Source organism: Oncorhynchus kisutch, linkage group LG17 (genome assembly GCF_002021735.2).
Source record: "Oncorhynchus kisutch isolate 150728-3 linkage group LG17, Okis_V2, whole genome shotgun sequence".
In the NCBI taxonomy this organism is placed as follows: Eukaryota; Metazoa; Chordata; class Actinopteri; order Salmoniformes; family Salmonidae; genus Oncorhynchus; species Oncorhynchus kisutch.
Window position 1 is genome coordinate 76882761 of NC_034190.2, and position 71254 is coordinate 76954014.

Sequence of the window (71254 nt, forward strand, 5' to 3'; positions counted from 1 at the left end):
AGATTCTCTGGTCTGATGATTCCAAGATTGAACTCTTTGGACTGAATGCCAAGTGTCACGTCTGGCGGAAACCTGGCTCCATAGCTATGGTGAAGCATGGTGCTGGCAGCATCATGCTGTGGGGATGTTTTGCAGCGCCAGGGACTGGGAGACTCCTCAGGATCGAGGGAAAGATGAAGAGCAAAGTACAGAGATCCTTGATGAAAATCTGCTCCAGAGCGCTTCGGACCTCAAACTGGGGCGAAGGTTCACCTTCCAACAGGACAACGACCCTAAGCACATAGCCAAGACAACACAGGAGTGGATGTCTCAATGTCATTGAGTGTCCCAGCCAAAGCCCAGACTTGAACCCAATAGAACATCTCTGGAGAGACCTGAAAATAGATGTGCAGCGACGCTCCCCAGCCTGACAGAGCTTGAGAGGATCTGCAGAGAAGAATGGGAGAAACTCCCCAAATACAGGTGTGCCAAGCTTGTAGCGTCATACCCAAGAGTCAAGACTGTAATCGCTGCCTCAACAAAGTACTGAGCAAAGGGTCTTGCTATAACTTCAGCTGTACAACAGGGTGAAAAACATTCATAAATGCAGTATATTTACAATGTGATGCTATTTATATAGTAATAAATAATACACAATGAATACCAAACAGAACAAAACGTTTTTTATTCAAGTATTAAAATGTAAAACACATTATTTTTGAATATCAACACTCATAAAATACAAAACACAATTAGAAAAACAAAACTTGAACTTTCATTTTAACAATCAATTTGCAATGTGCAACTCTTTTCAGTATTTATTAATTCCCCTGTACCCCAACACCCAGTTCACTGCATAGAAATACGCTAGCTTGATTTAAACTACTATGTCTCCCAAAGATATTTCAGTTGGTCCCTAAACGAAAAATAGTATACGTCCCAAATTGAACACTATTTCCTCCGTAGTGGACTTTTGAGCACCCTATTCTCTATATAGTCCACTATATTTGACCACCCCTCTAGTTGACCAGAGCCCTGTAGTACAATCTATAGGAAATAGGATGCCATTTGATACAGTTGAAGTCGGACGTTTACATACACCATTAGCCAAATACATTAACTCAGTTATTTCAAAATTCCTGACATTTAATCCTAGTAGAAATTACCTGTCTTAGGTCAGTTAGCATCACCACTTCATTTTAAGACTGTGAAATGTCAGAATAATAGTAGAGAGAATGATTTATTTCAGCTTTCATTTCTTTCATCACATTCTCAGTGGGTCAGAAGTTTACATACACTCAATTAGTATTTGGTAGCATTGCCTTTAAATTGTTTAGCTTGGGTCAAACGTTTTGGGTAGCCTTCCACAAGCTTCCCACAATAGGTTGGGTGAATTTTGGCCCATTCCTCCTGACAGGGCTGGTGTAACCGAGTCAGGTTTGTAGGCCTCCTTGTTCGCACATGCCTTTTCAGTTCTACCCACAAATGTTCTATGGGATCGAGGTCAGGGCGATGTGATGGCCACTCCAATACCTTGACATTGTTGTCCTTAAGCCATTTTGCCACAACTTTGGAAGTATGCTTGGGGTCATTGTCCATTTGGAAGACTCATTTGCGACCAAGCTTAAAGTTTCTGACTGATGCCTTGATCTTGCTTCAATATATCCACTTAATTCCCCTCCTCATGATACCATCTATTTGGTGAAGTGCACCAGTCTCTCCTGCAGCAAAACACCCCCACAACATGATGCTGCCACCCCCATGCTTCACAGCTGGGATGGTGTTCTTCGCCTTCCAAGCATCCCCCTCTTTCCTCCAAACATAACGATGGTCATTACGGCCAAACAGTTCTATTTTTGTTTCATCAGACCAGAATACATTTATCCAAAAAGTAGGATCTTTGTCCCCATGTGTAGTTGCAAATCGTAGTCTGGCTTTTTTTTATGGCGGTTTTGGAGCAGTGGCTTCTTCCTTGCTGAGCGGCGTTTCAGGTTGTGTCGATATAGGACTTGTTTTACTGTGGATATAAATACTTTTGTACCTGTTTCCTCCAGCATCTTCACAAGGTCCTTTGCTTTTGTTCTGGGATTGATTTGCACTTTTCTCACCAAAGTACGTTCATCTCTAGGAGACGGAACGCGTCTACTTCCTGAGCAGTATGACGGCTGCGTGGTCCCATGGTGTTTATACTTGTATACTATTGTTTGTATAGATGAACGTGGTACCTTCAGGCGTTTGGAAATTACTCCCAAGGATGAACCATTTTTGTCTTAGGTCTTGGCTGACTTCTTTTGATTTTCCCATGATGTCAAGCAAAGAGGCACTGAGTTTGAAGGTAGGCCTTGAAATACATCCACAGGTACACCGCCAATTGACTCAAATGATGTCAATTAGCCCATCAGAAGTTTCTAAAGCCATGACATTATTTTCTGGAATTTTCCAAGCTGTTTAAAGGCACAGTCAACTTAGTGTAAACTTCTGACCCACTGGAATTGTGATACAGTGAATTATAAGTGAAATAATCTATCTGTAAACTATTTTTGGAAAAATGACTTGTCATGCAAAGTAGATGTCCTAACCGACTTGACAAAACTATAGTTCGTTAACAAATTTGTGGAGTGGTTGAAAAAAAAGAGTTTTAATGGACTCCAACCTAGGTTTATGTAAACTTCCAACTTCAACTGTATATAGCAAAGGAAAGGGATATTTAATGAACGTATGGGCCTAGTAAACTCAGCAAAAAATAAATGCCCCTTTTTCAGGACCCTGCCTTTCAACGATAATTGGTAAAAATAGAAATAATGTCAGATCTTAATTGTAAAGGGTTTAAACACTGTTTACCATGCTTAACATGCACCTGTGGAACGGTAGTTAAGACACTAAGCTTACAGACAATTAAGGTCAGTTATGAAAACTTAGGACACTAAAAAGAGGCCTTTCTACAGACTATGAAAAACACCAAAAGAAAGATGCCCAGGGTCCCTGCTCATGTGCGTGAACGTGCCTTAGGCATGCTGCAAGGAGGCATGAGGACTGCAGATGTGGCCAGGGAAATAAACAGCTGATTGTCCTCGCATGTAACACCTGAACAGGATCGATACATCCGAACATCACACCTGCGGGACAGGTACAGGATGGCAACAACATCTGCCCGAGTTACACCATGAACGCACAATCCCTCCATCAGTGCTCAGACTGTCCGCAATAGGCTGGGAGAGGCTGGACTGAGGGCTTGTAGGCCTGTTGTAAGGCAGGTCCTCACCAGACATCGCAGGGAACAACGTCGCCTATGGGCACAAACCCACCGTCGCTAGACCAGACAGGACTGGCAAAAAGTGCTCTTCATTGACGAGTCGCGGTTTTGTCTCACCAGGGGTGATGGTTGGATTCGCGTTCATCGTCGAAGGAATGAGCATTACACCGAGGCCTGTACTCTGGAGCGGGATTGATTTGGAGGTGGAGGGTCGTCATGGTCTGGGGTGGTGTGTCACAGCATCATCGGACTGAGCTTGTTGTCATTGCAGGCAATCTCAATGCTGTGCGTTACAGGGAAGACATCCTCCTCCCTCATGTGGTACCCTTCCTGCAGGCTCATCCTGACATGACCCTCCAGCATGACAATGTCACCAGCCATACTGCTCGTCCTGTGCGGGATTTCTTGCAGGACAGGAATGTCAGTGTTCTGCCATGGCCAGGGAAGAGCCCGGATCTCAATCCCATTGAGCACGTCTGGGACCTGTTGGATGAGAGGGTGAGGGCTAGGGCCATTCCCCCCAGAAATGTCTGGGAACTTGCAGGTGCCTTGGTGGAGGAGTGGGGCAACATCTCACAGCAACAACCGGCAAATCTGGTGCAGGTCATGAGGAGATGCACTGCAGTACTTAATGCAGCTGGTAGCCACACCAGATACAAACGTGTCCCTGTGTTCAGGGACATGTTATTCAACTTCTGTTAGTCACATGTCTGTGGAACTTGTTCAGTTTATGTCTCAGTGGTTGAATCTTATGTTCATACAAATATTTACATGTTAAGTTTGCTGAAAATAAATGCAGTTGACAGTGAGGACGTTTCATTTTTTGCTGAGTTTATATTATTTTACATCATCTGACTGCAGACAAATGAATAGGAGAAGGTAACAGACTAGAGTCACTAGACCAGGACTCTCAAACCCTGTTTCTGGAGAGCTACTGTTCTTTAGGTTCACGCCAACCCTAATCTAGCTACCGTTCTGTACGTTCACTCCAACCCTAATCTAGCACGCCGGATTTTTAAAAAATTGCTCGTTGATGAGCTGAATCAGGTTAGTTTCAACTGGGGTTGGAGTGAAAACCTACTACAGGAGGGTATCTCTCCGGGAACATGGTTGGAGTGAAAACCTACAGGAGGGTAGCTCTCCGGGAACAGGGTTGGAGAGCACTGCACAATCTATAGGATCCTTTTCTCATGCAAAATGACTCACACACACAGAGCTTGATCATTTGTGAGTGAGGCTACGTCGTTGGACTGCTTTCATCTGACATATCACAGAAAAACTCATGCAGATACACATCAGTATATATATATATATATATATATATATATATATATATATATATATATATATATATATTTCTCAAAAATGGTAGAAAGCCAGATAACGCTGCTGAGTCTCACCCTCCAAATAACAATGAAGACAGTCTACTAAAAGAACATGCTTGTCATGAATTAATATCAACATGATCCACTGTCTTCAAACTTGACTAGAATATAGGCACGCTAACCGTTTGATAAATGTATCAAAACAAGGGAACTAAATACCTCACTGGCAATAGCGCTGTAAGGGACTGCAGGATTTTCCTCAACACTTTCATATTACAGGTACCCATTTTGTTTATCCTAGATTATTCCTGTAGAAGACAAATGTGAATTACAGCAGACAGATACCTCATTATTTATGAGACAATCGTCAAACAAACGTCTCCTGGACAGATAGGGCTTGCATCCAAAATGGCACACTATTCCCTACACTACTTTGGACCAGAGTCCTATCTGGTGCCCTACATTTGACCAGAAGCCTATGGGCACTTTTACTCTGTATAGGGAATAGGGTGCCATTTCAGCCAGGGTCAGAGGTATTAAATATACAGCCCTATTGTGCATTTGATTTGGTTTAAGTGGTTCGACATCACGCCCTCCTTATTTGACATCATCAAGTAAATCTGGTTATTACAAAATGAGGAGTGCTGACTGACTGGCTGGCTGGCTGACTGACTGGAAATCAAACTGAACTCCGTTCAAAACCTGGTCTCCTATTCATTAAGCTTGTCAGAGTAGGGGTGCTGATCTAGGATCAGGGTCCCTATTCATTCATTATGATTGAAAAGGCTACACTGATCCTACATCAGCCCTACTACTCTGAGACACTTTGTGAATACAGGGCCTGGTCCTGGGAGGGATAACATCTTAAGAGTAGAGAAACAACCGAGGGGAGAAAAGAAAAAGAGAGAGCAAGGGACGGTCAGGAATGACAATGAATCTCATACTTTTAGTAGTCAGTCTATCTGGACATTCCTGGTTCATCCGCTAGAACAGAACGGTGCAGCAGAGAGAGACATCAAATAGAAAACATTCTTCCTATTTAAGTAAAAAGGAGAAGAAATCAAAGGAGAGGAAGATCAAAAGGGAAATGAAGGGCTCCAAGAAAATTGACATCAACTTATAGCTATCAGGCTATTAGCTTCACGGCTGCTAACGACTAACGCCTGCCTGGCTTTGCTCAGAGCATTCTTCCATCTACCAGTTCCCTGGAAGCAGAGAACCACAGAATTAGAATGATCATTCTAATTCAAAAGGATAATTCTTATTCTATGCAGAGAACAACTCCCCCTCCAACAGTGACTGAACTACTGACGGACTCCCTCCCTCCTTGACAAAGTGCCTTCAAGTGCAACTCCTTTCAGAGAAATGTAATTATTTCTTTAGGAGCTTTCTATTGAAACAGACAGTACTATTCTGCCTGCCACCAACCATCTCTAGTACTGTCTTAATACAGTGTAAATAACAGGTTATTATTAACATAATTACAGAAAATATTATTCTAAGAGCGTACTGGACAGAGCACAAATAATGTGGTAAATAAAGAATGTGCGTGGAAATAAACATAAATATGACAAAATAGGACTCTTCTTTGAACTTAGGTTTCAAAATAATATTTAAGTAGTATGTACCTTCACATTATGAATCCCTATATGATAAATACTTGGATGAGTGGAGCCAAAAACAGCTCACACAGAGATTGCACTGCACTCATTTGTATGTTTTCTTCAACACAAAGTGCTGCTGGGTTGAGCCGAACTCAGGAAGATAGATAACGAGGCTAGGAACATAAGGGTGAATCCTAAATTCCACTTTAGATAAATGTTCACTTCCACTTAAGTCAAATGGTCTCCAATTGACATCAATGCATGATTAGTGAAAATTCGACTGAAGTGGAAGGTAGGAGTCACCCCATCAAGTGGTCTTGTAGGGATATGTGGGCCTCCACTGGGCCGTACTCCTGTGGCTGCTGTGGGGCCCAGTCACATCTCGTATTCATCCACTGCTCTGCTGGGTCTAGGTCCAGGAGACTGCAGCCTAGCAACCACCAGCAGCAGTAGCAGGGCAGCCAGAGGTTCCTAAAATGTTCCTAGAATAATCATTCTAGAATCTGTACGGTCAGTCTGCAGCGATGCCTTTCTCTCGGAGTTCCTCGGTCACTCTCACCAGGTAAGTGGGGTCTGGGTATCCAAAGCTGTCAGGAGAAATGAACAGAAAACCCTCAGCAGGTCAGAGAGTTGTTGTAATCACAGGAACAGCTAGAGTTCCTTCTAGGAGCAAATGCACGACAATAATCACAATTTAACCCCAAACCACATTCTCAAAACATGGATATCTTTTTCTATTGATATAAACTGAAAAAATATTTCTGTTACATCTCATAAGAACAAACTAAAGCCATGTGATTCTATTTGACTTCCATGTAAGCAGTCATCAATAGCTTTTTTCACAAAAATGTAAACATGACTTGTCACATCTCACAAACATACTTAAATCTCCAATAGCCTTCAGTAAAGACATCTGTTTCCATACCAGTGTGGTCCGCCCCATATGGAGGTCTTGTGGTGGATGTCGTTCCAGGTGATGACATTATGCATTCCTGTGGTCATGGAGGTCCCTATGGTGAAGATGAGGCGCTGTTCGAAGGCCCGGCGGAGCAGGCCCAGGACCCGGTTCCCCTCTGGGCTGTCTGGGAGGTAAGCCACGCGGTCCGTCCCAGGGTACCTCACCCCCGGGTTAGGGTGCTCCGGCTGCAGGATCCAGGCATAATTCAGAGGAATGTTAGAAAAGAACATGAACAATTATATCCACAGAAATGAAGTAAAGTGGTATAGACATTCAATAACATTACTTCATGGACTGTATTTTATTTAACTAGGCAAGTCAGTTGAGAACAAATCCTTATTTACAATGACGGCCTACACCGGACAACGCTGGGCCAATTGTGGTTGTGATACAGCCTGGATACGAACCATTAAAAGATCCAAGCTGGGATTTGTAAACATGGCTGTGAACATGGCCACAAATAAAAATACTAAAAAGAGATGGTTAGCAATGTAAATGATGTGTCAGATGTAGGAAAACCCCGAAAGGTAATGGGCTAGACCAAAAACCCCGAAAAGGTAATGGGCTAGACCAAAAACCCCGAAAAGGTAATGGGCTAGACCAAAAACCCAGAAAAGGTAATGGGCTAGACCAAAAACCCAGAAAAGGTATTGGGTTAGACCAAAAACCCAGAAAAGGTAATGGGCTAGACCAACACTTCTTACTAGTTCCCATTTCTATACCCTTCCATGCGTCTTTAGTATACACACACACACACACACTCACCGCCTGTAAACCAGGTGGGAAGCTGTAGATGATGCAGATACACCCATAACCCTCGTGTCCTGGCAACTCCAGATCTGGGTCCCTCTCCACCATCATACACCCGGTAGCCGGCTGGTTCCCTATGAGCTGGCCGTACACCTGACGACACACAGGACACGCTCTCTTCACCTTGAAGGCCTGGTCTAGACACAACCGGCAGAATGCGTGGCCGCACCTGGGGGAGGGGGGGGGGGGGTCAAAGAGAAAGAGAACACTTCTACTTATAATTTTGAAAACATTACATAGCATCAATAGCTGTGAAGGCTGACATTTCATGGTTTGGAAAAACCTTGAGAATTACTGAACACAAAAGTTTAAAATGTAGCTATACCTCTCCAGTGTGGTCCTCTCCACCATGTCGCCCATGCAGATGGAACATGAGGTGTAGTCGTCTGCCTCACTGTGGGATTGGTTATGAGAGGAGGCCATCATACTGCAGCTGACCTCCATGTTGTCCTTCTTCCTCTGTCCGGATTCGTTGTGGGACGTGGAGTTGGAGAGGACCACACAGGCCTCTTCCTCCGCAGGCTTCTTATATCTCTGTTGCTGCCTCTGAGAGCGTCTGGGCTGGGGAGGCTGAGGTGGTAGCAGGCTCCCCTCTCCATCCCCCTCCAGGACCCCCACCCCAACGCAGGGCAGCAGGGACCTCTTCCGTTTAGGACCCCCATCCTGTTTGCTCATCTCTTTGCGGGCGCAGCGGCATAAGTCTATGAAGGCCTTGCGGGTCTCGTTGGAGATGGGTCCTTCCTCCATCATCCCGGGTCCTCCCCCAGAACGGGATCCCTCTATGGGGCGTAGCCGCACTGCGCAGCAGCCTCCCCGCTCACCTCGGCGGATGATGCCGGCACTCAAGCCCTGCTTGTCCTGAAAGTCTATGAGCCAGGGCTGGCCGGCGGCAGCCAGGTAGTCCCACACCGCCTGGGACACCAGCACCTCGTCACTACCCTGCCCCCCGCGCACACTCATCTCATCCGATGAAACTGCATAGGGAAATACGAGAGAAACCATTAGACACATATTCAAGCCTAACATAAACGGAAAATGTCATGCTAAACTTACTGCACTGGAGGAAAATGTACAGGAAACACACAATAGAGAGACTAACATTTCAAATAATGCAGTGAACGTAATTGTTAACATTTGCATGATAAACAATGTTAGAGAATCCCCTGGCGAGTGTGTTGTGGGACTAAGTTCCAGCAAGCAGTGTTGCCATGTTCACTGCAAATTGTCCTACTTTGAAAACAATGTCGAGGGTGAAAATGTATTGTTCGCGGGTTTTTGGGCTAAATTGCACCTCGGCACCACGGCATTTCTCTTAAAAATAAATACATACATTTTATATTTGATTTTCTTCAAACTAACCATCCTTTGCCTTGACAGATTTTTGCACACTAGGCATTCTCTCAACCAGCTTCACCTGGAATACTTTTCCAACAGTGTTGAAGTACTTCCCACATATGCTGAGCACTTTTTTCGCTGCTTTTCCGTCACTCTGCGGTCCAACTCATCCCAAACCATCTCAATTGGGTTGAGGTCAGGTGACTGAAGGCCAGGTCATCGGACACAGCACTATCACTCTCCTGGAGGTATGTTGGGTAATTGTCCTGATGAAAAACAAATGACAGTCCCACTAAGCCCAAACCAGATGGGATGGCGTGTCGCTGCAGAATGCTGTGATAGTCATGCTGGTTAATTTTACCTTGAATTATCGGTGGGAACCACACATGCAGAGATCATCTGTTCACCTACTCTGCGTCTCACAAAGACAACAGTTGGAACCAAAAATCTACATTTGGACTTATCAGACCAAAGGACAGATTTCCACCTGTCTAATGTTCATTGCACATGTTTCTTGGCCCAAGCAAGTCTCTTCTTATTGCAGTCCCTCCAGGATTCTGCGATAGTGCAATCGCATAATTCAATGCAAAAATCAACCAATCAGTGCATATTATGCAAGAGCTCACAATTTTGACCAATCCCCGCACTTTTAGAGCATAAAAGGGTCCAATCAAAAGCGGGTTAGTAATTTTGACCAATTACTGCATGGTTACCGTGGAAAAAGGCCCAATTCAACCACAAGTTTTTTCCCCCTGGCCTGTCAGTGTGCGAAGAAGATGGGTGATTGTTGATGGCTGACAGGCAGTACAACGACCAGAAATCAATCTCATTTGCCAACAAAAATAACAGTTAAAGACCAATTTCCAAATGTTTTACATGGAAGTGGGGGGAAATTGTATTGCATTCCGTGCAACGTTGTGCTGAAACACAAGAGAAAGTCGACAATCAACAGTCACTTGGAATCAGCAAAGCGTATGGAAATGTCAGAACAGTTCCCACAGCAGCGGCAGATCACCATGACTGACGTGGTAGCAGGGAAGACTGCGGCAAGCACTGAAAGAATCAAGGTGAGTGGCGTTTTACTCAAACATTTACTCCGCTGACCTTGGCTTTAGTAGGGTGGTCGGCACTCTGCTCTCCCCAGTCTAACCTTGGCTTTAGTAGGGTGGTCGGCTCTCTGTTCTCCACAGTCTAACCTTGGCTTTAGTAGGGTGGTCGGCACTCTGCTCTCCCCAGTCTAACCTTGGCTTTAGTAGGGTGGTCGGCACTCTGCTCTCCCCAGTCTAACCTTGGCTTTAGTAGGGTGGTCGGCACTCTGCTCTCCCCAGTCTAACCTTGGCTATAGTAGGGTGGTCGGCACTCTGCTCTCCCCAGTCTAACCTTGGCTTTAGTAGGGTGGTCGGCACTCTGCTCTCCCCAGTCTAACCTTGGCTATAGTAGGGTGGTCGGCACTCTGAGAGCACGGCTCAAAGCACTGAGTGCAATTTGTCAGCTTTTCCATTTAAAACTCTGTAAAAATTAATACGGATCACGAAAACACAATCTTTCAGTTTTTATTTTATTTTTTAGAAATGGTAATATTGTTTAAAAAGTACCTGGTAGCCATCCCTGGATACCACCACCTACAGGAACAGTACTTGGGAGAGGTCTACCTGAAGGTGAAGGAAGAACTCAAGCAACATTTAGCAGGGAAGCCAGTGACAGTCATCATTGATGAAACTCCAGATGTTGAACATCGTCATCGCACCACTTGAAAAGGATACCTCGGGATAATTGTTGCCTACCTCGCAGAGACAGTGTTTCTGGAGCAGTGCAACCATTCAACAGTTTCCATGGCGGTGGGGAAATGTCTACAAGACTACAATATCTCCAATGAGGACGTCATGGTCTTTGACACAGACAATGCTGCGTGCATGAAGAAACCCTACAAAGCTGCACTGCAGTCATTGTTCCCCTACTCTCTGCACATAACACGCTTGGCTCACAACATTAATCTGATAGGGAGTGCTTTCTGCAAAGCTTTTGATCAGCTGAACGCATTCATGCTAAGTTCACATATGTTCTCAGCAGTGCAGTTTGGCCTCTACAGTGGGCTCATAGAGATGGAAATACAGGTATGATTTAAATCTACATACCTTCTACATTTGCTTAACTCATTGTCATTTATATCATTGTAATTATGCAGAAAAAGGTGACCTACATTTTTTGTAAGCCGCGATGTCATTTCACATGGAGTAATATTTCTTATGTTCCTCTTTTTTATTCCTTGTCATTCACAGGTGTGTGGCCGAGGTGCCCCAACAGTCTGTAGAGAAACGCCATGAGATGCTACAAAACCAAGAGCTGGTTCAGTCGCTGCAGATTCAACTGAACATCATGATCGACAAGTATAAAGTAATCCTGCAGCTTCAACATCTTTCAGAGCAGACATCCCTTGAAAACAAAGATCTTTCACTATTTAGAGGACTTGCAGATGTACATTGTGGCCAACAAATAACTACAGTTATGAGGCTTGTTCACACTACTTTGATGCAGTTGATGACTTGCCCTTTGCTGTTGAGGCATACAGCAATGCAGAGGACAAAACGACGAAGTACATGTCAGATGGTCAGCCTGCCATGGAGTTCCCCCAAGAAGTTAGGGTGTTTGATCCACGCCACATTGTGTTTATGGATGACAGTGCCCAGCTACAAGGCTATTCCAGGCTTCAGTAAGGTACTGAGAGATGAACTGGGTGCCTACTTGACCAATGAAGGACCAGCAGCACTGAGAGCCACAGTGAGTTGCGTGGTGGATTTGGATATCTTCTGGGATGCACTTCAAGAGAGACTTCCTGTGCTGAGCACCCTGGCCAAATGCTACAAGGATGCAGTCTCAAACTCAGCTGATGCTGAGCGAAGCAACAGTATCTACAAGCTTGAGTTGTCCAGCCGTAGGCAATCAACCTCTTAACAACAACCTACGAGCTTTGGGTCTTCATGTACCACAACTAATGACTCCGCAGTGGAGCAATTGATATGGAGGAGGATAGGGAGGATGAAATGAATGATTACATTGAGATATAGGCCTAGATGAGCTTGGCCCTTGGTCATCCCTCACCTCTCGTTATGTTCAGAAAAAGAAACAGCCCAAAATACCACTTTGTCTCTAATTATTTTCACGGAAGATGAACTTGAGATATGTCTTAATTTCAGATTGGACCCTAGGTGTTTCTTTTATCCTAGTTTATGATTTTTTTAGTACCTCCAGATTATCGGGGCAATCCCCCATAAGACATATTAAATCTCAAGTTCATGTCAAATTCAAGTTTTATGTTGGAACTCTAAGCTAGCTTCCACCCCTTTTTCCCTTCAGAAAAATAGCTGTTTCTCAGTATTTTGGGGCACAGAAATCACAAAACAATGTCATGAAATCCTGGAGGGACTGTTAGTGTCCTTTAGTAGTGGTTTCTTTGCAGTAATTCAATAATGTGGGAACTCCTTCAACACTGGAAAAGCACTCCAGGTGAAGCTGGTTGAGAGAATGCCAATAGGGTGCAAAGCTGACATCAAGGGTGGCTACTTTGAAGAATCTAAAATATATTTTGATTTGTTTCACACTTTTTTGGTTACTACATGATTCCATGTGTTATTTCATAGTTTTGATGTCTTTACTATTATTCTACAATTTTTGGGGTTGAAAATAGTAAAAATAAAGGAAAAACCTTGAATGAGTAGGTGTGTCCAAACTTTTGACTGGTACTGTATGTATGTGGATATATATTTATTTCACTGTGACCTGCTGCTGACTACAAGGCAGTGAGCAGACTGAGTGAGTGGTGGAGAGCCAAAAGGATGTGTTGAGAGCGTGCTGCAGCAGGGGCAGCTGAGTCAGAGACAGAGCAGCATGCACACACATAATGACAACTTTCAGTTATTATGGAGACACTCTTTTTCCATAAAACATATTAAACGCGACATAACTGATATAATGGTGACAAAGCATTGGAAAAGGACTTCAGGCGCACTAGAGCTCTATAGATAAATTCGCTCAGAGGTGGTTTAATGTAAACTGCATTCTAATGTTGACTTTTCTTATGGATAACCACATCAAGCGAAGGGTTTTACTCATGCTCACTTCTAGGGTCTGGAGTTTTACTCATGCTCAGTTCTAGGGTCTGGAGCACTGGGAGGGGGAAATGTGAAATGGAAGTTATGGAACTCCCTCATGTGCTTGTGTTATGGGGGATAAAGGTCCACAATGAAACATTACATTAAAATGTGGAGAATGATGGGCTACATCTGCATCTGTTGGCCATCAAGTAGGCTATTCATTTCTACATGTCATTGCAGGTTACTGTTGCCTACCATTTGATACAATAAATATGTTGAAATTACTATCACTGGAGTCATTGCAAATGAATTTGTGCCACTTGTGTAGCTGGCAAACAGATTTAATAAATAGCCTGTAACTCAGTTTGTTGTTGCAGCCTTGTGTTATTATGCATTTATTCATGGACATATTTTGTTATTTGGTCACAGCAAATGTATCATTCTTCACATTGTGGATTTTTCCCTTCTTCACATTGTGGATTTTTCCCTGAAATTAGATGTTGGCATGTTGGCCTATCAGGGGCTATAGGCCACCTGCATCTAGCTCAGTAAACCATGGCAAAGTTGAATTGGAATTATTAACCCAGATTTTAGTCAGAAGCCTGTGTATTGAAATAAGTCAATCTCACAAACATGCCATTTATAATGGTTTCTGGTCTCAAAATCTGGCACAATTGCCAGAAAATAAACTAACATTCGCTTTTTGAAGTGCTTCTTGCACAGAGATTGAGATCCTCTGTCCAAGTTGCATCACTCGAACATGCGCAAACATGCGCAAACAGGATTTATTTACAATTATAAACTGGGTGGTTTGAGCCCTGAATGCTGATTGGTTGAAAGCCATGGTATATCAGATGTGTACCACGGAAAAGACAAAACTGTACTTTTTACTGTTCTAATTATGTTGGATAACAGTTTATAATAGCAATAAGGCACCTCAGGGGTTTGTGATATATGGCCAATATACCACAGCTGAGGGCCATGTTCCTTAGACGTGGTATATTGGTCCTACTGTATACCACACCTCCTGTGGCGTTATGGCTTAATCATAGCAGTCAAAACAAGTAAAATCGACATCCATTGATGGAATGTTTTTATTTAAACTAGGCAAGTCAGTTAAGAACAAATTCTTATTTACAATGACGGCCTACCCTGGCCAAACACGGACGACTTTGGGCCAATGGGACTCCCAATCACGGCCGGTTGTGATACAGCCTGGAATCGAACCATGGTCTGTAGTGACACCTCTAGCACTGAGATGCAGTGCCTTAGATTGCTGCGCCACTCAGGAGAGTTTAATAAGGGTGATTTATCTTCACACTTGCAACATTTTTAAACTCGCAATAATTATTATTTATGGCAAACCTAATTTTGCTTCTTAGCCTACGTCATTAAAAATTACGTCGATACTCCTTCTTAATTCACTCGATAACATTATGGAAAAAAAGGTTTACTGGATAAATGTGGGTTTTTAGCAGTCATCGGGCTAAGAATTTTAGCTAGACCTGGCAACCCTGCCAGCATGTTGTTTACACTGAGTGTACAAAACATTAGGAACATGCTCTTTCCATGACAGACTGACCAGGTTAAAACGATTGTCACCTGTTAAATCCATTTCAATCATTGTAGATGAAGGGGAGGAGACATGTTCTAGAAAGATTGTTAAGCCTTTAGACAATTAAGACATGGATTGTGTATGTGTGTTATTCAGAGGGTGAATGGGCAGCTCGGCTTTTCACGGTCAACAGTTCGTATCAAAAATGGTCCAGCACCTGTGGAACGCTTTCGAGACCTTGTAGAGTCCTTGCTCGGACAAATAGAGGCTGTTCTGAGGGCAAAAGTTGTCCCTAATGGAAGATGCTCATAGTTAACCCTGTACTGCTCAGACAGGACCGCTGCACGCTCCTGCAAGGGCATACATACATGGCTCTGAGCCTGACAGTGCATGGAATGTGTGTACACGAAGTTGTAGTTGTTGTTTAACTTGGCTTTGTTTGGTCTGATGAAACAAAAATACAACTGTTTGGCCATAATGAACATCGTCATGTTTGGAGGAAAAACGGGGAGGCTTGCAAGCTGAAGAACACCATCCCAACCGTGAAGTACAGGGGTGGCAGCATCATGTTGTGGGGGTGCTTTGCTGCAGGAGGGACTGGTGCACTTCACAAAATAGATGGCTTCATGAGGGAGGAAAATTATGTGGATATGTTGAAGCAACATCTCAAGACATCAGTCAGGAAGTTGAAGCTTTGTGCCAAATGGGTCTTCCAAATGGACAATGGACCCAAACATACTTCCAAAGTTGCGGCAAAATGCCTTAAGGACAACAATGTCAAGGTATGGGGGTGGCCATCACAAAGCCCTGACCTCAATCCTATAGAAAATTTGTTGGCAGAACTGAAAAAGCTTGTGCGAGCAAGGAGGCCTACAATCCTGACTCGGGTACACCAGCTCTGTCAGGAGGAATGGGCCAAAATTCACCCAACTTATTGTGGGAAGCTTGTGGAAGGCTACCCAAAAGTTTGACCCAAGTTAAACAATTTAAAGGCAATGCTACCAAATACTAATTGAGTGTATGTAAACCTCTAACCCACTGGGAATGTGTTGAAAGAAATAAAAGCTGAAATAATTCACTCTACTATTATTCAGACATTTCACATTCTTAAAATAAAGTGGTGCTCCTAACTGACCTGACGGGGAATTTTTACTAGGATTAAATGTCAGGAATTGTGAAAAACTGAGTTTAACTGTATTTGGCTAAGATGTATGTAAACTTCCGACTCCAACTGTATGCATAGTGGATACAGTCCTTGTTATGAAGTATTTCTGTGTAACAGCTTACGGTTTATTGCTGCAGTGTATTATCACATACAGTCTTTCATATTGTGCTATTGGGAGTTCTAGGCCATGACATGATTCAAGCTCATTCATGTCTTTTCACTGTCCTGCTCCATCCATTGTAACCTGTATGTGAATATTCCTAATTCCTTCCAGAACCATCCCCATGTAAATCTTCTCCTATGTGTGAACACAAATTCCCTGGGTGTCAACTCTCGGACTGCTTTATTCTCCTCTAATTGGGGGCGGTGTCGGTGAGTCACAACCCAGTAAAATACGTAGAGCCGGGTTGCTCTCTTTCAAACAGTCTCATCTTCTCATTTCATCCAATCCCAATGTAATCTGTGACCTGTACTAGTGTGTTGGAAAAGTGCACAGGAGACACGCGGAGAACAGAGAGACAGTTTCATACATCCCCCTCATAATCAACAGTGGCTTGTGTTCAAGGCAAGCCACTCATCAATAGAAAACATGTCAAGTGAAATACTGAACTTAATAGCCAACATCAGAAACATAATTAAATGGGATCAGTGAGTTTGGCGACTCTCATATTCTAAATGACTCCAACTTCAGTTCATTAAACTTTAAAATGGAAATCATATAATTGACCCCCCCCCCCTACTCTTTACCCAAATCGGAGCCATAACAGTGCACCAATGCAATGCAGTGTGAGTTCACTACCCTACCACAACAATTGTGACATGATGACAAAGTAACGAGATATGAGAACCCCACTCATAGCCTATATGCAGCTTCCAATCAGTGCACATATATGGACTGTTAGAGCAAGAACTTAACATGCAGCCAAGTCAAAACGTTGAATTGTCCTCGGAACTGTTAAGTGATGTAATCACTTATTTCTGCTGGTACACTGCTGCTATTTCGGACTATGCTGCGTGGAGAAGGGTAGATTTGCAGCACGCAATTCAGGGAGTTCCTGCACGTGGGAATTCCTGCATCTGTAGGAAAACCCTCTTTAAACTTCTATTGGTCCATTTTTAAGCTAGGACAGAAAGGAGAAGGGGCGCTCCATTACAGTAGGTACCATAAAGTTGAATCACGACCGCCGAAAAACCCCACAGAAGAAGGGCCGAGGGCGACAACGGTAGACGGTATCCTTCACCCCCGCTTGGCGGTCACTAACTAGCAAGCATGTTAGCTCACTGTGTAGCCACACCTCTTGCCTCGTGTGTACCGGTCGGAGTGGCTAGCAAGAGGTGGGGGTCTGTCCGGCACTGTTTTCCCGCAGTTCTGTTAATGAAGGTGAGTGCAGGTGTTCAGCAGGCGGGTGCGAAGGTCACTGTCTACCAGTGTCGCCCCACCTCCCGTTGGCTAGTAAGAGGTCCGGTACATAGCAGCCTGAAGGTGGGTTGCGAAAAACTCAGATAATACCACAGACAGAAGGGGAAATCCAGACACATCACAGGGGGCAATAAAGCTGAAGCATCAGTTTAGAATGTGCTCACTACCAATACAGGGCACTAAGTTATAAAGACGTGTCGCTTAAGTTTTTAAAATTTTTAAATGGCATTGTTAGGAGTGCAAGGTCGAATTGAGTTTGGGAACATATGCACTTCAAAGGAGGCGTTCCCTAACGGAAATATGCAAAACATGCTACAATGCGCCAATAGGATCTCGCTAACTCCTGCTTAGCCTTGCCCACCTCCTTGCTTGATCAGCCCACTATGCTTCATTGCTCCCACTATAAAAACGACACACATTAACTATCTTGGATTAGTTATAAATATCTTTGATAATACTTTTATTTCCTTTTGACACTATTGGTTTTGCATGAGAAAATGAGAGCCAGCGCCAAATGATTCGCCAAAGCAAGGTTCATGCACTGCTAGACAACAGACCTGTTAAAATACCGCTAATCGCAAACCGTTACAAAGTAACAACTGTGTAGCTAACATGTTTGTTTCCATATGGAGCGCGTGTGTTTAGTGTCAGTGGTCGCAGCACACCTCAAAGCTACAACAGGCTGGCAAACAGTAGTTATCGCGACACTGCTGAAAGGAACGTATCCGCTCTTCTGAAATGCAGACTGAGTAAACAAAGGAAACTGCGCCTACCTCAATCCGATCCTCTGTCCATCAACACGTTTAGCTGTTAGCAATATTTTACCTCTGACAGTCGTATGAAACAAGTGTAAATACATATGATTTATTAGATGGTTACCTTGCGATCCCATATATTCCCTTCAATCGAGAAAATATCCCCCTGTTGAACACAGAGAAAAACTGAAGTAGTAAACATTGACACACGTCAGATTACATTCGCTTACTTTATAAATCAGCTGCGAGGAACCAAACGATTCTGTTCAAATTCCTAAGTGGCACGTCCATAATCATTTTACTAAAGAGAATGCGGCGTGGGGTAAATTGTCTCACCTTTTGCCGTAGCTGTCAGATGAGTTTTAGAGATTATGGAACTAGCTACACCATCTTCCATTGGACGAGGCCTGAAAATCGTGTACTGCGGTGGATATGTTGATAAGTATTTTGTAGTCAAGACATACTTGATATCCACTCTAAGCTATCCGTAACGTTAGCTAACAATTTATCCGAGTCCCCTTATCGCTCGCTACTGGAGTTTGTCTTCCTATTTCCACGTCCTTGAGACAGACTACTACAACATCAACCCCCACTTACACACTAGGCTACGATTCCACGTTAGCTGTTTCATTCGGCTTGTGACAGCTGCGTACTCAAGACAAATACTTACAGAAATTGTTTGCACTTTCAACCATGTCTTAGCCTTTAAAGTCCATGGCCGTGTTTGAGAGCATCACGTCCATGATGCATTGTGGGTAAATGGTGAACGATTGACTGATCTACAAACAATAATGAGTAGTTTTTTTATGAAGCAAGGTTATTTGTAGACCAGTCAGTCGGTAGTCTTCTGCAATGTCGGTCCAGCTCAATGTCTGACAGTTTAATGACGAGACAATCATAAGCAGGAAGTTCGTCATAAGAACCCTCTGTGACGGATAAAAAAACATTTAGGCAAGGATGTGATCGGACTGAATCATTTTCTTGAGCAATTCAGGGAAATCCACAGAGACACTTCCAAGCACACATAATGTATCTGTAGCACATGCATTACCTGAGTGAAACGCCCTATTTAACTATGTAGGATTGGGCAAGTCCATGGAGTGTAATTCTCTCTATCTCTCTCTCTCACACACACACACAGGTACACCATGCCATTAGGTCTTCCTCACAATTCAATATTGTAAGTCCCTCAAGCAACTCTGGGGCACAGGCACCTATCCCACTCTAGCCTCAACCAGGCTTTCACCTCAACTTCGGGATGAAACAACGTGCGCGAGGCCTGAAAGCCGAGGCTGATCCCACTAACAATTAATGTAGAATATGAAGATGGGCAGCTAGTCCCGAAGTGGCGATGCTTTATATTGTGTAAAGCATAGCCATTCATATATACACAGAAAAAAATAACACAATGTCCCTTGTCTGTCATGAATGTTGAATAAAATTATATTTGAACTTACTCTGCAGATTGTCCGTGGGGTTGGTCCTTCACCTGGTCAAAATTTGAGACAAAATATCTACAGGAAAGTATTATTAAACCAACTTCTTCAGTGGGGGCTTGGGGCAGCAGGGTAGCCTAGTGGTTAGAGCGTTGGACTAGTAACCGGGAGGTTGCAAGTTCAAACCCCTGAGCTGACAAGGTACAAATCTGTTGTTCTGCCCCTGAACAGGCAGTTAACCCACTGTTCCTAGGCTGTCATTGAAAATAAGAATTTGTTCTTAACTGACTTGCCTTAAATAAAGTTAAAATAAATAAAGTCATTTCAATATTTATATTTTCAACAACTTTTCCTTTTACTCCACAACATTCTTAAAGAAAATAATGTGCTTTTTACTCCATACATTTTCCTTGACACCCAAAAGTACTCTTTCCATTTTGAAAGCTTAGCAGGACAGGAAAATGGTCCAATTCACACATTTATCAAGAGAACATCCCTGGTCATCCCCACTGCCTCTGATCTGGCAATAAACACTCAATAAACACAAATACTTCATTTGTAAATTATGTCTGAGTGTTGGAGTGTGCCCTTGGCTATCTGTAAATTTAAAAAACAAGTAAATTGTGCCGTTTGGTTTGCCTAATATAAGTAATTTAAAATTATTTATACTTTTACTTTTGATACTTAAGTATATTTCAAACCAAATACTTTTAGACTTTTACTCAAGTAGTATTTTACTGGGGGACTTTCAATTTTACTTGAGTCATATTCTATTAAGGTATCTTTACTTTTTCTCATGTATAACAATTGGGTACTTTTTCCACCACTGTTCAAATCGCGGGTCTTTGTGTGTGTGGCAATCAAGATGTGTTTGCTCATTTTTTTTTTCACCTTTATTTAACCAGGTAGGCTAGTTGAGAACAAGTTCTCATTTGCAACTGCGACCTGGCCAAGATAATGAAAGCAGTTCGACACATACAACAACACAGAGTTACACATGGAGTAAACAAACATACAGTCAATAATACAGTAGAAAAAACATATATATACAGTATGTGCAAAAAAAAAATCTTTCACCTTTATTTAACCAGGTAGGCAAGTTGAGAACAAGTTCTCATTTACAATTGCGACCTGGCCAAGATAAAGCAAAGCAGTTCGACAGATACAACGACACAGAGTTACACATGGAGTAAAACAAACATACAGTCAATAATACAGTATAAACAAGGCTATATACAATGTGAGCAAATGAGGTGAGAAGGGAGGTAAAGGCAAAAAAGGCCATGGTGGCAAAGTAAATTCAATATAGCAAGTAAAACACTGGAATGGTAGTTTTGCAATGGAAGAATGTGCAAAGTAGAAATAAAAATAATGGGGTGCAAAGGAGCAAAATAAATAAATAATTTAAATACAGTTGGGAAAGAGGTAGTTGTTTGGGCTAAATTATAGGTGGGCTATGTACAGGTGCAGTAATCTGTGAGCTGCTCTGACAGTTGGTGCTTAAAGCTAGTGAGGGAGATAAGTGTTTCCAGTTTCAGAGATGTTTGTAGTTCGTTCCAGTCATTGGCAGCAGAGAACTGGAAGGAGAGGCGGCCAAAGAAAGAATTGGTTTTGGGGATGACTAGAGAGATATACCTGCTGGAGTGTGTGCTACAGGTGGGAGATGCTATGGTGACCAGCGAGCTGAGATAAGGGGGGACTTTACCTAGCAGGGTCTTGTAGATGACATGGAGCCAGTGGGTTTGGCGACGAGTATGAAGCGAGGGCCAGCCAGGTAGGATAAGGGAGGTAAGGCAATAAATAGGCCAATAGTGGCGAAGTAAATACAAAATAGCAATTAAATACTGGAATGGTAGATGTGCAGAAGATGAATTTGCAAGTACAAATACTGGGGTGCAAAGAGGCAAGATAAATAAATAAATACAGTATGGGGATGAGGTAGTTGGATGGGCTATTTACAGATGGGCTATGTACAGGTGCAGTGATCTGTGAGCTGCTCTGACAGCTAGTGCTTAAAGCTAGTGAGGGAGATATGAGTCTCCAGCTTCAGTCATTTTGACAGTTTGTTCCAGTCATTGGCAGCAAAGAACAGGAAAGAAAGGCGGCCAAAGGAAGAATTGGCTTTGGGGGTGACTAGTCCAATCAAATCAATTTATATAGCCCTTCTTACATCAGCTGATATCTCAAAGTGCTGTACAGAAACACGGCCTAAAACCCCAAACAGCAAGCAATGCAGGTGTAGAAGCACGGTGGCTAGAAAAACTCCCTAGAAAGGCCAAAACCTAGGAAGAAACCCAGAGAGGAACCAAGCTATGAGGAGTGGCCAGTCCTCTTCTGGCTGTGCAGGGTGGAGATCATAACAGAACATGGCCAAGATGTTCAAATGTTCATAAATGACCAGCATGGTCAAATAATAATAATCACAGTAGTTGTCGAGGGTGCAGCAAGTCAGCACCTCAGGAGTAAATGTCAGTTGGCTTTTCATAGCCGATCATTCAGTGTATCTCTACCGAACCTGCTGTCTCTAGAGAGTTGAAAACAGCAGGTCTGGGCAGGTAGCACATCCGGTGAACAGGTCAGGGTTCCATAACCGCAGGAAGAACAGTTGAAACTGGAGCAGCAGCACGGCCAGGTGGACTGGGGACAGCAAGGAGACATCATGCCAGGTAGTCCTGAGGCATTGTCCTAGGGCTCAGGTCTTCCGAGAGAAAGAAAGAAAGAGAGAATTAGATAGAGCTTACTTAAATTAACACAGGACACAGGATAAGACAGGAGATGTACTCCAGATATAACAAACTGACCCTAGCCCCCCGACACATAAACTACTGCAGCATAGTGAGATATACAGTGAGGGGGAAAGTATTTGATCCCCTGCTGATTTTGTACGTTTGCCCACTGACAAAGAAACAATCAGTCGATAATTTTAATGGTAGGTTTATTTGAACAGTGAAAGACAGAATAACAACAAAAAAATCCAGAAAAACGAATGTCAAAAATGTTATAAATTGATTTGCATTTTAATTAGAGAAATAAGTATTTGACCCCTCTGCAAAACATGACTTAGTACTTGGTGGCAAAACCCTTTTTGGCAAACACAGAGGTCAGATGTTTCTTGTAGTTGGCCACCAGATTGGCACACATCTCAGGAGCGATTTTGTCCCACTCCTCTTTGCAGATCCTCTCCAAGTCATTAAGGTTTCGAGGCTGATGTTTGGCAACTCGAACCTTCAGCTCCCTCCACAGATTTCCTATGGGATTAAGGTCTGGAGACTGGCTAGGCCACTCCAGGACCTTAATGTGCTTCTTCTTGAGCCACTCCTTTGATGCCTTGGCCGTGTGTTTTGGGTCATTGTCATGCTGGAATACCCATCCACGACCCATTTTCAATGCCCTGGCTGAAGGAAGGAGGTTCTCACCCAAGATTTGATGGTACATGGCCCCGTCCATCATCCCTTTGATGCGGTGAAGTTGTCCTGGCCCCTTAGCAGAAAAACATCCCCAAAGCATAATGTTTCCACCTCCATGTTTGACGGTGGGGATGGTGTTCTTGGGGTCATAGGCAGCATTCCTCCTCCTCCAAACACGGCGAGTTGAGTTGATGCCAAAGAGCTCCATTTTGGTCTCATCTGACCACAACACTTTCACCCAGTTGTCCTCTGAATTATTCAGATGTTCATCGGCAAACTTCAGACGGGCATGTATATGTGCTTTCTTGAGCAGGGGCACCTTGCGGGTGCTGCAGGATTTCAGTCCTTCACGGTGTAGTGTGTTGCCAATTGTTTTCTTGGTGACTATGGTCCCAGCTGACTTGAGATCATTGACAAGATCCTCCCGTGTAGTTCTGGGCTGATTCCTCACCGTTCTCATGATCATTGCAACTCCACGAGGTGAGATCTTGCATGGAGCCCCAGGCCGAGGGAGATCGACAGTTCTTTTGTGTTTCTTACATTTGCGAATAATCGCACCAACTGTTGTCACCTTCTCACCAAGCTGCTTGGCAATGGTCATGTAGCCCATTCCAGCCTTGTGTAGGTCTACAATCTTGTCCCTGACATCCTTGGAGAGCTCTTTGGTCTTGGCCATGGTGGAGAGTTTGGAATCGGATTGATTGATTGCTTCTGTGGACAGGTATTTCTGGCTCCTTTTATACAGGTAACAAACTGAGATTAGGAGCACTCCCTTTAAGAGTGTGCTCCTAATCTCAGCTCATTACTTGTATAAAAGACACCTGGGAGCCAGAAATATTTCTGATTGAGAGGGGGGTCAAATACTTATTTCCCTCATTAAAATGCAAATAATGTATAACATTTTTGACATGCGTTTTTCTGGATTTTTTTGTTGTTATTCTGTCTCTCACTGCTCAAATAAACCTACCAATAAAATTATCGACTGATCATTTCTTTGTCAGTGGGCAAACGTACAAAATCAGCAGGGGATCAAATACTTTTTTCCCTCACTGTACCTGCTGGAGCGCGTGCTACGGGTGGGTGCTGCTATGGTGACCAGTGAGCTGAGATAAGGTGGGGCTTTACCTAGCAGAGACTTGTAGATGACCTGGAGTCAGTGGGTTTGGCGACGAGTATGAAGCGAGGGCCAGCCAATGAGAGCGTACAGGTCACAGTGGTGGGTAGTATATGGAGCTTTGGTGACAAAACGGATGGCACTGTGATAGACTGCATCTAATTTGTTGAGTAGAGTGCTGGAGGCTATTTTGTAAATGACATCGCCGAAGTCGAGGATCGGTTGGATGGTCAGTTTTACAAGGGTATGTTTGGCAGCATGAGTGAAGGATGCTTCGTTGTGAAATAGGAAGCCGATTCTAGATTTAATTTTGGATTGGAGATACTTTATGTGAGTCTGGAAGGAAAGTTTACAGTCTAACCAGACACCTAGGTATTTGTAGTTGTCCACATGTTCTAAGTCAGAACTGTCCAGAGTAGTGATGCTGGACGGGTGGGCAGGTGCTGGCAGAGATCGGTTGAAGAGCATGCATTTAGTTTTACTTGCATTTAAGAGCAGTTGGAGGCCACGGAAGGAGAGTTGTATGGCATCGAAGTTCGTCTGGAGGTTAGTTCACACAGTGTCCAAAGAAGGGCCAGAGGAATGCAGAATGGTGTCGTCTGCGTAGAGGTGGATCAGAGAATCACCACCAGCAAGAGCAACATCATTGATGTATACAGAAAAGAGAGTCGGCCCGAGAATTAAACCCTGTGGCACACCCATAGAGACTGTCAGAGGTCCGGACAACAGTCCGAGGGTCCAGATTGCCTAGCCCGGCTGATTTGCAGGGGTCCAGATTTTGCAGCTCTTTCAGAACATCAGCTATCTGGATTTGGGTAAAGGAGAAATGGTGGGGGCTTTGGCGGGTTGCTGTGGAGGGTGCCGGGCAGATTATCTAGCCCGGCTGATTTGTAGGGGTTGAGATTTTTCAGCTCTTTCAGAACATCAGCTATCTGGATTTGGGTGAAGGAGAAATGGGGGAGGTTTTGGCGGATTGCTGTGGGGGGTGGAGGGCTGTTGATTGGGGAAGAGGTAGCCAGGTGGAAAGCATGGCCAACTGTAGAAAAATGCTTATTCAAATTCTCAATTAAAGTGGATTTATCAGTGGTGACAGTGTTTCCTAGCCTCAGAGCAGTGGGCAGCTGGGAGGAGGTGCTCTCAACTTTGAGTTTATGCTACAGGATGCAAATTTCTGCTTGAAAAAGCTAGCCTTAGCTTTCCTAACTGCCTGTGTATATTGGTTCCTAACTTCCCTGAAAAGTTGCATATCACGGGGGTTCTTCGATGCTAATGCAGAACGCCACTGGATGTTTTTGTGCTGGTCAAGGGCAGTCAGTTCTGGAGAGAACCAAGGGCTATATCTGTTCCTGGTTCTACATTTTTTGAATGGGGCATGCTTATTTAAGATGGTGAGGAAGGCACTTTTAAAGAATAACCAGGAATCCTCTACTGACGGGATGTGGTCAATATCCTTCCAGGATACCCGGGCAAGGTCGATTAGAAAGGCCTGCTCGCTGAAGTGTTTTAGGGAGCATATGACAGTGATGAGGGGTGGTCGTTTGACTGCAGACCCATTAAGGATGCAGGCAATGAGGCAGTGATCGCTGAGATCTTGGTTGAAAACAGCAGAGGTGTATTTGGAGGGAAAGTTGGTTAGGATGATATCTATGAGGGTGCCCGTGTTTATGGATTTGGGGTTGTACCTGGTGGGTTCATTGATAATTTGTGTGAGATTGAGGGCATCAAGCTTAGATTGTAGGATGGCTGGGGTGTTAAGCATGTTCCAGTTTAGTTCACCTAGCAGCACGAGCTCTGAAGATAGATGGGGGGCAATCAATTCACATATGGTGTCCAGGGCACAGCTTGGGGCAGAGGGTGGTCTATAGCAAGCAGCAACGGTGAGAGACTTGTTTCTGGAAAGGTGGATTTTTAAAAGTAGAAGCTCAGATTGTTTGGGTACAGACCTGGATAGTAAGACCGAACTCTGCAGGCTATCTTTGCAGTAGATTGCAACAACGACCCCTTTGGCAGTTCTATCTTGTCGGAAAATGTTATAGTTAGGGATGGAAATTTCAGGGGGTTTTGGTGTTCTTCCTAAGACAGGATTCAGATATGGCTAGGACATCCGGGTTGACAGAGTGTGCTAAAGCAGTGAATAAAACAAACTTAGGGAGGAGGCTTCTAATGTTAACATGCATGAAACCAAGGCTTTTACGGTTACAGAAGTCAACAAATGAGAGCACCTAGGGAGTAGGAGTGGAGCTAGGCACTGCAGGGCCTGGATTAACCTCTACATCACCAGTGGAACAGAGGAGGAGTAGGATAAGGGTACGGCTAAAGGCTATCAGAACTGGTCGTCTAGTACGTTCGGAACAGAGAGTAAAAGGAGCAGGTTTCTGGGCGCGATAGAATAGAATCAAGGCATAATGTTGTTGGAATTATTATGAATAAATGAATAAACAATATCCCCATTTTAAATAGAATTGTAACTAAGTAAACTTATACTCTGTGTTATTGTATCTGATTAACAATATGAGTTCATAAGAAGGGATTGTGTGACACGGACAAGGAGTAATTAACGTTAATGAACACCATCCCAACTAGGAAGAAACGAATGGGTTGGGGACTGTGTAAACACATAAGGTCGTTAACCTAGCGTTGAACCTACAGAAACTTAGCTCTGGGGTTTTTAGATAAGACAGTGAGTTCATTCCTAGGTTTTCTGTTAATTAGAACTGTCAGCTCAGTGGTGATCGATAATGTTGAGGAGTCAAAAGTTACCTGGGAGTGTGTTAGTAAGTTAAAATGAACTTTTCACCTCACTTTGTCCCGGTCGAGAGGAGGGGATTCTGTTAAAGCAATGAAATGACGTCATGATCTGTATATAAACTGTTGCTCGTGGTTAAGTGTTACCTATTATTGAAAGACTGGCGTGCGTCTATTTTATGCAAACAAGAATCTTACAAATTCTCATAAAATAGATCAAGGGTTTTCAATTAATGAAAGCACATTGGCATAATTAAATTACATTAATAAATGTACAGACAAAGGTATGGTAGGATGTGAGTACATTGGAGGTAAAACTAGGCATTGAGTAATGATGGGAGAGATAGTCTCTAGTGACGTTTAAACCAGGTGATGTCACCGCATATGTGGGAGGTGAAACTAAATGGTTGGTTAAGGCATATTGAGCAGGGCTAGAGGCTCTACAGTGAAATAAGACAATAATCACTAACCAGGACAGTAATGGACAAGGCATATTGATATTAGAGAGAGGCATGCATAGCAGAGGGATCATATGGGTCCAGTGAGCTGTTGGGCTGGCTGGACACTCGGCGATTCAGACAGCTAGCAGGCCGGGGCTAGCAAGCTAGCAGAAGGGCCTTAGAGGGACGTCTGTTTTAGCCCGTTTTCGTCTGTTTTAGCTCATGACCTAAGGCACATGCACAATATGGAAGTATATGCATGCAATACCTGCATACTAACCAGTCTTGCAAGGCGTTTACATGGTTTTGCCTAATGTCAGGTGATTGAAGTTTCAACGGCAGTCCCAGTGCTCTAAAAAAGTAGGGTCAATAATACTTAAATGTGTCTATTTATTCTCAAATTTCAACTAGCTAAAGGATCAAACGCTCAGACAACTGTTAAGGGTAAGTTAAAATGTAATTTTATTCAATATTTTGGCTTGTCGGGGACTTTCCAAGTTTTTGCAATGCTTTGTTTCAGACATGTATACCAAGAATTGGTATCACAGTCGGATTTAGGCAAGGTGGTAGCCAGCCATGGTGGTAGCCAACCACCTGGTGCAGCAAGGGCTCAAGCCCTTTTGGTTTTCTTTCAAGGGCCCACCTCGTAATGAATCTTACCAGACAAACGTTATTACAAAAACTTTAATCTAAAGTTAGTTTTAGGTTAATCTCTTATGGAAAAACTACCACAGGAGGTTGGTGGCACCTTAATTGGTGAGGATGGGCTCGTGGTAATCGCTGAAGAGGAATCTGTGGAATGATATAAACTACATCAAACATGGTTTCAGCCATTATTATAAGCCGCCTCTCCTGCTGAAACTATCTAAACATAAATGGTACTGACCAATTACCCAATACTTTAGTTCTGGGTTAAACCGATATTAGGGTAGTCGTTTGTGGGTGGGTATAATTTGTGGAACATTCGAACAGGAAACTGTTCCAAAAACTTAAAGTACAAGGTTGCCAACAAACAAAGCATACAAAGTAGCATGATCAATTGAACTAGCTGACGAATAGGCATCAACTCACCACGTAGCTTGTTCTTAATGTTTGTCCATAGGCTACCATAGTGAGGACAGACATTTTCCAGAATAGAGTGGTAAGTGAAAAACTTAATGAAATAGCCCACTCCCTACCTGGTATCTTATTCTGCCGCTATACAACTTTATATGCGTTATTTGTTGACAACCTTGTTATTTACAAAGTTTTTGGAACAGATTCTTATTGGAACGTTCCACAAACTATACCCACCCGTAGTTTGTCCCTGTATTCTAATTCCAAGAGGGTTATTTGCATAAATCCGGAAGTTGAGTCAGTTATTTGTTGCAGCCAGGCGTTCTGGTACTTGTAGTTCTTTTTTACACCCATCTTAGATCTACACTCCTATCACAGTAAGTATTTCTCGTGACAATCTGTCCACATCTAACTTAGAATTGTGTGCCATTATATGTGTTAGTTATCGTAAATAGCTATTCTGAAGTTTGGTATTACTGAGGAATTCACATTTTATGGTTATCATCTCGTATGATTTCGCTAGCAAGCTAACTAACAGCGCCAGTCTCTTGTCTCGAAACCAACGCGAGCTAGCTATGTTTCTTTTAGCTAGTTTCCAAATAACATTTGTACATAATACACTATTAAACATTCCATAGGGTGTGAGATGGCCATCTACTTAAATGTGCAACAAGAGTGTGTGAATAAAGTGAGATAGCTAACTAGCAAACAAACAAGTCAACTTGTTAACAAGCCAGCCAGTTGGATAGCTAGCTAGCTAAATCAGTAGTTTGCCCCATACCCTGTATTGCATCATGAAATTCTAGGTTATATTCCAGGCAGTTCTAACAATTTTCATTTGGAAGACCTCAAGTTACTGTACTGCAGTGTCATATCGTGTTCATGTACGACACAGTTACTTGTACTGTAGCTCAAGTTACACCGTTTAGTAGTTCCATATTTCACAGCTTGTCATGTCTTGGGCCATCCAAACACATCTTAGCCAAACCTGTTACCCATTTCAGTCACATTTAGATATTATTACACCCTTTACTCTGACCAGAGGTTTCGCTATTGACTGACTAACGTTACCTGCCTGGCTTTCCACATAGCTGTCTTTGCAAGACTAGCTAATAACCTCTAAATTGCTTATGTTTGTTTAAATTGACCAATCATTTTGTGTGGATGCTAGGTTTTTGTCTTGACTAGAAGGGTTGGTGGTGGTCGACCACACATTTTACAAGTAGGGGAATTCCTACTGTTGCTCATAAGACTACAGAATTGACTGATCATATTTCTGTTGATTCTTGTTTTTTGTGAAACTACACAACCAAATTGACTCCAAATGTTTTTGTTGACAGACATGCCAGGTGAAACCACCACAGAGACAGTCCCAGCAATGGAGCTGCAACAGTCCCAGGCAGAGACCGGTTAGTATCTTATTTATATTTCTCAATGTGTCTGTACAGTCCTCGAGGCTGTGTCTTGACCTGGCATGATATGTTTTTCCACATATGGGGTCCAGGAACTCAACAGCAAAATTACTAAACAATCGGTTTCTCTTTTCTCAATATGGCATTTCTTTACTCTGATCATACTGGACCAAACCTTGTGTGTGTAATCTCATGTAACCTCTAACACAGAATCCAACAGGGTTTGTTTTGGTTTCCTGGACTCATTACTATACTCACCTATACTTTATGAGGTTTCTTACCTGCACTGTATGAGTTTTGTCTTGGGACTGGGGTGTAATGGACAAACTAATATGCCATGATACTTTTTCTTGTGGTGTCTTGCATGAAACATATTCTGTCTCCAAAAAACAGACTGCAAAATGTCTGGCGAATACCTATTCAAAAAGGCAATGAGAAAGCATAGTGATGTCCTCACGAATGACAGTTTTCAGAATCTGAGCTATTAAATTTACCGGGAAGAAATATTTGCTAAATTACTGGATTATTTTTGTGCTATGTGCTATGTGCTATGTGCTTGGATTACCAGTTGTCATTATCCATTCACAATAGTGTAGGCATAATGTTAAATATAATCTGTAATATTTATTGTAAAATGGCTTGTGAATCACCAATCTCCTGGACCTGTTCATGCTAAATGAAAATGCTCAACTCAAAGGTTCCTCAACTGCTCTACATTCAGCTACATCTTTCATCAATCTTACTTTCTGTACATTTTCTGGCTGATCTAGCTGAAGTAGTACACAATGTAAAGCATGTTCGTTTAATTTCCTCCTTCACTTTCTTCCCTTATGATGAGTAGTTATCACATCTTTTGAACGATAAACCTAATTGACCCTGTATTTAGTGCTTGTTTCTTCAGTCTGTGTACTGAAAGGTGATGGGTCCCAAGGTGTTTCACTTGAATGCGGGGCACTGCATGATAAGACTGGTAGGGGAATACAAATATTCATTATCTCTGTCACAAACACTCTCACAAAGACTCATGGTTTATACTGTCACCGATTTAGACTCACATTGGGCTCATCATGCACAACTTGGTGGTCTACATTTGACCCTTCTTCTGTGTGTAGAAACAGTACATGTATTGTGGTTCCATTAGTACATGTTTTAGGAGTTGTTGTTTCTCAACAGGAGTATTGGTTTCTCCAATTTCTTGTTAAGATGAATTTGGACTAAATTCAGCCCCAGTTTTGATTCGCATATGGTTATTTTTAAGGAGAGAGACTCTCTCCATCGTTTGGAACAGTATCCCACTTTACATTTAAAAAAAAAAGTTTCCCAACAAGGGTTGCAGCTTTTAATGTCGCTGTGACTCCCCCTACTCTTTCTACTTCCCCTTTCTACTCCTACTCTTTTCCTGGATTCCCAGTGTTGAGATTCGATGGGAGTTGTATCGACAAACCAGTTTCACTACTTGAGGTTACCAAGGAAATGGCTGATCCAAACCCCACTGTAGCTGCTGAAGCAGTTCAAGATTACACTGAGAAGGTTCAGGACAAGCTGAATGAAGAAGAGATTGTAAGCCCTGTTAAAGAAGAACCAACAACCCAAGAACCAACAACCCAAGAACAACCTACTGCTGTGCCAGAGGAAGACCGAGGGACTGCTGAGGAAGAAGTGCCAAAGGTTGCTGTAGAAGAACAAGCTAGGCAAGTAGTGCCAGTTCCTGAAGCCACCACGGAAGAGCAAGAAACTGCTTCAGAATATCTGACACCACCTGAAGTGGTTGAAGCCCCTGAGGTTGTGAGCGTTGCAGTCCAACAAAACGAAAAGGCCAGTCAGAGCGAGGAACCCAAGGTGAAGGTCCAGACTAATGATGTTAATGGTCATTCCAGGTCATTTGCTATTCATTCAGGTGGGTTATATTTATTACAACTTAATGAAAACTGTCCCTCTAGGTGCTTTTCTTTTGCCAATTTGGTTGGTTAAAATGTTTAAGTGGTGTTTCCCCTTTAGCACTAAGGAATCAGCAATGTTCTTTCTGAAAGGGTCACCTTTTTTGGTCTAAACTTGGGACTTTCAATGATCACCAACTACACAATTTCTAAATGTATTGAATGACACCGTCCCCCTTTGTAAATCACCTGAACCATAGGTCAGGTTTTTACAGGTCTGGCACAGGGTAGTTTTGACTACTGTACTGTGGCTGCTGTGGGTCTGTCTTTTAGGAAATGTATAACACCTTTTAGAAGCTGGTTGTCCTTGCTAGTAGTTTGCTGAGTAGTTTCCGTTGCTGTGCACAACAATCTGTATGTACCTCCATGTTTTTTTGCCTGTGCTTTTTTTTTTACTGTTGTATGTGAGTTAAGTGCATCTAATATGCGTTGCCACAGAAACCACTCCCTTTGCCACTCCTACCCCAAAAGCCTTTTGTGAACTAACACTCACACTTAACCCCCCCCTTACTAGCTCTGACTCTAAATGTGAATATTGTAGTTCTTGAGATTGAACATTCTCTTATGATGTTGTCAATCGCTGTATAGTGTGACAATGTTTTTGCACCGACTAGTCATATTTTGTCCTTGACATTTGTATTGATTATGGATCCCTGTTAGTCTACTAGGGCGAACATTCAACATTCTCTTATGACATTGTCACTGTCGTCCAAATCCAACTGACATCCTGTCTTCCCTTTACTCTGCTTCCAAGGTGCTCTATTCCTTTACCCTGTGCTCTTCTTCCAGACCCCCTAGCCCCCTAAACTGACAAGACTTTAAGTGGGACCACGCCTCCTCTCCTCTTCTCCCAAAGCTGTGCCTTCTTTTGACACCAAGTGCCCATCTCCAACCAACCCTACCTCCGCTCCTAAGTCCCTCGCCACTCTTCACTGCTCCTCCACTACCCCCTCTTCACCCTTTGCTTCGCCCCCTGTCGGCTCTCATTTTGGTGGTAAGGACCAGGCCACCCCACAACCCACGGTAATAAAATCTGGAGAGCCAGGGAATACTGAGAGGTTTACTAGGTCTAATGTTCTTCTAAACCTGTCCCTCTGGCTGACGCTGCCAACTGAATCTAACAATATTGCGCTGTTACCTGAAGCTCTACTACCAGCCAACTCTAACCCCACTGCCCCAGTTAATGCCAGACCATTGCCTCCCACCATGTCTGAGAGGGCCCCAGACACCACTGGTGCAGCTTCACACATTCACAAACCCCCTGCTATTCCTATCCTCACCGGAACTATCCTCTGCCTCGTACGTTCAGCAAGTGGTTGTCACTGCCGCCACCCTCCTAACTGAAGACACTGTCCTCTTTTCCCCAGCACCTCCTGCCATAGCTGTAGTAGCCTCCAAGGCTGATGTTGTCCATCCAGAGAATTCCAAAACCACCACCTACTGCCTTTCCAGTTCAGGTCTCATTGTCAGAAGTGACGGCTGTTCCATTGGCTACGTCGCCTGTTAAAGCCTGCCCTTTCTCTTTTTAAAGTGTTTTGCGAACATGCTGCTATTGCACCTATGTCATTCTCCACTGCTTTGCCCCCTCTGAGAGCTACGGAAGGTCAAGCAAAGCACCAGCTGCATAAGGCTACAGCTGTATCTGCTGAGGCTTCTGTTGTGAAGAAGGAACTCCCCTGTGAGTCTGCAGCAGTTGATGACAGAGCTGAAGAGGTGTCCGTAGACGTGGCTGCTGAAGAACCAGCTGAGAAGCAGGTTGATATGCCAGCTGAGAAGCAGGTTGATATGCCAGCTGAGAAGCAGGTTGATATGCCAGCTGAGAAGCAGGTTGATATGCCAGCTGAGAAGCAGGTTGATATGCCAGCTGAGAAGCAGGTTGATATGCCAGCTGAGAAGCAGGTTGATATGCCAGCTGAGAAGCAGGTTGATATGCCTGCTGAGAAGCAGGTTGATATGCCTGCTGAGAAGCAGGTTGATATGCCTGCTGTTGCCTCTCTCCAAGCTTCTGCTACTGAGCCTCCTGCTGTTGAAAATATTCCTACCACTCCACCAGTTTTCTCCATTTGATAAGGAAACTCCTTACTGCCCCCGCTGGTGTGGAGGTATTTGTCTCTCCTAAAAAACCAGCACCTCGAGCGTCGTTTCCCAGGCTGTCCCCTGTCCATGTCACCCCTCTGATTCCACTAGACGAACCTGGCGGCTGCTCACCCGTATTCCCCCGTTGTCCCAGTGGAGTCTCCCCCTCCCGTCACCTCCATCTTTATCACTGAACCCTGGGGCTGGGCGTTATACTGTATTTTATGATATACCTTCTATACCGGTATTTGAATGTTTTTGTTTGTTTAATGTGATAGGCCATGTGTAATGTAAATTTTTATAGTTTAGAGTCATCTCTCTCTGCTCTTTCTCTCTGTGCCACTTTCCACATAGACCTAGCCACACCCCTGTCACTCAAGGGGCGCATTTGATGTTCCTCAACCACGGGACACTTTAGTCTGCATGGTCAATGCAGCACATGCAACAATGCTGTTTTCTATTTGCTTCTTAATATAAATCCACTAGAGTCCTATAATGACACTATTAGTTTGTGTTTCTTACATCAGCAAGTTTATTTTCTTAGCGACTTGCCCTGAATCTTGTGAGACGCTAATTGTTAGCCACTAATAGCTAGCTAGCTAATAAATGTACTGAGTAAGAGCAAACGTAGCTAGCTAATACAGCCTGATTAATACCAGTGATGGTGTAGACCTGATTCAGCATGTTTGTGCAACAGTATCTTCTAAATCAATAGGAAAATGCAAAGCAAGAATATGTTAGCTACAGGAAGTAGCTAAGAGAGAACATGCAATGTAGCCAGAGCTTATAGGGTCCCCTAGGAAACACTTATCAACTCTTTAGTTCCTACCATTTCACAATAATTCCTCCCTGGCATTTTAATTAATTGTCATCTCAAACACTGTATTCAAAGTGCCCACTATTATATTCTAACTATACAATTAGAATAGTCATTCTGATTCCAACAGTTTTGCTCTAATTCGCAAAGTAAAATCGCAATTGCAACATTTGGTTAAAAATAAGTCCTAGATTATTTGCCCATGTTGGGCAGCCCTACGTGGTAGTGTGGAAATTGTCAATTGAGCAGAGGTATGAAGTAAAAATACTTTAAAGTTGATTTTGGTATCTTTTTATTTTTTTGGACAACTTTTACTTCACTACATTCCTAAAGAAACTGTACTTTTTACTCCATACATTTTCCCTGACACCTAAAAGTACATTTTGAATGCATAGCAAGGACAGTAAAATAGTCCAATTACGCACTTATCAAGAGAGCATCCCTGGTCATCTATTGCCTCTGATCTGGAGGACTCACTAAACACATGCTTTGTAAATTGTGTTGGAGTGTGCCCCTGGCTATCCATAAATAAATGAACAAGAAAATGGTTTGCTTAATATAAGGAATTTGAAATTAATTACATTTTATCAATTTTACTTTTGATGCTTAAGTATATTTTAAACCATACTTTTTAGACTAACTCAAGTAGTATTTTACTGGGTGACTTTCACTTGAGTAATTATCTTTACTTTTACTCAAGTATGACAATTGGGTACTTTTTCCACCGCTGCAATTGAGTGCAGGAAATGCAAAACTTTTAAGTGCTGAAATTTGTTTTGGTTGAGGTTGAATTGAACAGTATAAATTAATCAGAATGGAGAAAGACTCATCGAAATCACTTAATGTATGTGTTGCCACTTTTTAGGATCACTCACTACTCAAAAAGCACCATGGGATCACTCACTACTCATAAAGCACCCTAGGGTCACTCACTACTCAAAGCACATGTACAACTTTTATTATTCAAAAACTAAAAATACTGTCAATTTAAATTTTTTAGAAATACCGTGATATATTATTTTGGCCATATCGCCCAGCCCTACTGATTTTCCCCCACCAGATCCAGAGCCCATTGTGGTAAAGCCAGTGGTCAACAACAAGAAGGGTATGATGAATCCACATTGGCCTGCTTCGCATGGCAATTTTAAAATGACACTAACAATATTAGTATGCATCGTTTAGGGTCCGGTCATTTCTAAAGGTGAAGTTTCTTCATTGGGGTAAAATGTAAGACTTTGTTCAGTCACTGACATTGTACTAACAATTATTTTTTTATTTTTTTTACATCAGGTAAAATATAGACAATTCTGACTTTGAGTCTCTTATGCTGAATTATTTTATATTTTTTTATATTAAAAAAAATATTTTTCCTCAGACCACACTTTCTGTCGCAGTGGGATGTATTAATGCTTATGTGAATGGTTGTCTTAACTACCTTTATACCTACAGTCTGTTTGGTTCATCCTCACTCTAGAAAATCCACCCTTTGCTTGGCTTCTGTAGTAGCAACCATTTAGTGCTGACCAAAACCTGACCAATGGCAAAATGTGTATTTGACTTGTTTCTCTACACCCAGGGGCCACCAGGGGGTGGTGTTCTCCACCCAGGGGCCAACCTCATTGTTTTTTTGGTCCAGCAACTCCATTTTTTTACATTTTTATTGTGGCTATGACTGTTTTTATTACAAATTAGTCTGATTAGAATTATTGACAGTATTTCAATTTGAAGAAAGTTTGGTTTGAAGTGGAATGCATCAAAGGAAGTAGGAAGTTTTGTCCACTCTGTTCTGTGTCCTGCCACTTTTGGGCATTGTAGAAGGGAACAGAAGACGTGTCCTGGTTCCTGAGAGTCTTCTTTCATTGATGGGGTCATAGTATTTTGTAGCTTAAACCGTTCAAAACAGAGCCATATTTTCTGAAGAAAGCAGAAAACGCTCTGTTTATTACAACCATGTCTAGTGGCTATCGGCGGTTACTAACGTAACCGTGGTTCTATGAACCAAGCGTAATGTATTTTATTTCAGTTTCTCTCACGACCTCCTTTTCAAATCAGTGAGACCTCTGTATTTCTGCAGCTTTTCCCGAACTAATCTCCTGCAACTGTCCCAGGGAAATGTATGAATGTATTTTGATGTGTTTGTAGCCAAGTTGACTCCATATATTACCACATAATTACGTTCCCTTATCCTTTTCTGCTTACGTAAATAGTTTTGTTTATGTTATACTAAAGAACTGACTCTGATATGTTGTGACGTGTTCCATGTTCTAATGGAATGTATCTGGTGGTGTCTAGGGTCTGGCACAGATTCTGACAGTGATGACTCCGTACCAGACTTGGAGGAGCAGGACTCAACACAGACACAGCAGGCACAGGTACAGTATGGCCATGGGCCACCAGAGGGTGCTGAGCCCCTACACCCAAGTCAAGTCAAGGGGGAATCCCTCTTGTAAATAAATAGATTGTTTATCCACTTTTTATTAACTTGATTTTGACCATAATATACTTAACGCAACCACCATCCTCCTGTTAACATCCTCCTGTTAAGTAAAAATTACCTGTTTTAGGTCAGTTAGGATCACTACATTATTTTACGACTGTGAAATGTCAGAATAATAGTAGAGAATCATTTATTTCAGCTTTTATTTCTTTCATCACATTCCCAGTGGGTCAGAAGTTTACATACACTCAATTAGTATTTGGTAGCATTGCCTTTAAATTGTTTAACTTGGGTCAAATGTTTTGGGTAGCCTTCCGCAAGCTTCCCACAATAAGTTGGGTGAACATAGGCCCATTCCTCCTGACAGAGCTGGTGTAACTGTGTCAGGATTGTTGGCCTCCTTGCTCACACATGCTTTTTCTATAGTTATAATGTCATGTTTCTGATTGAGGTCAGGGCTTTGTGATGGCCACTCCAATACCTTGACTTTGTCCTTAAGCCATTTTGCCACAACTTTAGAAGTATGCTTGGGGTCATTGTCCATTTGGAAGACCCATTTGCAACCAAGCTTTAACTTCCTGACTGATGTCTTGAGATGTTGCTTCAATATTCATAATTGTCCTGCCATCTATTTTGTGAAGTGCACAAGCTCCCTCCTGCAGCAAAGCACCCCCACAACATGATGCTGCCACCCCCGTGCTGCACCCCCCCCCCCCCCCCCCCTTTTTTTTCCTCCAAACAGAATGGTGGTCATTATGGCCAAACAGTTCTATTTTTGTTTCATCAGACCAGAGGACATTTCTCCAAGAAGTACGATCTTTGTCCCCATGTGCAGTTGCAAACCATAGTCTGGTGTTTTTATGGAGGTTTTGGGACAATGGCTTCCTTGCTGAGCGGCCTGTCAGGTTATGTCGATATAGGACTTGTTTTACTGTGGATATAGATACTTTTGTACCTGTTTCCTCCAGCATTTTCACAAGGTCCTTTGCTGTTGTTCTGGGATTGCACTTTTCGCACCAAAGTACGTTCATCTCTAGGAGACAGAACGCGTCTTCTTCCTGAGTGGAATTTTTTGTAAATATATTTTTTTAACCTTTATTTAACTAGGCAAGTCAGTTAAGAACAATTTCTTATTTTCAATGACAGCCTAGGAACAGTGGGTTAACTGCCTGTTCAGGAGCAGAACGACAGATTTGTACCTTGTCAGCTCGGGGATTCGATCGTGCAAATCAAATCAAATTTATTTATATAGCCCTTCGTACATCAGCTGATATCTCAAAGTGCTGTACAGAAACCCAGCCTAAAACCCCAAACAGCAAGCAATGCAGGTGGAGAAGCACGGTGGCTAGGAAAAACTCCCTAGAAAGGCCAATACCTAGGAAGAAACCTAGAGAGGAACCAGGCTATGTGGGGTGGCCAGTCCTCTTCTGGCTGTGCCGGGTGGAGATTATAACAGAACATGGCCAAGATGTTCAAATGTTCATAAATGACCAGCATGGTCGAATAATAATAAGGCAGAACAGTTGAAACTGGAGCAGCAGCACAGTCAGGTGGAAGTTGAAACTGGAGCAGCAGCATGGCCAGGTGGACTGGGGACAGCAAGGAGTCATCATGTCAGGTAGTCCTGGGGCATGGTCCTAGGGCTCAGGTCAGTTGAAACTGGAACAGCAGCATGGCCAGGTGGACTGGGGACAGCAAGGAGTCATCATGTCAGGTAGTCCTGGGGCATGGTCCTAGGGCTCAGGTCCTCCGAGAGAGAGAAAGAAAGAGAGAAGGAGAGAATTAGAGAACGCACACTTAGATCACACTCGTGCAACCTTTCATTTACTAGTCCAAAGCTCTAACCACTAGGCTACCCTGCCGCCCCAGGCTGTGTGGTCCCATGGTGTATATATTTGCATACTATTGTTTGTACAGATGAACGTGGTACTTTCAGGTGTTTGGAAATTGCTCCCAAGGATGAACCAGACTTGTGGAGGTCTACAATTTTCCAAGCTTTTTAAAGGCACAGTCAACTTGGTGTATGTGAACTTCTGACCCACTGGAATTGTGAAACAGTGATCTATAAGTCAAATAATCTGTCTGTAAACAATTGTTGGAAAAATTACTTGTCATGCACAAAGTAGATGTCCTAACCGACTTGACAAAACTATAGTTTTGTGAAGTGGTTGACAAACAAGTTTTAATGACTCCAACTTAAGTGTATGTTAACTTCCGACTTCAACTGTATGTGAACAACAGCTGGTGCGCGATATATAAGGAAGTCTTGAGGTTTTGCTCGCCTGAGGTAGAGTATCTCAGGATGAGCTGTAGACCACACTATCTACCTAGAGTTTATCTGTATTTTTCATAGCTGTCTACATACCACCACACACGACGCACTGAAAAGATGGGTACTCAGATCCTCAAAAGGTTTTCTAGCTGCACCATCGAACATCCTGATGGGTTGCATCACTGCCTGTTATGGCAACTGCTTGGCCTCCGACCCCAAGGCACTACAGAGGGCAGTGTGTACGGCCCAGTACATCACCTGGGCCAAGCTTCCTGCCATCCAGGACCTCTATATCATATATGTCAGAGGATGTTTTTGACTCCAGCCACCCCAGTCATGGACTGTTCTCTATGCTACCAAATGGCAATCGGTACTGGAGTGCCAAGTCTAGGTCCAAGAGGCTCCTTTATTGCTTTGTCGCGATACGAAACCTTCAGCCCCGCCCCTTGGCCGGCAGCGGGGTGCTAGAGGTGGTTAGCGTCCCGTTCCTTGGATTGGACAGGGTACTATAGATACTTCAGGTTATCTTGGTATAACCAGGACCGCTCGCGTAGTCCTGCATCTCTTTCTATATTGATACGTTGTCTGCGTAGAGAGGTCTTTTGCCTTGTCACTCACAACGGTCTAGCTCTAGCTGGGATGTGTGAACCCCACGTTTATCCTCTAGACTCATTGTTTCACCACTAATTGATCCTTGAGTTGTTATTAAGCACTAGTCCTACCAGTCTCTATATGATTTCCCTCAGGTTGAGTATTTCCCTTCTGTGATGTATCTAGTTTAAAGTGTGAAGACCTTTAGTCAACTTAGTCTCACTACTCTGCCCGTCGGCTATGTATCGCTTGGAAAATAAAACCTAGATCGATAAGACAATGAATCACTACTGGACACACCTTCCTCTGTCTTTTAATGGTAACTCGCTCAATCACAGAGTATTGGTCTCCGTTTCCAGTGTCCTGGTAGAGGGGAGTGTCAACGTTATCTCCCTTGCCGTTAACTGTCTTGGGAGGGCGTGTACTCGCGACAAAGCAAGACTACCGTTTTATTTTTGAAAACACTCATGTTTTTTGTCTTACAATCAAACACACTTCAAAATACACAATTTGTTACTTGGTCACACACAGCGTTAATCAAAAACATGCAAATGCCTTAATGCTCTATAAATGCCTGGTACAATGATAACACTTATCGCTAATAAACTGTAATAGTTTAACTTAATTACCTTTAATAGTTGACAGGAAGACCCAGGAGCAGAGTTTCAATCGGTCAGAGTTCTGAGAATTTAGTTTCGGTATCGATTCCTCCTATGAGAGATCGATGGTTCACTTAAATTTCGAGATTCAAGTTAGTCTGGAGAGACCCTTCTCGCCCCAGAGGATATATCCGAGGCTGGCTGCGGCACTCGACCGGGCTGTAGTATTGTGCTCGGTGGCAACAAGACAAAACAGGCTCCGGGTCAACTGGCGGCAGGATCAGTCTATGATAATCTCCTGGTTCCTAGGCGAGTGGTTCACCGTTGGTCTACCGCAGTGTCTGTGGCAATTAGCCTTGGCCGAAATGTTGAGCTCAATCAGTTAAGATGTTGTTGCATCAAAATAAGCCGGGCGCAAGTCAAATGACGACAAGAGCAACTGTTCAATTGGCAAGTGGCACGAACCTGAGTTCCAGCAAGTTAGAATCTATAGATAATTTGAGTGATTCAACTAAATTTCGAGATTCAAGTTAGTTTGGAGGGACGAGAGATTCTCCGCTGAGCTACCGCAGTGTCAGTGGCTATAAGTCCCGGCCGGAATGTTGAGCTCAATCGGTTAAGATATTATTGCATCAAGATAAACCAAGCAACGGGTCAGATGGCGACTAGAACAACTGTTCAATAGCTAAACGGAAAGAGCCCAAGTTCCAGCAAGTTAGAATCTTTAAGTAATTTGAGTCAGGTGGCAATTACCCGAAGTCAAATGGTTGTCTAAATGAATTCAGAATTCAAGAAGTCAGCGCCAAAGTAATGGCAAATGTCTCTTTATATACCTTTTGATTCTGCTCCAGATCGCGTCAGTGTTCCCTCTGTCAAACACAAGACATCAATGATACATCACTGCAGCGTTTACACTAGATAATACTTTGCAGGAAACATATCACAACAGTCCATACAAGCGCTTCTGCTTAAGGCAGAGCTTCACTCTAATAGCAGTGTTTCTAACAGTTTCTCCCATTCGTCAGGAGTGTCCTCAGTGGGCGGGGTTGGTGTTTATTGATACCAGTCTAGTGGGGTGGATGGTTGGATGGCGCCATCTTCTGGTGATTGAGTCCAATCCGGTAGTTCCATTTTTACAGATTGGGTTATTGGTAAAGGGGACAATGGGGCAAGGGGGAGATCCATTTGGCGTTTCACTACAGCTTCTATCCCCAAGCCATAAGACTCCTGAACAGCTAATCAAATGGCTTCCCAGGCTATTTGCATTGACCCACCCCAGAACACTGCTGCTTCTCTCTGTTGTTATGTATGCATCGTCACTTTAACTCTACCTACATGTACATATGACCTTGACACCGGTGCCCCCGCACATCGACTCTGTACCGGTACCCCCTGTAAACAGCCTCGCTATTGTTATTTTACTGCTGCTCTTTAATTATTTGTCATTCTTATCTCGTATTTTTGTAAAAAAAAAAAACAGTTTTTGCTTAACTGTTGTTGGTTAAGGGCTTGTAAGTAAGCATTTCACTGTAAGGTCTACACCACCTGTTGTGTATGTGACGACAAATAACAACATTTAATTTGAACTGAGCAATTTCCGCTAGATAAGCCAGCTTCAAAGTCAAAATTGGCCCTCCGTAAAAGTAATGTTTTTTGCTTTTTGGTCTTAATTTAGGGTTAGGCATTAGGGTTTAGTGTGGTTAAGGTTAGGTTTCAAATCAGATTTTATGACTTTGTGGTTGTGCCAGCTAGTGACCCCTCTGCAGAGGTGCCTCTAGTATATGAGTCATGACGATAAATGACAACCTACTGATCAATGTGTCCAACTTACAGAATAAGTGATTTTTACAAACCTGTTGTTCTCTCCTCAGCTTGCTGCAGCAGCTGAGATCGACGAGGAGCCAGTCAGCAAAGCCAAACAAAGTAGAAGTGAAAAGAAAGCCAGAAAGGTCAGTTATGTTCATTCACATGTTCCTAGAGTACATTGTTTTGAAGTAGCATCATTCCCCAAACAAAGTTATTAGGTCATTATTTCTTAAGTCTATGGGATATTGTTTTTTTACCCAGTGTAAAAACAGATTTTTTTTCAGTTCTAACGACTTTCAGTTCAGTTTCCTTTGGACAGTGTTTCCTACAGACCAATATGTTGATTAGCTACTATAGTTTTCTGTGGACAAAAATGTAGTAATCTTCTCTGTCAACACCAGGCCATGTCCAAGCTGGGCCTCCGTCAGGTGATGGGCGTAACCAGGGTTACCATCAGGAAGTCCAAGAACATCCTGTTTGTCATCCCCAAACCAGACGTCTACAAGAGCTCTGCCTCCGACACATACATCGTTTTCGGAGAGGCTAAGGTTGGAATCTACGCCTTTTTATATCAGACATGTGCATTGTCTTTGGGGAATCCAAGGCACTTGATGCTATTTTAAGTGGTAACCAGAAATGCTAGAAGAATCATTCATCAATTTCATCTTGGTTGGCTCTGACAGTGCAGCTTTTAATTTCAGATGGGACCTGCTATACTTTCTAATAGTTTATAAATGCATTTTTAAAGCTGTTGTAAGCCATTTATTTCACAAGTATGTTAAGTTCTCTATGAATTACACCAAGATATGCTTGAAATATTCTTGCAGCTCTGTTTTCTGAAAGTGAATTTCCGTTTGTTCCAGATTGAGGACCTGTCCCAACAAGCTCAACTGGCAGCAGCAGAGAAGTTCAAGGTCCAGGGAGAAGACAGAATGTCTAGCATCCAGGAGAACACACAGACACCCACAGTACAGGAGGAGAGTGAAGAGGAAGAGGTGAGGGTCAAGGAAATCATTTATTTACAATGACTGATGTGTGATTGTCTCACCTAGCTACTTATATACATACACACAAGTATGTGGATTTGGCTATTTCTCCCAATTCACTTCTGTGTTCCATCATGCTTTGCAGGTTGATGAGACTGGCGTGGAGGTGAAGGACATTGAGCTGGTGATGTCACAAGCCAACGTATCTCGAGTGAAGGCTATACGAGCGCTCAAGAACAACAACAATGACATTGTTAATGCCATCATGGTAAGCATATTTAATTGGTCGTCACTTGTGTTGTGAATGTAATATCAGGTGTAATTGACATTTCACCGTTGCTTGCTATGTTTTGAGGTGATGACCGGCACATTTCCATCAGTACAATAAAGTTGTAGATTCTATTCAATGTTGACACCTCCTAAAATACAAACCACTTGTTATTGTTTTGCAGGAGCTGACCATGTAGATGCCCAAGAACCATGAGGACCCGGGTCCAGTCCATCATTAAACACGAGTAGATGTGGTCTATTCAATTAATTCCAAGGATAAAAATAAAAGTTGTGTATTAAAAGGGGATGGAATATTTCTTCTTCTGGTTACTGTGTGTATTTATGTTTTCCCATTTGTTGGTAAATAAAATGTTTTCCTCACATTATTTCTGTTTGTAAGATTGTGCTTCACTAATAAGCAGCGATGTGTGTAGTACCATTATAGGCAAGGAAACACAAAATAAAAATGTAATTGACGTTATTTCCTCATTCAAAGTTTGTATCAACAGATGTAGCCTGTGGAATACATCATTCTAGACAATCTATGTCGTTATAAATATGCATAATGCATCCTCCAATTGAATGCCTCATCCTTGAATATAAAATGGATCCTCCGTCTGCCTCGTATTTTCTCAATGTTATTTATTTTTGAATACCTTCAATCACAAAGTTAGACCTACTTAATTACAAAATAGGCCATCATCACTGTCAACCTTGAATGATCATTATTTGTTATACCAGTGAAATGTCCAAACTGCCTCTGCATGCCAATCATCTGACTGATCTAAACATTTAAAAAATATATTTTTTAACCAGGCAAGTCAGTTAAGAACAAATTCTTATTTAAAATGACTGCCTACCCCGGCCAAACCCCTCCCCTAACACAGACAACGCTGGGACAATTGTGCGCTTCCCTATGGGACTCGCAATCATTGGCCAGTTGTGATACAGCCCGGAATCGAGCCAGGGTCTGTAGTGATGCCTCTAGCACTGAGATGCGGTGCCTTAGACGGCTGCGCCGCACGGGAGTTTCATGGGAATATGAATTTAATGTCCTTTAATTACTGTTCTGTGAGTGAATTACAGCAGCCTTGTATTTTGTTTCAATTAAAGTTTATATCCAGCCCTGGTGCATGAGAAGAAGGGAAAAAATAAGCTATAATTCTGCTCAACTAACCATCTTAAAATATCATAAATTAGGTGTTTTTGGTGTAATAGTAAAGTTCTAGGCCTACTGTGCTATGCGGTTGTGTTTTATATGAAAATGATTAGTTATGTGATCTTGCGTGACATTGATTCAGCTTGGTTGTAACTTTACTAAACGAGCACAATTGTGAGAATTTTCTATTTGTAGTAAGAAATGATGTGGGACTATCATACAGATATTCAAGTGTTTTAAGCGATTGGAGCCCCCTTCGTGGTGCTGAAAGGACAACGCTGCTGTCGTGCAATGATGTTAAAAGCTGAACCAGCTTGTAGTGCTGAAGGATAGCGCTGCCTTTCGGCCATTTCAGGAACAAACTATTTGCAGTATAGCCTAATAGTACTATGACTACGTGGTATGTATCTATTTCTAGGCTGCAGCCTAATGTAAATACAAATATAGTTTATCATTGCACGAGGAGAGCTTTAGATGCGAGTAGGCATTTCATTGTAGCTTACACTACGATGTATCATTCAACTTCCATTTGATGAGCTTGAACACATGGTTACAATAAACCCTATTACAGAATAAAAGAAAACCGAGCGGTGAACTATCAATTCATATTTATTTGCATACAAACTCAGCAAAAAAAGAAACGTCCTCTCACTGTCAACTACGTTTATTTTCAGCAAATTTAACATGTGTAAATATTTGTATGAGCATAAGATTCAACAACTGAGACATAAACTGAACAAGTTCCACAGATATGTGACTATCAGAAATGGAATAATGTGCCCCTGAACAAAGGGGTGGTCAAAATCACAAGTAACAGTCAGTACTTGGTCTACACTGGAGTGGCTTACCAAGAAGACAGTGAATATTCCTGAGTGGCTGACTTACAGTTTTGACTGAAATCTACTTAAACATCTATGGCAAGATCTGAAAATGGTTGTCTAGCAATGATCAACAACCAATTTGACAGAGATTGAAGAATTTTAAAAAGAATAATGAGCAAACATTCCAGGTGTGGAAAACTCTTAAAGACTTACCCAGAAAGACTCACAGTAATAGCTGCCAAAGGTGCCTCTACAAAGTTTTGACTCAGGGGTCATGAATACCTATGTAAATGAGACATTTCTGTATTTCATTTTCAATAGATTTGTCATTATGGGGTATTGTGTGTACAGTCGTGGCCAAACGTTTTGAGAATGACACAAATATACAATTTCACAAAGTCTGCTGCCTCAGTTTGTACGATGGCAATTTGCATATACTCCAGAATGTTATGAAGAGTGATCAGATGAATTGCAATTCATTGAATAGTCCCTCTTTGCCATGCAAATGAACTGAATCCCCCAAAAACATTTGCACTGCATTTCAGCCCTGCCACAAAAGGACCAGCTGACATGTCAGTGATTCTCTCGTTAACACAGGTGTGAGTGTTGACGAGGACAAGGCTGGAGATCACTCTGTCAGGCTGATTGAGTTAGAATAACAGACTAGAAGCTTCAAAAGGAGGGTGGTGCTTGGAACCATTGTTCTTCCTCTGTCAACCATGGTTACCTGCAAGGAAACATGTGCCATCATCATTGCTTTACACAAAAAGGGCTTCACAGGCAAGGATATTGCTGCCAGTACAATTGCACCTAAATCAACTATTTATCGGATCATCAAGAACTTTAAGGAGAGCGGTTCAATTGTTGTGAAGAAGGCTTCAGGGCGCCCAATAAATTCCAGCAAGCACCAGGACCGTCTCCTAAAGTTGATTCAGCTGCGGGATCGGGGCACCACCAGTACAGAGCTTGCTCAGGAATGGCAGCAGGCAGGTGTGAGTGCATCTGCACGCACAGTGAGGAGAAGACTTTTGGAGGATGGCCTGGTGTCAAGAAGGGCAGCAAAGAAGCCACTTCTCCAGGAAAAACATCAGGGACAGACTGATATTCTGCAAAAGGTACAGGGATTGGATTGCTGAGGACTGGGGTAAAGTCATTTTCTCTGATGAATCACCTTTCCGATTTTTTGGAGAATCCGGAAAAAAAGCTTGTCCGGAGAAGACAAGGTGAGCACTACCATCAGTCCTGTGTCATGCCAACAGTAAAGCATCCTGAGACCATTCATGTTTGGGGTTGCTTCTCAACCAAGGGAGTGGGCTCACTCACAATTTTGCCTAAGAACACAGCCATGAATAAAGAATGGTACCAACACATCCTCAGAGAGCAACTTCTCCCAACCATCCAGGAACAGTTTGGTGACGAACAATGCCTTTTCCAGCATGATGGAGCACCTTGCCAAAAGACAAAAGTGAAAACTAAGTGGCTCGGGGAACGAAACATAGATATTTTGGGTCCATGGCCAGGAAACTCCCCAGACCTTAATCCCATTGAGAACTTGTGGTCAATCCTCAAGAGTCGCATGGACAAACAAAAACCCACAAATTCTGACAAACTCCAAGCATTGATTATGCAAGAATGGGTTACCATCAGTCAGGATGTGGCCCAGAAGTTAATTGACAGCATGCCAGGGCCGATTGCAGAGGTCTTGAAAAAAGAAGAGTCAACACTGCAAATATTGACTCTTTGCATCAACCTCATGTAATTGTCAATAAAAGCCTTTGACACTTATGAAATGCTTGTAATTATACTTCAGTATTCCATAGTAACATCTGACAAAAAATATCTAAAAACACTGAAGCAGCAACCTTTGTGGAAATTTATATTTGTGTCATTCTCAAAACTTTTGGCCACGACTGTAGATGGGTGAGTTTTTTAAATTGTATTTCATCCATTTTGAATTCAGGATGTAACACAACAACGTGTGGAATAAGTCAAGGGGTATGAATACTTTCTGAAGGCACTGTACCTCTAGGCTGCTATACATACTTATTTGGTTTGTCATTCTATCGTTTTTCATGGGATTTTAGTGGTAATTACATTTATTTAGAATTATTTATCAGAATTAATTTTCCAGAAATAGTTTTACCAGCTCAGTGTATTCTTGAATTGAAAAAAGTAAGGGTGCGCCACTCCTTGCGCTTCAGCAGCACTACAACCCTGCCAGTAACGCCTGTTCATACTTGTGTTATACAGGGGAAATAGTTGACATTATGTGATACAGATCAACTATTTTTTTATTATTATTATACAGATCAACTCTGTGCGTGTGTGTGTGTGTGTGTGTGTGTGTGGGTGTGTTGCCACGGTAACAGCGTAGCTTACTTCAGGTAAAGCGCGTGCAAGAGACTTGTCCCTGCACGAGCGAAAGATCCAGAAACTTCTTTCGGACTGCGCGTGCGAGGCCACCGTGACTTGATTCTAGATGCGTCATTGCGCACAACGAGGAAAAGCAGTTACTGGTCTAGGATTGATATTTACATTTTGCCCTGTTGTTTTTCGCTACAGAAGAGAATATCCAGCAACACATCGTGGTTAATACTGCGGTCTGGAGTGGGAAGAAATAGATAGCAAGAGATGTACGTGTGGAACGGGGGTAGGAGGGAGCTAACGTTAGCGTGCAATGCATGGGATGCATATTCTTGGAAATGCGGGGTAGCTTGCTAGCTAGCTTCAAGCTTAATCAGCGTTTAACTAGGGCTGGCTGTGTCTGGCATGCCCAAACCTTTTATACGTGTATAGCAACGCTGCAATGATAGTTTCCATATTGTCCATGGGACACAGAAATGCAACGTTAATGTTATAGCTTGCTAGCGGGTGCCAAATGTAGCTATCTAACTAGCTAGGCCTGCTCTATGCTCCTTCATGCATGGGGACGATTAGTGGGAATGAATGGCGCGCATGTCAGTTTACAATAGTCGAAATGTCGGCTTTACACTCGCGCAATGATACTCGTCCATATCATCACGAGCCATAGTGATACTTTAATAATACAAGGCGGAGTCTTGGCTTCATAGCTAGCTAGTTATTCCTTTATTCACGTGGACTAGCTAGTTTTAGCTAGAGTCATATAAATAGCTATTAGCGAGCCATTTCCTTGCGAAGTGGCTCTTAGCTACTGGCTTGTTAGTTGGAGTTTCATGACATTCCATGTGGCCTGCTAGCTAGCTCATGAATTGATATATGGAAGGGTGTCGGAGCTAGTTAGCCAATAATACCTATAAGGCTTGGCCATCAAACCACTGAATTCAAGGAAGCCTTATCCCTTGAGACCAGTGACAGTGAGCCACCTGACAAGTATGACCTTGGATTAAATAAAGTTGATGGGTGGAGCTACACTCCAGCTGATAAGTTAATGTTCCTGATGTATAGTGTCTGAATGAACCAAACAATGTATTACCTTAGCTAGCTAATCAATGCTTAAAGCAAATGTGTATGCTTTCTGTTTCACCATGCATGTAGCAGATGAGTAGACAGCTTTCTAAGTGGCACATTATTCAGTTTTGCATCTATAATGAATGGCTGGAACCAGAGTGATATATAGATGGAACAAGCCCCCTATCCTTCCCACATTTTATCCCTTCATAAATGTATCCCCTATTCCCTAATGATGGTAGTGTTGGTAACTGTCAAACTATCATTCCCCTCGCCACTCCCTGTCATGCTAAACATTTGTCATAATGACACAGAGTACATAGAGTGAAATGTTGGCTAAACAAACTGGTACCCAGGCTATAATGATGGGGTGCAGTTTCCCAAATATGGATGGATGGATTTCATAATCAAAAGCTAGAAGACATTGATCACTGCTTTGTATCGGACTAATCAGTCTTCTCTATCGTCCTATAGGCAGCCAGCAACAGCGAAGTGGTATGACAGAAGGGACTCCGTCTTTATTGAGTTCCTGGTAGAAGACAGCAAAGATCTACAAGTGAAGTTTGAAAAATCAAAACTTGATTTCCGGTAAGCTGCTTCACCCCGGTACACACTAGTTTAAGTGAGACTGATTTTAGGCTAAATTGTGAGCTGTCTATAAATTAGGCCTACTGCAGAGACACTTGGGGAGGGCAGTTTCCTGGACACAGATTTAAACCTAATCCTGGACTAAAAACCATCATCTTCCTTTTAGCCCATGAATTAGATCAATCTTATTGGCCCTTACTGTCTGAATGAACAAAACCATCATCTTCCTTTTAGCCCATGAATTAGATCAATATTATTGGCCCTTACTGTCTGAATGAACAAAACCATCTATTTTACTTTGTCTTTTCAGTTGTGTTGGTGGGATTGAAACCCTCAAACACCATAATGAATTGGACCTTTTCGACTCAATTGATCCCAATGTAAGTATGTTTTTCATTTAGCTGCAGAATCACTATCTGCAATGACCCAGAAAAACCGCTGCAATGACCTGGATGTTAAATCGGCTGACAAAGAAGATCCCTCATCCAAAATGACTTGTAATATACCGATTATCTCTCTTCCTCTCGTTACAGGCATCGAAGCACAAACGTACAGACAGATCAGTGTTGTGTTGTCTGAAGAAAGCAGAGGCAGGAAGAGCATGGCCACGGTTAACAAAAGACAAGGCAAAAGTAGGAACTGTTTCAATGCGTAATACTATGTATTCTACCTGACTTTTTCTGCCCTGTATTTCTTGGCCTCCCGTCCATGTATCTTATTCCTAAAAGGCCAAACAGATTAGCACCCCTACCCTGAGACGCTTTGAATAGGCTCAGATCACATAAGGGCATTTTGTCTTTAATGTTGGTTAAAATCATTTTGATTTGGGATGTCTTGTTTTCTTTCCCACAGTTTCAATGGCTGGGTGTCGACTTCAACAACTGGAAAGACTGGGAAGATGATTCTGATGAGGATCTGTCCAGTTTCGACAAGTTCTCAGAGGCAAGCATGTCACGTTGCACAAAGTGTGTCATGTTTTAAATGTGTTACATGATATATATTTATAATGTTGAAACAATGATTTTTGCTTATTTTCAGATGATGAATACGATGGGAGGAGAAGACGGCATGCCAGATCTGGGCATGGGTGGTATGGAAGGTCTCGAAGAGGTCTGTTTATTTTCTGTCATCTAAATTCATTTTACAGCAAATATATCAAGGCAAATGCAAACATTTACCAGTGTACTATATACGGTGGCTGCAAGAGAAACTACTTGCTTTCTTGCTCTGTTGAGTTTTCCAGTTTTGACACTGAATCTCATATTGTTTTTATTTCCAGCACGACAGCGATGATGAAAGTAAGTTGTGATATCATTTTAGCACATGGTTAAAAGCAAGCAGCCAATTTTTATAGCATTTTCATGGTGCATTTCATTTGAAAGTTGTTCATAAGTCTCATACCATCCACACATGTTGTAGACTTGGTAGATTAGCTTTTTACCTTTTTTTTATATTTTTGACATTTTAATATTTGTAATTTTTTCAGAGATGCCAGACCTGGAGTAATGGTGCATATAAAGTCTGTAACCGATGACGACAAGAAATGAAAGCCTCAAAGGTCGGTTGAAGAGAGAGACGAGTTGAGTTGGTAGCCATATTTGAAAAAGGAGGAAATATCAGCAGTTTTCCAAACACGTCAGAGGAACCTCACTGAGGAGAGACTGTATCTGTCGTCATGGCATCGCAGCAGAGCATTCTCCAGCCAATGTCTTAGTGCTGTGCTTTGCTGTTCTAATTCTGCATGGACATTCAGTTGTTTCCATGATGTGCTGTGGGGTTCAGTTATACCGTGTTTTAACTTAACAACCAGGGGTGCCTTCAGCAAGGAACAGTGTTATGGAACGTTCAGATAGAATTACGTCATGTAGAACTAAGGTGCCACTGACATGTAGAATGAAGGAATCGTGTCGGCTCATCGTATTTCAATCTGCAACGTTTGACAATGTTTTCCTACTGAATGTGGCCCTGCTCTGATGGGATAGTCTGAAAGTTACTCTCCACCTTTTTATTTAATAACGTCAGTGAGGTTACGTATTGAATATCAACATAATTGTAAATTCTAACCGAAGAAAAAACATGTTTTAAAACAACTGCCTATTTTCAATAAAGTTGTTTCTTTTTTTAGTGAGAAATGACCCCTTTTGTTCGTACTGTACATTTTGTTTTATTTTTCTTAATATATTGAAACAAGTTTTAGCTCGGAACAAATATTTTCTCAATGTACGTTAACATCTGGAAAGGTATTAGAAATTAATGAATGAAATATGCATGTTCAACTTATTTTACAGTATAGCATAAATTGTAAGTTATAATTGAAAAACCTTTCAATCACATTTTGCAAGGATGCTTTTGCTTTATTTAACATCGTACATACAGAACATTTGAAAAGTATATACCATTGGGGTAACTCTGTATTTGTTGCATGCTGTTTTGTATAAAACAAGCAGCAAATTATTTCTTCCACATTCAAAGGGGTGCAGAAACGCAACAAAAAGAACTTGTCATTAAATTACCAAGTTTAATTTGCACTCGCAGTACAAAACAAATAAATGCACGTGTTAAAACAGATGCACTACTAGGTTTCGCCAACCTATATCGTAGATCATGTTGATGAAATATCGGTTTAAATGCGGTGGGAATTTCTCCACATATTTCTAATAAACTGTCTCTGACTAAGTTGTTGTTGTCCGGTTTAAAAAGTATCTTCTCACGTAGTGAGAATAATATATCTTTGACCTAAACAGATTAAAGGGATATAAAGGGCATGACAACATGAACAAGGGTCATCTGTTATTACAGCATGTGAGAATTAGTCTGTTGAATGCTAGTACATGCTATGACCACCAGGTGGTGTTGATGGTCTATATACCATGGCTTCATACCCAGATATAACCATTGATGCATCATTGGATATTACACAGGAGTAGGGTACTGAGAGCATCTATACAGATTAGAAACCAACATAGCATTATGTTCTGCCAGATAATGTACCTTTTGGACAGTCCCACTTGAAGTTTTCATTTCCTCTAAACAAAATGATTGTTGGTTCAGTTTAGGAGCATGCTGAATGTCGGCACTGCTCACCATTCATGGACTAGAATGAGTAAACACTCGATTCTGCTGATTGGGGCTTTTGTTTTGTGTCAGTAATAGATGGTAATATTCTCCTTTTCAAAGAATTATGCACAAACCATTCATTCCAAATATTTTTTGAATTTGTTTATATACATAAATGTAATTTCCCTGTCCATGGAGTTCTATCACATTTATATTTGGGTTAGATTTTACAATTGGATAAGAAATAATGTGTATTATACAGATGCAAGGAAAATATGTTGTGACTGAATGGCACACCTGTCACCCCATTGGTAATAATGAACCTAAAACTGTTCCAGTGTTCTTTTCTACAGTTCAATCTAGAAGAAAACAGACAAAGACAGAAAAATCTGAATTTTAGGAAGTTTTTAACATAACAATTATAAATCCAGGATTCTCTGATTATTAAAGTATATAATATGTTCTTGATAGGATCTAAGCGTATGGTTATTACATATTTTCCCCATACCTTTCATAACTAAATGGTCAAAGAGGAGAAATTGTATAGCTTTGAAATTATATTGTCTATCTATCCAGTTTAAAAAAAAAAAAAATTGTACACTGTACATCACAAAGCTTTTCAATGGAATACAAGCATCATTATTTGAATTTTAAAAAGTAAGGAAACCTATTATATCCATCGCTGGGGGAATCAAGCGGAATAAAAGTGAATGTAAAAAGGAGAATCAGTTTACATGTCTGGTTCAGTTTACTTCTCTACCAAGCAGTGGAAACAGAAAGGGGGTGTAATAGCACAATGAGCTGGTTCAACGATGCAGTACCCCTCCCTCCATCCCATCAACTGTCCTGTCATCATTAGATCAGAACACAAAATGTCCGTCTTGTAAACAGAGGGAGGAGGTAGGGGGGTAAAGCAGGAATGGAGGGAAGAGGGGGACCAAGGAGTCGGGGGGGGGTAAACGTTTAGTTTACCTCACATCCTCACCCAGACAGTAACACAAAGCTAAAGCATTTAGTTGCCTCAGTTAACACGATCCTCTTCTGTTTTTACCCCCCAGGTATAAGAACCATAGCCTGGTTTCAGATCTATTTGTGATGTCTTGCTAACTTAATGGCAACATAGCACAAACAGATCTGCAACCAGGCTATAAGAACCTGAGTTTGGAGGGAAAAACAGACCTTAAACCGACCCCTCTCCCCCTAGAGAGAGATGAGAACCTCTCCCCCTAGAGAGAGAAGAGAACCTCTCCTCCTAGAGACAGATGAGAACCTCTCCTCCTAGAAAGAGAAGAGAACCTCTCCTCCTAGAGAGAGAAGAGAAACTCTCCTCCTAGAGAGAGATGAGAACCTCTCCTCCTAGAGAGAGAAGAGAACCTCTCTTCCTAGAGAGAGAAGAGAACCTCTCCTCCTAGAGAGAGAAGCGAACCTCTCCTCCTAGAGAGAGAAGAGAACCTCTCTTCCTAGAGAGAGAAGAGAAACTCTCCTGCTAGAGAGAGACGAGAACCTCTCCCCCTAGAGAGCGAAGAGAACCTCTCCTCCTAGAGAGAGATGAGAACCTCTCCTCCTAAAGAAAGATGAGAACCTCTCCTCCTAGAGAGACGAGAATCTCTCCTCCTAGAGAGACGGGAATCTCTCCTAGAGAGAGACAAGAACCTCTCCTCCTAGAGAGAGAAGAGAACCTCTCCACCTGGAGAGAGAAGAGAACCTATCCTCCTAGAGAGAGAAAATAACCTCTCCTCCTAGAGAGAGAAGAGAACCTCTCCCCGGCCGAGACAGAAGAGAGATTTAAAGGATATGTATAAGAAAGAATCTACAATCAACACTACAAAGCCAGTTTGATTTTTTTTGTTATTAAGTAAAATGACACAAAATAAAAGCCAATCCAGCTATCACACGCCTGTACATGAAACCGCTGTAACAGCAAAACCTTTAATGAAAAAAAAAACCCAGCATTCCAGAAACAGAGCAAAACATAACAGTCTGGCACAGATAATACTGATACTGAACTGCATACAGTAGAAACCCTTTTATGTCTTCAGGCACTTATCATGGCTGTAAAAAGTCAAAGTTGACGAGAGACATCAGGTCAAAGAAGTGGAATTTAGTAATACTAAATGAAAAATAATATACAATTTCAAGATAATGTGTTTAAATAGAAATGGAGATTGAGTTTTTGTGTGTGTTAATTTTCATATAAATCTGACTGTTTGTGCTCCCCTAGAAGAGACAGTCTACAATTAGACAGAACCATTTTTAAAAAGACAGCTAAAAATTGAAGGGCTTTTGGACAAAAGGGGAGCACTCTAAATATGTTGCTAGTAATGAATCAGAACTTTCATTGAAGGAAGAGGGGGACAAAAGATGCTTCTTTCCCTTAGAATAGGCTGCAGTCTAACAAGGTACAAATCTGTTGTTCTGTCACTGAACAGTCAACCCACTGTTCCCCCGTAGTAGTCATTGTAAATAAGAATTTGTTCTTAACTGACTTGCCTAGTTAAATAAAGGTAAACTACGTACTGTAAAACAGCATGATGACGAACAAAGGAATTGTTAATGAAAAAAATAATAATAATAACAATGGTCTCCTAAAACACGCACAAACAACACAACGCATGACTTGAAAATATAACTAGAGTTGAAAAAAATCCCTAGAAATTCTTCAAGGGCATAATAATAACATACACATTAGGTACCAGAAGTTTCATAAAAAAATGGGAAAAGCATGAAGTTCACTGCTCTACTGTAGCTACACTCCTAGCAGACTACAAAATATAGATAGAAAAGAAGAGAGAGAGATGCCCCTGTCCTGAGCAGTTACAGCCACCTGGTCAGCCAGGACTGACCCACTCCCTACACAACAGGCCGCAAGCAGGGTGCTTTCTTCAGTGGCCACTAAGTCCTCTTCTTACTACCCTCCATCTTTGTCCTGCAGTCCAAGGGGGGGGGGGGGGGGGGGGGGTCATAGTTCACAGGTCGGAGGAGGGTTAGAGCTTTGGCTGCCCAGTAATTCAGCATGTACTGTTTCTGGATCAGCAGAGCAAGGATGAGGAGGGTGAGAAAGGTGGAGTTGTCGTGGTGGTCTGTGTGTACTATGTGGGTGTGTGGGTTAGAGAGGAAGAGAAATGTGTGTGTATGTGTGTTGGGTAGGGTTGAGGGTTCAGAGGAGGTTTGTGTACAGAATAGGGGAATATGGAGTTCAGAAAGCCAACCTTCTTCACCAGGCTTATAGGGCCTGAGTCTTGAGCTCGATGGGCTCTCCTCTGGCGTCTTGCTGGCTCTCAGTCTCTGGGGGCCTGGTACCCTTCAGGATGGCCATCCTCTCAGAGAGACTGCGCATGCGGGGGAACAGCATGAAATCATAGATAATAGCTCCCATAGCACCGCCAATCATCGGACCCACCCAGTACACCTGCCACAGGACCAGAACAAAGAGAGGGAAGAGAGGAAGACAGAGACACACACACAGAGTGAGTGAGAGAGAGAGAGAGGGGGGGGGGGGATATGTTGGTGAGTTCATCTAGCTACATGTCACATTACACAGTTCTAAACTCCAAACAACACATTGTAACTTGTTTTTAACTTGATGTAAATGTTGTGGCTTTATAAGGTGTGAACAAAAGGTCTTACCCAGTGGTTGACAAATTTTCTGACCAGCACAGCGGGGGCGAAGGACCTGGCAGGGTTCATTCCAGTACCAGTATAGTACATCTACAGGAAGGACAGTGGATCAGGGTTATGTTTAGGTAACAGTGTGTAGAATATGCAGTGGTCAAAAACCTCCCTGCATCATAATCACCCTCTCTCGTGTCCTGACCAACCACATCAAAACAATGGATGACACACTCCTCCCTTGTAGTCACAGGGATGGATTAGTCAGGTTTTACTGCTTCTGTCATTGTCATCTAATCATTCATCATTTAAATTGACCGAAACCTAAATCCCCAGCTTTTGCCTATTATATATGCTGTTGTGATCATATTGTTGAGTCATAATGGCCTCTCTCTCCAAGACTATGTCTCTTACGCCACCTTCATCCCAGTTGACCCTGTGTCTAAGCTCGTTTTCACCCCGATACAATTCCCTATATAATCCATGGTCTATAAATATATATTTGATATATTTGTAATATGTCTTACCCCCAACAGATGTCCTATGAGAACAGAGAAGCCGATGGCCAGGGCGGCAGAGCCCAGGCGTCCGTTACGCCTCTCGTCGGTCACAGCGAAGATGCAGACAACCAGCTGCAGGGTGAGGAACACCTCCACGGTTGTGGCCATGCCCAGGCTGATACCTGGCTGCAGCTGGACAAGGGGTCAGAGATCGAACACGGCTTAGTGAATGGTTCCAGTTCACTTTTGGAAGTCATATCAGCTCCACTGGTCGATGTGAATAACTTCAGCAGTCAGTCAATCAATCGATCAATCAATCAACAGGTTGAACCTTAAACACATCAAAATGGCTCACGGAGAAAAGATCATTAGCAAATCTTACATTGTCCATGCAATCTAAAGAGTGGGGTTTTTGTATAATTACCTATTCATAACGTCTAACATTGTAAAAGAAATACAGTATCCACAACCCTGGCCATGTTTTATTAAAGACTGTTAGACTGTTATATAACCAACACATCTGCCACAGGCCTTCTATTAGGACCTTTAAACTGAGTTACTATATTGTCTGATAATCACAATGTTAGAAAGACTGAATTGGAAATTCTAATAGACCACCTAATTGTGGTTACACACACAGATGTTCTTTATCCCCTGTCAAGTTCATTTCATTCATTCAAATGGCAGATGAAAATGGAACTCTGAAATGTGTGATAAATACTTTCCTATCAGGGTTGGGATCAATTCCATTTCAATTTAACTGAATTCACCTGTCATGGGTCAAGTAGTCCAAAGATTGTCTATTATATTGACAAGATAGTCAACTGACTGCTCTAACAATGGAAATACTGTCCTCAAAGATGGAAAGCAGGCGGGAGGAGGCGAGATAAGGTGGGACAATTCTTGCCAATGAGAGAGCAGATACACGTGTGAACAACATGCCATAAAGATAGAGGACTCATCTTTGTATCTCTGCCATCATAGCGTCAGCATGGGCTCATCTCCATTTTAAAGTACTCTATTTTCTTCTTCTTTGACTGATTGCTCCCAACTCATAGGAATCCCCACCCAGTTGACTACATTAAAATGGTGGAATCCCATAATGGAAAAGCCCTCTATCTGTCTCTATGGCAACAGACACTACTCTGATAGTCATAAAAAATAAAAATTGCCTCATGCCTCATGCGTCCACGTATATATCAGTGCATTCGTAACAACCTAACCTGTCACGTAGCAAATTAGCAAAACATTTTTGTGTTGACCAAATTCGACACTCTCATTTACCTCACTTTGTGGGCTTATTTTCGTGGATACATTTTGGTCGGAGTAAAACTTCTCGCTTTGCCTCTTTCTCTCTGGCTAATCTTACCATGTTGAGTGCCAGGTTGCCCCTCATGTTGTTGGGGGTGACCGAGTAGAGCACAGCGGCCCCAGCCAGCGCCCCCAGACACTGGGCCACGATGTAGAAGACAGCGCGGAACAGGGACATCTGGGAGCCAATCAAGTAGGCAAAGGTGACAGCCGGGTTGATGTGTCCACCACTGATGTGACCGATGGACTGGATGAGGGTGGCAGCGGCCAGGCCGAAGCAGAAAGCCACGTGGAGAACGTTGTGGGACCCGGTGGTCCAGCGCAGAGCCGCCCCCAGACCGAAGAACACAAAGAACATGGTGCCATAGAACTCAGCGAACACCGCCCGCCAGAACGACATGGAACGGAACTCCCACATGGTGGCCAAAAAGTCAAGAGGCTAGCCCAAATGGCTACCCCAAATGTGTATTCTCCTTTAGAGTGAGTTAGCTCTGCTCACCGTATCAATAATGACTTATCTCAGTGATGCCTTCAAGGTAAGATAAAAAAAAGAGAGAGCAAACTTCAAAGCAAAATTGGCCCCTAAACCTAAAGATGCTTCCGCACGTAAACAACAGTTCCACATGCAACTCTCTAGGAGTCACTAACTTTACTGACTTCCAATGATCTGCAATGTTGCTTTCTGTAAGCTGTTTTCAGTCCAGTTATAGAAAACCGCGTCCTGTCTGTGTGGAGCGGAGCGTGGGTCTCTGTGCGTCTATATGGCAACCCTGCTCGTCCTGTCTGTGGAGCGGAGCGTGGGTCTCTGTGCGTCTATATGGCAACCCTGCTCGTCCTGTCTGTGTGGAGCGGAGCGTGGGTCTCTGTGCGTCTATATGGCAACCCTGCTCGTCCTGTCTGTGTGGAGCGGAGTGTTGGTATGCCAACCCTGCTCGTCCTGTCTGTGTGGAGCGGAGCGTGGGTCTCTGTGCGTCTATATGCCAACCCTGCTCGTCCTGTCTGTGTGGAGCGGAGCGTGGGTCTCTGTGCGTCTATATGCCAACCCTGCTCGTCCTGTCTGTGTGGAGCGGAGTGTTGGTCTGCCAACCCTGCTGGTCCTGTCTGTGTGGAGCGGAGTGTTGGTCTGCCAACCCTGCTGGTCCTGTCTGTGTGGAGCGGAGTGTTGGTATGCCAACCCTGCTGGTGGTTAGTAGAGAAAAGGATGTCCTGCAGACATTCAGCCTCTCTGTCAGAGCAGGGAGAGCCCATGGGACTATTTATAACAGCCCAGGGCCACGGGCCCCCGGGGGAAGGGGCTGGGAGGGTTCACCGTACAACACAACAGATCAACACAACAAAAATACTTAACCCTTCTCTCACCCTGACCTCTCGCTGCCCAGTGCCCATGCCAGGGATCATCATCCTAACCCTAAACCTGAACTCTGAGGTTCATATAGTTCATATAGTCCAGGACACAGATAAAAGGTTGATGGAGGAGATTTTTGAAAGGCTATAGGTTTGAATAGACATATTTTACTTTGATCATGTGTAAACTCAGGAAAATCCTATTGAACAGGTACCAGTAGTTTGGGTGGTATTCCTAATTGTTAATATTGATAATGTTAGACGTTGAGGTCGGTAAGGTCAGATACTTGACATCCTACTACTACCAGTAGTGGATCGCTTTAGACAAATAGCAAATCACATTTTATTCGTCACATGCTTCGAAAACAACAGTGAAATGCTTACTTACGGGTCCTTTTCCAACAAGAAAAATATATATATACACACATATATATATATATATATGTATATATATATACATATGTATATATATGTATATATATATGAATAGTGAATAAATACACAGTGAAAAACAATAAAGAGTAAAAATGACTTGCCTACATATAGGGAGTACCAGTACTGAGTCGATATATATATAAGACCTATGGTCTGGTGGTTCCCAGGTAGCCTTTCCAGAGTCCTATTGGGCCCATCTCATCTCTCCAGTGGGGTAAAAAGGGTCTGTCCTCCTCTCTCAACATGCTTCAAGTGCTGACAGACACCAGAGGACAATCCCAGTATTCATAACACCATAGAGCAAGGGAGGCCCCATAACAGAAACCAGCCTGAACTCACAACCTGCTGCCAACAGAAAGACTGAAATAATGTGTGGTTATGCATGCAGTATTCTCATCTCACTATGACCTGAAAGAAAGGACGAGTTCAGGAGATTGATTGACTTACTGTCTGTTATGACAACATCAATGTAACTCTGACAATATGATTTGATTATTGAGGGTTTATAATATGTGTTGCTTTATATCAATGCAAATCAGTGATATGAACTATATCCATATTAAGAAGCCGGTTTGCCTCTACAATGGTGTTCTCAACTCTTAGTACTTTCCAAAGTTGATCTCTAACACTGCCTTGTATATGTAACTGGGTTTTGAACCTTCAACCTTACCCTCAACCTTTAACCCCCTCAGTTGGCAACACTGCATCCAGAGGGGTGCCTCATTATCAACCGGTCTTTCTCAATAGTCTTCTGATTGTCTCCACACGCTAATCTATTCTCATTCTCACACATCCACTCTATGAAACCGTTCAATGGAAACTCCTAGTGAACGATCATTACATTGATTGCAATACATGTATTGCTTTATTCTCCATAGGTAGCTCTCTCCCTAGTATTCTGGATGGGTGCAATGCAATTCAAGTTGGTTCTGCTCAGCCCCATATTTGATTAGGCAGACGTTTACATTGTATGTGGCGGCTGAGCGGAGAGGCTCGGGCTCAGGACAGATAAAGGAACAGAGGAGGAGGAGAGGGGTGGGGGGGGTGAGCGGACTACAGGGGGTTTGTTATTGAGCTTCTGCACGGGAGCGTCCAGCATCGCGCTGATCAGGCTAGCCCGCTAGAGAGGACAGACGGATGAAAGGATAATGCTGTGCTCAGGGACATTTTCCTCCCTTCCTTTCATACGCTAGAAACAAAAGGCTCCCAGTCACAGATTCTGTTGCTTTCTATGATCTGTTTGTCTTGCTGTCGAATGTATAAGAGCTGCCCTTATCCGTGGTGGAGCAGTAGCTACTCATATAGCTGCCCTTATCTGTGGTGGAGCAGTAGCTACTCATATAGCTGCCCTTATCCATGGTGGAGCAGTAGCTACTCATATAGCTGCCCTTATCCGTGGTGGAGCAGTAGCTACTCATATAGCTGCCCTTATTCGTGGTGGAGCAGTAGCTACTCATATAGCTGCCCTTATCCATGGTGGAGCAGTAGCTACTCATATAGCTGCCCTTATCCGTGGTGGAGCAGTAGCTACTCATATAGCTGCCCTTATCCGTGGTGGAGCAGTAGCTACTCATATAGCTGCCCTTATCCGTGGTGGAGCAGTAGCTACTCATATAGCTGCCCTTATCCGTGGTGGAGCAGTAGCTACTCATATAGCTGCCCTTATTCGTGGTGGAGCAGTAGCTACTCATATAGCTGCCCTTATTCGTGGTGGAGCAGTAGCTACTCATATAGCTGCCCTTATCCATGGTGGAGCAGTAGCTACTCATATAGCTGCCCTTATCCGTGGTGGAGCAGTAGCTACTCATATAGCTGCCCTTATCCGTGGTGGAGCAGTAGCTACTCATATAGCTGCCCTTATTCGTGGTGGAGCAGTAGCTACTCATATAGCTGCCCTTATCCGTGGTGGAGCAGTAGCTACTCATATAGCTGCCCTTATTCGTGGTGGAGCAGTAGCTACTCATATAGCTGCCCTTATTCGTGGTGGAGCAGTAGCTACTCATATAGCTGCCCTTATCCATGGTGGAGCAGTAGCTACTCATATAGCTGCCCTTATTCGTGGTGTAGCAGTAGCTACTCATATAGCTGCCCTTATCCGTGGTGGAGCAGTAGCTACTCATATAGCTGCCCTTATCCGTGTTGGAGCAGTAGCTACTCATATAGCTGCCCTTATCCGTGGTGGAGCAGTAGCTACTCATATAGCTGCCCTTATTCGTGGTGGAGCAGTAGCTACTCATATAGCTGCCCTTATCCGTGGTGGAGCAGTAGCTACTCATATAGCTGCCCTTATCCGTGTTGGAGCAGTAGCTACTCATATAGCTGCCCTTATCCATGGTGGAGCAGTAGCTACTCATATAGCTGCCCTTATCCATGGTGGAGCAGTAGCTACTCATATAGCTGCCCTTATCCGTGTTGGAGCAGTAGCTACTCATATAGCTGCCCTTATCTGTGGTGGAGCAGTAGCTACTCATATAGCTGCCCTTATCCATGGTGGAGCAGTAGCTACTCATATAGCTGCCCTTATCCGTGTTGGAGCAGTAGCTACTCATATAGCTGCCCTTATCTGTGGTGGAGCAGTAGCTACTCATATAGCTGCCCTTATCCATGGTGGAGCAGTAGCTACTCATATAGCTGCCCTTATCCATGGTGGAGCAGTAGCTACTCATATAGCTGCCTTTATCCATGGTGGAGCAGTAGCTACTCAGATAGCCTACTCTTTCCACCCCATATCTATATGCACTCACTGTGTAGCATACCCTTTACCAGAGTGCTTATACTGTAGTACCATGGGACAGAAATTCCATAAGAATACATTGATTTTGAGGTGAGCCATGTCTGTTAACAATCACATTCATTTAAATCAATCAAATGTATTTATAAAGCCCTTTGTATGACATCAGCAGATGTCATAAAGGTCTTATACAGATAACCATCCTAAAACCCCAAAGAGCAAGCAATGCAGATGTAGAAGCACCATGGCTAGGAAAAAATCCCTTTGAAAGGCTGGAACCTAGGAAGAAACTTGGAGGAACCTAGGCTGGAATCTAGAGGAAACCTAGAGGACCTAGGCTGGAACCTAGGAGGGGGGGGGGGGGCTGAGGCCAGGAGTCATTATGCCAGGTTGTTCCGAGACCAGGAGTCATCAGGCCAGGAGTCATCAGGCCAGGTTGTTCCGAGACCAGGAGTCATCAGGCCAGATTGTCCTGAGGGTGGGAGTCATCAGGCCAGGTTGTCCTGAGGCCAGGAGCTATCAGGCCAGGAATCATCAGGCCAGGTTGTTCCGAGACCAGGAGTCATCAGGCCAGATTGTCCTGAGGGTGGGAGTCATCAGGCCAGGTTGTCCTGAGGCCAGAAGTCATCAGGCCAGGTTGTCCTGAGGGTGGGAGTCATCAGGCCAGGTTGCCTGATGGTGGGAGTCATCAGGCCAGGGTGTCCTGAGACCAGGAGTCACCAGGCCAGGTTGTCCTGAGGGTGGGAGTCATCAGGCCAGGTTGTCCTGAGACCAGGAGTCATCAGACCAGGTTGTCCTGAGGGTGGGAGTCATCAGGCCACGTTGTCCTGAGGGTGGGAGTCATCAGGCCAGGTTGTCCTGAGACCAGGAGTCATCAGGCCAGGTTGTCCTGAGACCAGGAGTCATCAGGCCAGGTTGTCCTGAGGGTGGGAGTCATCAGGCCAGGTTGTCCTGAGGCCAGAAGTCATCAGGCCAGGTTGTCCTGAGACCAGGAGTCATCAGGCCAGGTTGTCCTGAGACCAGGAGTCATCAGGCCAGGTTGTCCTGAGGGTGGGAGTCATCAGGCCAGGTTGTCCTGAGGCCAGAAGTCATCAGGCCAGGTTGTCCTGAGGGTGGGAGTCATCAGGCCAGGTTGTCCTGAGGGTGGGAGTCATCAGGCCAGGTTGTCCTGAGGGTGGGAGTCATCAGGCCAGGTTGTCCTGGGGGTGGAAGTCATCAGGCCAGGTTGTCCTGAGGGTGGGAGTCATCAGGCCAGGTTGTCCTGAGACCAGGAGTCATCAGGCCAGGTTGTCCTGAGACCAGGAGTCATCAGGCCAGGTTGTCCTGAGGGTGGGTGTCATCAGGCCACGTTGTCCTGAAGGTGGAAGTCATCAGGCCAGGTTGTCCTGAGGGTGGGAGTCATCAGGCCAGGTTGTCCTGAGGGTGGGTGTCATCAGGCCACGTTGTCCTGAGGGTGGAAGTCATCAGGCCAGGTTGTCCTGAGGGTGGGAGTCATCAGGCCAGGTTGTCCTGAGACCAGGAGTCATCAGGCCATGTTGTCCTGAGGCCAGGTCCTCCAGGATGGTAGAGAGAGCGAGAGAGATGGCAGAATTATAGGGAGCATACCTAAGATCACACAAGACACCATTTATTAACGACTGATCCCAGGACACAGACTGTTATAAATGATCATGTGTAATAAAAGGAAAGGGATGTTTAATTTTTATGATAAAGATCAGCGTAACTTTAAGCTATTCTCTCATACCAGTCAGCTGCACACTTCAATGTAATTTCCAAGCCCACTCTTACATGGAGAAATGGAGGAAATTGAGCTGTGCATGTTGATGTTATCACCAACAATTTTAGTAAGTTGACAAACAACTGAAATAACCGAAGAACACAGAGTTCTGTATTATCTCAAAGTCTGAGTCGACCAAATGTGTAAAAATCAAGCTTTGCCTGTATGGCTGTAGGCCTTAATAAGGATGAGGCAGGCCAAGCTCAGAATGAACTCGTTGGGTGGTGGGTTGTTGTATCTCTATTGTGGTCTGTGCGTTCTGCCCCCCTCCTGACCAGTCCTGCATTGGTAAGCCCTCTATTGTGGGTGTAAGCCTGTTTTACAGGGATGGGGTAAAACCTGCTAGCGTGGGGAATTTATTTTCTATCACCTGCCTCTCTGCTTCAGACTGCTGACCCCAACACAACCAATCACTCCACAGCCCCTCTTTCTACCATCCAAGCCATATAGCTCGCTACCATCTATCTAATACTGTTTTGCCTGGCTATCTTAAGATTAATGCACTAGCTGTGGGTCGCTCTGGATGTGAGCGTCTGCTGAATGGCTGAATTGTAATGGAATTGTAATCTAGTGCTGTGTATATCATGTTATGTTGTTTCCTGTTTGGACCCCAGGAAGAGTAGCCATTGCCTTGGCAACAGCTAATAGGGGATCCTAATAAGTACTAAATCCAACCCAGCCCTCTACTGTGTGGTAGAATCACACACTACAGCATACAGAAGCCTAGACCATCTACTTCTCTCCTCAATACCAGCTCCGAGCTAACTCACAAGCACTACACAGTGGTAGAAACACTCATTACAACAAGGGTTGCAAAATTCCAGGAACTTTCCAGAAATCCTGGTTGGAGGATTCCGGATTTTCTGCCTATCACGTCTTGATTTCGGGAATCCCCCAACGTCATTGTTGGATCTATGAATTTGAATTCAGCACTTAGAGCTCCCGGGTGGCGCAGCGGTCTAAGGCACTGCATCTCAGTGCTAGAGGTGTCACTACAGACCCTGGTTTGATCCCAGGCTGTATCACAACCGGCCGTGATCGAGGGTCCCATAGAGCAGCGCACAGTTGGCCCAGCATCATCCGGGCTAGGGGAGGGTTTGGCAGGGGTAGGCCCTCATTGGAAAAAAAGAATTTGTTCTTAACTGACTGGCCTAGTTAAATAAAACATGTTTTTTTAAATGACGTGTAGACACTAAAGGTTTGTATATTTGCTGTGTCAGAAATGTTCCTCATAGTTGATTTCTTTGGTTTCGTGTATGAACGACGAAATAATGAACGATGTGGAAGTTGCATTTTTTTTCTAGAGAACGCATAGAGCCCTGTTGATTATCTCTTTTATACCATGGCTATAATTTAACACATGTACTGCTAGAAATGTGTTAATTTTCAGTTAAAAATGTGTTCAACATCCACTGAAGTAGGTAGCAAGTTTTTGTTTTCTTGCAGCTTATTTGTGGAACAATCTTCAAAATGTTCTTGTGATGTGATGTCTCTGGGGCGATTCAGAAGGTTGATTGAGGACATTACCACTGATGAATGTGATGTTCTGGTGTCTCTGGGGCGATTCAGAAGGTTGATTGAGGACATTACTACTGATGAATGTGATGTTCTGGTGTCTCTGGGGCGATTCAGAAGGTTGATTGAGGACATTACCACTGATGAATGTGATGTTCTGGTGTCTCTGGGGCGATTCAGAAGGTTGATTGAGGACATTACTACTGATGAATGTGATGTTCTGGTGTCTCTGGGGCGATTCAGAAGGTTGATTGAGGACATTACCACTGATGAATGTGATGTTCTGGTGTCTCTGGGGCGATTCAGAAGGTTGATTGAGGACATTACTACTGATGAATGTGATGTTCTGGTGTCTCTGGGGCGATTCAGAAGGTTGATTGAGGACATTACTACTGATGAATGTGATGTTCTGGTGTCTCTGGGGCGATTCAGAAGGTTGATTGAGGACATTACTACTGATGAATGTGATGTTCTGGTGTCTCTGGGGCGATTCAGAAGGTTGATTGAGGACATTACTACTGATGAATGTGATGTTCTGGTGTCTCTGGGGCGATTCAGAAGGTTGATTGAGGACATTACCACTGATGAATGTGATGTTCTGGTGTCTCTGGGGCGATTCAGAAGGTTGATTGAGGACATTACCACTGATGAATGTGATGTTCTGGTGTCTCTGGGGCGATTCAGAAGGTTGATTGAGGGCATTACCACTGATGAATGTGATGTTCTGGTGTCTCTGGGGCGATTCAGAAGGTTGATTGAGGACATTACCACTGATGAATGTGATGTTCTGGTGTCTCTGGGGCGATTCAGAAGGTTGATTGAGGACATTACTACTGATGAATGTGATGTTCTGGTGTCTCTGGGGCGATTCAGAAGGTTGATTGAGGACATTACTACTGATGAATGTGATGTTCTGGTGTCTCTGGGGCGATTCAGAAGGTTGATTGAGGACATTACTACTGATGAATGTGATGTTCTGGTGTCTCTGGGGCGATTCAGAAGGTTGATTGAGGACATTACTACTGATGAATGTGATGTTCTGGTGTCTCTGGGGCGATTCAGAAGGTTGATTGAGGACATTACTACTGATGAATGTGATGTTCTGGTGTCTCTGGGGCGATTCAGAAGGTTGATTGAGGACATTACTACTGATGAATGTGATGTTCTGGTGTCTCTGGGGCGATTCAGAAGGTTGATTGAGGACATTACTACTGATGAATGTGATGTTCTGGTGTCTCTGGGGCGATTCAGAAGGTTGATTGAGGACATTACCACTGATGAATGTGATGTTCTGGTGTCTCTGGGGCGATTCAGAAGGTTGATTGAGGACATTACTACTGATGAATGTGATGTTCTGGTGTCTCTGGGGCGATTCAGAAGGTTGATTGAGGACATTACTACTGATGAATGTGATGTTCTGGTGTCTCTGGGGCGATTCAGAAGGTTGATTGAGGACATTACTACTGATGAATGTGATGTTCTGGTGTCTCTGGGGCGATTCAGAAGGTTGATTGAGGACATTACTACTGATGAATGTGATGTTCTGGTGTCTCTGGGGCGATTCAGAAGGTTGATTGAGGACATTACTACTGATGAATGTGATGTTCTGGTGTCTCTGGGGCGATTCAGAAGGTTGATTGAGGACATTACTACTGATGAATGTGATGTTCTGGTGTCTCTGGGGCGATTCAGAAGGTTGATTGAGGACATTACTACTGATGAATGTGATGTTCTGGTGTCTCTGGGGCGATTCAGAAGGTTGATTGAGGACATTACTACTGATGAATGTGATGTTCTGGTGTCTCTGGGGCGATTCAGAAGGTTGATTGAGGACATTACTACTGATGAATGTGATGTTCTGGTGTCTCTGGGGCGATTCAGAAGGTTGATTGAGGACATTACTACTGATGAATGTGATGTTCTGGTGTCTCTGGGGCGATTCAGAAGGTTGATTGAGGACATTACTACTGATGAATGTGATGTTCTGGTGTCTCTGGGGCGATTCAGAAGGTTGATTGAGGACATTACTACTGATGAATGTGATGTTCTGGTGTCTCTGGGGCGATTCAGAAGGTTGATTGAGGACATTACTACTGATGAATGTGATGTTCTGGTGTCTCTGGGGCGATTCAGAAGGTTGATTGAGGACATTACTACTGATGAATGTGATGTTCTGGTGTCTCTGGGGCGATTCAGAAGGTTGATTGAGGACATTACTACTGATGAATGTGATGTTCTGGTGTCTCTGGGGCGATTCAGAAGGTTGATTGAGGACATTACCACTGATGAATGTGATGTTCTGGTGTCTCTGGGGCGATTCAGAAGGTTGATTGAGGACATTACTACTGATGAATGTGATGTTCTGGTGTCTCTGGGGCGATTCAGAAGGTTGATTGAGGACATTACTACTGATGAATGTGATGTTCTGGTGTCTCTGGGGCGATTCAGAAGGTTGATTGAGGACATTACTACTGATGAATGTGATGTTCTGGTGTCTCTGGGGCGATTCAGAAGGTTGATTGAGGACATTACTACTGATGAATGTGATGTTCTGGTGTCTCTGGGGCGATTCAGAAGGTTGATTGAGGACATTACTACTGATGAATGTGATGTTCTGGTGTCTCTGGGGCGATTCAGAAGGTTGATTGAGGACATTACTACTGATGAATGTGATGTTCTGGTGTCTCTGGGGCGATTCAGAAGGTTGATTGAGGACATTACTACTGATGAATGTGATGTTCTGGTGTCTCTGGGGCGATTCAGAAGGTTGATTGAGGACATTACTACTGATGAATGTGATGTTCTGGTGTCTCTGGGGCGATTCAGAAGGTTGATTGAGGACATTACTACTGATGAATGTGATGTTCTGGTGTCTCTGGGGCGATTCAGAAGGTTGATTGAGGACATTACCACTGATGAATGTGATGTTCTTTATGACCGTGTTGTTCTTTCTGCTTGCATTTTGTATTTATGTTTCGATGTGTGTATTTTCTGTCATTTCTGTAATTCAGGGCTCATCTGTTAAAGAGACCGTGAACTCAGTAGTACTCCCTGATAAAATAAATCCACTGAATGTACAAAACATCTTCCCATGACAGACTGACCAGGTGAATCCAGGTGGAAGCTATGATCCCTTATTGATGTCACTTGTTAAATCCACTTCAATCAGATTCAATCAGATGTAGATGAAGGGGAGGAGACAGGTTAAAGAAGGAATTTTAAGCCTTGAGACAATTGAGACAATTGTGCCATTCAGAGGGTGAATGGGCAAGACAAAAGATTTAAGTGCTTTTGAACGGGGTATTGTAGTAGGTGCCATGTACACGGGTTTGTGTCAAGAACTGCAAAGCTGCTGGGTTTTTCACACTCAACAGTTTCCCTTGTGTATCAAGAATGGTCCACCATCCAAAGGACATCCAGCCAATTTGACACAACTGTGGGAAGCATTGGAGTCAACATGGGCCAGCATCCCTGTGGAACGCTTTAGACACCTTGTAGAATCAATGCCCCGACGAACTGAGGCGGATCTGCGGGCATAAAGGGGGTGCAACTCAATATTAGGAAGGTGTTCTTAATGTCTTCCTCCAAGTCTCTTTTGGTAGACGATAGAATATTCTGGATCTTCTGGCCCCCGTCTAGAGAGAGGGAGGGAGTAAGAGGAAGAGAGAGGACCAGAGAGAGAGACAGACAGACCAGGTAAAGGAAAATAGGGAAAATAATGTCAGTTAGTAGAATATGAGTTCTAATATATAGTTCTGTGTCTCTGGCATCCAGCATTCAAGACCAGAGGCAAGCAGTCAGAGTGGAAAAACAGAGTATGATCAATTACAATAGACACTAGTACACTAAGAAGGAGAAAGGTTGCTACTTGGGACGCAGGTATTATAGTACTCCTTTCTCCGAAGATGAAACTGTCATTTAGCTAACATGATGTAGTTGCAATAAAAGCTAACTATATGAATGTGTGTGTGTGGCAGACTTACTCTCGGAGGGAGCAACATATGCGATGGTGATGCCTACTATCTCAGAGTCACTGAAGCACAGTAGGAAGGTTCCGCTGTGGGCGGTCCTTTAGAATCACGTGGAGGTGCTGCTTACCGATTAAATCAAATATCAACCTAGAGGAAGGAAGACACCAGTACACACCCTTATCTGTGTGTGTGTGTGTGTCTCTACTGTGACTCTACATATTAACTCTTTCAAATACTTTAGCTGTGCTCGATTGAGCTTGTCTGGCGCAATGTAACCAATGGAATAGTCTCAAAGGTATAAACCCTGTCTGTCTGACACTCAAGACTTTCAAACACTATTTGAACCCAGGTCTGCTCTGTGTCTGACTGGTAGACAGTTCATTTGGGCACACCGAAGCAAAAAATAAATTCACGAAAACTAAAACAAGCGTAGTCCTTCCCTGTTCCAGTCTGTTTTCTTCCGGGTGGTTCCAGGTGAACACAACCTAGCTCTGATTGTGACTGTCAGACATGACTCACCCGTCACTCCAATAGCTCTTCAGGTACCTCTTGGTCAGACTGGAGGAAATGACAGAACAAGATAGATGACTTTATGAAGACTATAGACAGGAGGAAATGACAGAACAAGATAGATGACTTTATGAAGACTATAGACAGGAGGAAACAACAGAACAAGATAGATGACTTTATGAAGACTATAGACAGGAGGAAACAACAGAACAAGATAGATGACTTTATGAAGACTATAGACAGGAGGAAACAACAGAACAAGATAGATGACTTTATGAAGACTGTAGGAAACAACAGAACAAGATAGATGACATGAAGACTGTAGGAAACAACAGAACAAGATAGATTATTTTATGAAGACTGTAGGAAACAACAGAACAAGATAGATTATTTTATGAAGACTGTAGGAAACAACAGAACAAGATAGATTATTTTATGAAGACTGTAGGAAACAACAGAACAAGATAGATTATTTTATGAAGACTGTAGGAAACAACAGAACAAGATAGATTATTTTATGAAGACTGTAGGAAACAACAGAACAAGATAGATTATTTTATGAAGACTGTAGGAAACAACAGAACAAGATAGATTATTTTATGAAGACTGTAGGAAACAACAGAACAAGATAGATTATTTTATGAAGACTGTAGGAAACAACAGAACAAGATAGATTATTTTATGAAGACTGTAGGAAACAACAGAACAAGATAGATTATTTTATGAAGACTGTAGGAAACAACAGAACAAGATAGATTATTTTATGAAGACTGTAGGAAACAACAGAACAAGATAGATTATTTTATGAAGACTGTAGGAAACAACAGAACAAGATAGATTATTTTA

General features: G+C 43.0%; 4 protein-coding genes across 9 annotated transcripts; 2 read left to right on the forward strand and 2 right to left on the reverse strand.

Moving 5' to 3' along the window:
* Positions 1–4042: 4042 nt before the first annotated feature.
* Positions 4043–19130, reverse strand: LOC109908330 (probable E3 ubiquitin-protein ligase DTX3). Of its 5 annotated transcripts, XM_020506963.2 has the most exons (7): positions 18921–19130; positions 18587–18671; positions 18375–18416; positions 8255–8903; positions 7885–8098; positions 7087–7304; positions 5537–6748 (listed from the first exon to the last, which is right to left on the reverse strand). In XM_020506963.2, the coding sequence occupies exons 3-7, from the start codon at positions 18385–18387 to the stop codon at positions 6673–6675; spliced, it is 1170 nt and encodes a 389-aa protein (XP_020362552.1). In that variant the 5' UTR covers positions 18388–18416; positions 18587–18671; positions 18921–19130; the 3' UTR covers positions 5537–6672. The 5 variants fall into 5 exon arrangements, with proteins under 5 accessions (XP_020362550.1, XP_020362552.1, XP_020362551.1 ...); XM_020506962.2 differs by having other exon boundaries at positions 18587–19130; XM_020506964.2 differs by lacking the exon at positions 18587–18671 and having other exon boundaries at positions 18921–19124.
* A 9588-nt stretch (positions 19131–28718) lies between these two features.
* LOC109908331 (nascent polypeptide-associated complex subunit alpha) lies at positions 28719–44132 on the forward strand. Of its 2 annotated transcripts, XM_020506967.2 has the most exons (9): positions 28719–28825; positions 29789–29857; positions 31272–31757; positions 36983–37062; positions 42461–42538; positions 42797–42943; positions 43259–43390; positions 43527–43649; positions 43834–44132. In XM_020506967.2, the coding sequence occupies exons 2-9, from the start codon at positions 29791–29793 to the stop codon at positions 43846–43848; spliced, it is 1128 nt and encodes a 375-aa protein (XP_020362556.1). In that variant the 5' UTR covers positions 28719–28825; positions 29789–29790; the 3' UTR covers positions 43849–44132. The 2 variants fall into 2 exon arrangements, with proteins under 2 accessions (XP_020362556.1, XP_020362557.1); XM_020506968.1 differs by lacking the exon at positions 31272–31757 and having other exon boundaries at positions 28736–28825.
* Positions 44133–48006: 3874 nt separating this feature from the next.
* On the forward strand, positions 48007–52324 carry LOC109908333 (prostaglandin E synthase 3-like). The gene is made up of 8 exons (XM_020506969.2): positions 48007–48264; positions 49535–49648; positions 49959–50028; positions 50182–50280; positions 50501–50590; positions 50687–50758; positions 50928–50946; positions 51135–52324. Coding segments are annotated over exons 1-8 (486 nt in total). The 5' UTR covers positions 48007–48262; the 3' UTR covers positions 51155–52324.
* A 771-nt stretch (positions 52325–53095) lies between these two features.
* Positions 53096–59358, reverse strand: LOC109888316 (lens fiber major intrinsic protein-like). Its single transcript, XM_020507263.2, has 4 exons — positions 58184–59358; positions 56842–57006; positions 56333–56413; positions 53096–56114 (listed from the first exon to the last, which is right to left on the reverse strand). Exons 1-4 carry the CDS (start codon positions 58541–58543, stop codon positions 55929–55931), a joined length of 792 nt encoding a protein of 263 aa, XP_020362852.1. The 5' UTR covers positions 58544–59358; the 3' UTR covers positions 53096–55928.
* Between the last annotated feature and the right edge of the window lie 11896 nt (positions 59359–71254).

Bases quoted from the DNA above. Each gene is read 5' to 3' on its own strand.
- LOC109908330 (XM_020506961.2), bottom strand. From the start codon at position 18,945: ATGGTTGAAAGTGCAAACAATTTCT. The intron at 8,904-18,920 runs GTAAGTATTTGT...TTCCCTATGCAG, and splicing joins TGAAAGTGCAAACAATTTCT to TTTCATCGGATGAGATGAGT. The intron at 7,305-7,884 runs GTGAGTGTGTGT...TGGATCCTGCAG, and splicing joins TCCCACCTGGTTTACAGGCG to CCGGAGCACCCTAACCCGGG.
- LOC109888316 (XM_020507263.2), bottom strand. From the start codon at position 58,543: ATGTGGGAGTTCCGTTCCATGTCGTTCTGGCGGGCGGTGTTCGCTGAG. The intron at 57,007-58,183 runs GTAAGATTAGCC...CCCCTTGTCCAG, and splicing joins GCAACCTGGCACTCAACATG to CTGCAGCCAGGTATCAGCCT. The intron at 56,115-56,332 runs GTAAGACCTTTT...GTCCTGTGGCAG, and splicing joins GAAAATTTGTCAACCACTGG to GTGTACTGGGTGGGTCCGAT.
- LOC109908333 (XM_020506969.2), top strand. The intron at 49,649-49,958 runs GTAAGCTGCTTC...TTGTCTTTTCAG, and splicing joins AAATCAAAACTTGATTTCCG to TTGTGTTGGTGGGATTGAAA. The intron at 50,591-50,686 runs GCAAGCATGTCA...GCTTATTTTCAG, and splicing joins GTTTCGACAAGTTCTCAGAG to ATGATGAATACGATGGGAGG.
- LOC109908331 (XM_020506967.2), top strand. From the start codon at position 29,791: ATGCCAGGTGAAACCACCACAGAGACAGTCCCAGCAATGGAGCTGCAA. The intron at 37,063-42,460 runs GTACAGTATGGC...TTCTCTCCTCAG, and splicing joins CACAGACACAGCAGGCACAG to CTTGCTGCAGCAGCTGAGAT. The intron at 42,944-43,258 runs GTTGGAATCTAC...CGTTTGTTCCAG, and splicing joins TCGTTTTCGGAGAGGCTAAG to ATTGAGGACCTGTCCCAACA.